Here is a 72,089-nt window from a genome sequence, read left to right as displayed (position 1 = left end):
TCCCTGCTTCAAGGCCGGGGCGCACTACTAAAAGGTGGCTAGAATTTTTTAACATGGGCAAAACACGATATTTTTTCCTAGCCTTTTGTTTTATAGGAGAGGATAAGAAGGGCCTTGAGACTAACTCTTTCATTTAGCAACTATTGTATGGAATTTTAACCAGATGATTCTTTAATTAATTAAAATATATTAAGCCTACATTGCTTCAATGGGCTTTAATCCTAGTGAGCAAGAACTCTGAAGGGGTCTCTGATATATGGGAATAATGCAAGAGTGGATCCTTACTGTTGAATTATGTTTTGTGGTGTGAAGGTGACCCTAGAAGTGAGCAGTAGTAACAGTGGAAGAAGGGGAGGGGAAGGGTTTAGAACTGAGTCAGGGAGAGGGGCTTGGTGAATGCACCCATGAGACTATGTAGTGGAAGGTCTGGCTGCAAGGGCAGCTGTGTTTGTTGTTGGAGTTGGGACTAATTAGTCAAACTGATGCAAACCTATGTGGATTGAAGGAGGAATGTTTAGCCTAGTTTTTCAACTCACGGTCATACTTACCTCCTTGTAGCAATTACTTTTTAAACAACTCTTAATAATACACAGATGATATACATAAAGTGCAGAAAACAGCATGAGTGCAAAGATGCATACAGTACATTAATCGACAGTACAGAAACATGGCTGACAATTGTTGGTGTAAATGTCTGATTCCTGCAAATACCACATACAGTTACAGCAGTGACCAAAAGGGAGAACTCAAACCTCTCAAGCACAGCTTCACTTATGTGAACTGGGGATAAACAAACAGCACCCATAATGTTTAGTTGTGTCCTGTTTCTGTAGATTTCCTTTTCAACAGTGGTAACAAAGTTTACAAGAAAATTCTTACCTTGACAAAAATAGGCCACAATGGTGTTCTGAGTGGAGACTTTTTGATACCCCATGCCACCCATGAATCATTCTCCTCTTCAACAGAAAATACTGATACAAACATTTGAAACAGTAGCCATTGCTAAATACTTTTAAAATCCCTTTGAAGTGCTTGGATTTGAGAGAAATTGTTGCCATGCCTTAAGTAATAAAACCAAAACATTGATGAGATGCTGCTTAACACTACCTGGTATCTACAAATGCTTTTGTGAGCAAATCTTGTCCTGCCTAGTAACAGTTGCTAGGTATGAGGTTGGTTTAAGGCTGTAAGAGGTCAGTTAATAAATCCTCTCCCATCATCAGTCCACATTATGTTATTGAGCTCCTCACCACTTGTGCTTAACCTGCAGGCAAATGTTTTAGACATCATCCTAATGGTGAATGATTTTATCTTTTAACTGGACTGCATGTTTTCTGTAACAGTAAGCATTTTGTCTGCAAGGATTAGGGCAGTTTGGACATTTTAGTAACTACCTGGAATATTTTATACAACCATGATTAGGAATCCAGATTTGAGCTCCTTTGTTTGTTGTGCTGTATGCTCAAAAATAATACCACCACCACCTACGCCTGCTACTTTTGAACGAATTCGGGAATATAAACCTTACAAAACACGGTATTACACGCATCGGGATATATTAGGTAAGTTGGTTTTCTGAATGCTTCATTTGTAATTCTCCAGTTGGGGATATCCAAAATGCTTATACATGCCTCTATTCTTGACTTTTCATCTTCTTCCAATGGCCTTTCCTGGTTGGTCAGAGATAGATACATGTACTTATTCATGAATATGTACAAATACTACAGATCAAATAATTATTCTTCTCAAATTATTAAAGATTTGCTCACAATGAAGCAAAAAAAGAGAGCTAGGTATGAGCATATTTAAAAATAGTTGTAAATAAGGCTTAAAAGGATTGAGAAGAACTGGGCTTGACAAAGATTTTTTTAAAACTCTTTAGTAAGGCAAAGTTACAATACAAAACTGAAGTCGTTTCCTGTTTCAGGATCTGGGCCTTAGTTTGTCACTCTACAAGGGTTCAGTACAAAGTCCACAGGAATTTCTCCCTTGACATCAATAGACTTTAGATCAAGCGCTAAACAGACAAGAGAGAAATAGAAATCATACTAGAGAAAACTGTGTAATGACTGTAGCCACAACAACGTTACAACTTTGCTGGGTATAACTCTTCAAAAAACAGTTAAACACTTTACTACCAGAACTGTGTACAGGGCCTAAACAAGCCCCTGAAACAACAGTTCCTGACAGGACTCTGGCATACTTATACAGTAAAAGCTGTGTTATCTGGCACTTTACCAACTGGAAAGTTCTAGAAACCAGCATTTCTGATATCTCCCAATACAAGTCTTCAATCTAGTAACTGGGACCGATGCCAAAGCTATTCGGGACTCAAGTATTTCTAAGAGCAGCCGGACTATGCTCGAGTTAGCCAAGAAGAGCCAAATGCTGTTCTTTCTGTTTGTATCCGCCCTTGTGATCGGTCGGTTTATTACTCAAGGTATAGTCCTGTGTTTATTGCAAAATATCAATGCCACCCTACCATTATGGTATCCAAAATACCAGCGAAAAGCAAAGGAGAGAAGCGTAAGACAGTTGTGTTGACATTAAAATAGAAAATAGATATTTGAACATGTCTTGAAAAGGGCAAGAACAGGAATGTTTTGATACAAGAGTACAATTTTGACTTGTCCATGATATACGACATCAAGGCTCAGAAAGGACATTGCTCAAATTTTTGCTAGTTGTGAGTCAAATAAAGCTGTTGAACAACTCTATACTCTGCATACACCTAAATTAGAGCAGCTAGACAGTGTTTTATATGAATGGTTTTCATTGAAACGATGGGAGGGTGCTCCTATCTCTGGCCCAATGCTCGTTGAAAGGCAAAAGATTTTTATAAGCAAATGCAATCAACTGAGCCATGTGCATTTTCTGAAGGATGGCGTTTGTGTTTTAAACTTCATCACGGTATTAGAAAGCTAGATGTATCCAGTGAACAAAAATCAGCTGACCATGAAGTGCAGAAAAATATTGTGAATTTTTTAGAAATTTAATTGCTGAACATGATCTATCCCCTGAACAAATTTATAATGCTGAAGAAACTGGCCTATTTTGGTGATATTTGCCAAATTCTACCCTAGCAGGTGCAAGCGAATTTAGTGCCACTGTTTTTTAGCACAATAAAGACAGACTAACCCTTCTTACATGTGCTAATGCTGCAGGCTCGCATAGAATAAAACTTTTGGTGATTGGAAAATATAATCGTCCTAGAGCTTTCAAAGGTGTTGCACATTTACTTGTTGTTTACAAAGTACAAGGTAATTCATGGATGGACAAAGAATTTTTTAATGATTGGTTTCATCATATTTTTGTACCTGCAGTGAAAGAACATTTTTAGAAAAATAGGTTTACCTGAAGATAGCAAAGCTATTCTATTGCTCGACAATTGTAGAACTTGCCCACAAGAAACGGAGTTAGTGTCTGGTAATATTTTTACCAATCTTCCTGCCTGCTAACGTTACTGCATTGATTTAACCTATGGACCAGGGCATTATCCAGAATATGAAATGTTATTACAGAGATTTCCTGAGAAAGCTGATCAATCCTGAAGGCACTATACAGGACTTTCAATCTCGTTATAACATAAAAGATGCAATTTTTAATGTTGCTTGTGCCTGGAATTCTGTTAAAAGTGAAACATTAAAGAGCTTAGATAAAATTGTGGTCTAGTGTTATGTTTGCAGAAGTGTCTTCTGATGAAGATGAATTTGAAGGCTTTAAAGTAAAAGTTAGAAAAAATTCATTAGCACAAATTCTTGAAATGGTGAAGGATACTCCTTCTTCACACCCAATCAACAAACTTCATGTAAGTGAGATAGAAGACTGGGTTGAAGGTGACACTCATAAAGACACTGATAAAGACAGTGAAAAAGATTTTAGTGAAGAGGACAAAATAACTTGGGGAAAGGCTGCTTCAGCTTTTGTTACAATAATTAAATTTGCAGAAAGGCAGCCATGTTATACAGACGCTCCCCGACTTACGCAAGCATTCCGTTCCAGAATGCCTTGTGTAACTTGAATTTTGCTTAAGTTGGAAACATATACCCGACCATTACTCAAAAAACCCAAAACCCAAAACAAAAAAAAACCTCCTATTTCTAGCTTATGGAACTCTTTCCGTAAGTGCGGATTTGCGTAAGTCAGGTTTGCATATCCTGGGGTGGGGGGATCTATACTGCCCAGGAGGTTATGCAATGGCACATTCTGCACTCTACTTTTATGCAAAAGAGGCTGAAGAAAATTAAACAAGCTGATATCAGGGATTTATTCAAAAAAGCAGCTTCCAAGCTGTGTCATCGGGTCAGTACAGATTCAGTCCAATCTCCTACACCTTTTACATCTACAATGATAATTGATGTTGATAATGATGACCCTGAGGCACTGCAAGGTCCTGAAATGCCTTCTGAATCATCAAGGAAAGATTAAATTATGTTCAGTGTAGTTTTCGTGTTAAGTGTATTTTTAGTGATCTGGGTGTACGCCATGCGCTGCCCATAGTGATATGTAGTGTCATAAGGTAACCTACTGTATAGAAAACTTTACCTGTATACACCTAAGTGCTTCAAGAAACCAACCACTCTGCAGTGCAGTACTACTATTGGATTGGTGAGTACCTGTAAACTATTCTATACTTTATTCATTTTATTGTATTTTAACTCTTTGAAAATTGGTATTCCATTGGTAAGTATAACTCTTAGTTAACTGGAATTTTTGACTAACAGCCCATTTTCCCAACATGCCGGATAACAAAGTCTATAAACTATATCTAAGCATAGCCAGATTTTCTATTATACTGCAATTATAACTTAAAAATTGAAAGAAAATTTATGGTAGTATTAGTATGTTAATAGCAAGAGTCTGAGGTAAATCAATAAAGTAAGAATTTCTATACCTAACTATTGCAGGGATCTTTGATCAGTGATATTAGTATTGTGAGTCACACTGCCTATGTTCGATAATGTGAGTTACCAAAGAGGTTTCAGTCATTATTCAATAGCTTGTAGAGCCTGGGATAGTTGCTTTTCAAAATACATTTGAAGCATCAACAGTGTGCTCAGGGCTGTAGAAGACCCAGAAGCAGGGCCGGTCCACAACATTTTGGCACCAGAGATGGGGAGCTCAAATGACGCCCCCATGACCCCTCGTTTGGGCCAAAACTTTGAAACGTCTCAATTCTGCCTTCTTCCTGTCCTACTCCTCTCATGGTACTGCTCTGCTACCTACCCCAATAAAGGAGAACTAACAACTTAAAATGCCTTGTTCAAAAATTTTAAGTAACACTTAACTTTCGAACGCCTGAACAGCAAATGTAACTTTTCTTGTCTGCAAAGTAAACACTGGCATTTTTATCTGATTGAATAATCAAAGTGGTGCTTTCTGTGCTTTCTTGGTTGCAAAGATTTGAACTGCTTCCTGAAGGTCCACAGTCTGGGCCAGCTCTTGCTCTATTGAGATGGTTGCAAGGCCGACCAGCCTCTCCTGTGTCATTGTGGAGTGTAGGTGTATTTTATTAACTTCAGCTTGGAGAAGCTGCTTTCTCCACTGGCAGCAGTTACAGGAAGTGTTAGAAGTATGTGCAGAGCAACAAAAGCATTTGGAAAGAGGGTGGTCATCTTATTTGTGCACATGTATTCCAGAACAGCCTTTGGAGTTCATCCTGCTGACATGTATCTTGAAAGGGCTTTCAGTTCATCACCTAAATCATTTGCATCAATACAGCGCATGTCATCATGTGTCAACACTGTCTCTAGTGCCCTGCTTTGCTGGAGTAGGTCTTCTTCAGGTATAGTGAGGAGTTTTGGAATATCATACAACATCCCAAATATACTGCTGTGTTCCTTGAGCTGCCTGAAACGTTCTTCAACTGACTGTATTGCACAATCTAGCACCTGGTTAAAGAATTCAACTTTGAATTGTTGTTTGGGGTCTCTTATGGGATTATTCCAGCCTCATAATCAAAATGTCTTCTTCTTCGGTGACTCTTGTATTCTTGAATGGGTGGGAAAATAGCTTCAGTGTGAAGTTCCTCTGCCAACTTCTGTGCACTCTTCAGAACGTTTTGAAATCCCTCATCTGACCAGTAAGACTGTAGGTATGACTTTGCTTTGTCCAGTTGTTCCATTGCTCCAGATATATCAAGGTCAACACCTTGGGTCTCTTGTTTACAATATTTATTTCAAACAGTATGTCATGCCACAACACTAAGCCACACAGAAATTTGAAGTTATGTAAGTTTCTGGTGATTCCATTTCCCTTTGCCACTGTTCTCCCATGAACAGTTCCTGTCATAGCATTATCCTCCATAATGGCAACTATGATATCATCTATCTTCCCAATTTGGTGTTTGATAGGCTTTATCGCCTTCACTCGCCTTTCCCATCATGTGGTACTCAGTGGTTTCAGTGTCAGAGAGGATGTTCCCAGATGTTGCTTCATAATTTGTCATTGATGAGTTGATGCAGAGAAAAATACATAGATGCTTTGAATTACATTAAAAAATTCAGCAGCCTCACTAGAAGCTGATGCTGCATCACTGACCACCAAGTTCAATGAATGAGAACTGCCTGGGACAAAAAAAGCTTGAGGGTTTAACTCTCGAATCCATGTCTGCACTCCTCTGTTCTTTCCTCTTATGTTGGCACCATTATCCTAGTCCTGACCTCTCATGTCAGCTATCGCAATTCCCATATCTTCCAGCTTTTTAAGAAGCACATTTGTCATACCAGCTCCCGTAGTATCATCAATGTCAATAAATTCTAGAAAATGCTCTCTGACTGTCACCATTGCAGGGACATTTTCACTAGGTTCTGTTGTTGTTACCAAACTCACCATTAAAGTCATTTGTTCCATATGGCTGATGTCAGGTGTGCAGTCCAGAATAACAGACTTCAGATCTGCCACAATCTTCTGTTTGACTTTTGTTGCCAGTAACTGTATGATCTTATTTTGAATTGTTTTTCCAAGGTAGTGGTGTGTGTACATTTCTTGGGCGGCGACTCTTCTTAGATGCTCCTGGAGTACAGCATCAAACTCAGACATCAGCTCCACAATTTTAAGGAAGTTTCCATTGTTTGGCATATACAGCTGATCTGAAGTGCCACACAGTGCTAGGTTTTGGGAAGCAAGCATTCTCACAATGGCAATGAGCCTTTTCAGAACATTTTGCCAGTAAAGAGACTCTGATGCAATCTTCTCTTGATGCTGATCATCTATGGTGGCCTTTAAACTTAGTCTCATCTCAAGTTCTTTCCAGCTCTGGAATGTTCTCTGGTGATTTGCTGCCTTCTCATGGCATGCCAGATTTATAGCCAGATTTTTCCAGTCCTTTGTTCCTGTAGAACCCAATGTGGCTGGAAAATTAGACTGGAAGAGTTTGCAACAAAAACAGTATGCAGCATTTTGGGGTTTTGCGTACATAAGCCCTGCCCTCTCCACTTTGTCACGATTGGGAATTTCACGCTAGTAATGTGTTGGATGGAAACTTTTATTTTCATTGTCTTTGGGGAACATGAAGTTTTTCACTTGCTGTGGCCCATGCAGTACAAGGAAGTCCCTCAGGCTACTGCTCAAGTGAGTCCGCAGTCCTGGATCATCTAGACTTAAGGAACTAAACTCAGCAGCGGCTGTTTCTTGCACCTCCACCACATGCTTCTCTGATCTGCACTTTTCTTCAGGAATGTGCATGGTTACATCCATTTGAGATGGAGGTATGGATGCTGCAGTAGCTGCCAGGTCACCTGCACTCTGACTAACTGGAAGATCAGGCATCTCCTCATCACTCACATCCTCCCCCCTCTGACCACCCTAAAACACTCCTAGTTGTCACCTACCACTTCACACTGGAACCCCTATGGAGTATCATCAAACATCTACAACCCATACTCTAGGGGGACCCCATCCTGAAATAAATCTTTCCAGAACCTGCCTCTTCTGGCCTTCGAACAACTCCCCAACCTCTCCAAGCTTACCATCAGAATCAACCTCCCCACAGACTCAAAGTGGCATCAGACTTTACCAGAACAACAGATGCAAAACCTGCAGACATACCTCCACTGATGCAATGATCAACACCCCCCACAACGCACCATTCAAGATCCATGGGTCCTTACACATGCCTATGACAACATGTGCTGTACCTCATCCAGTACAGTAAATGTCCCAATAACAGCTATATGGGTGAAACCAGACAATCACTATGCTCTCAAATGAAGTAACACAGAAAAATGATAAAAGCCAAAAACACCATATCACCTGTGGGTGAACACTTTTCACAAAGCAATCATTCTATAGCTGACCTATCATCCTCAAAGGAAACATGCACAATTCTTTCAAAAGGTAAGCCTGGGAGTTTAAATTCATAACTTTGCTAGACAATAAAAATCATGGACTGAATAGAGACACTGGATTTTTTGGCTTATTACAACAATCTGTAACCCACTAACAACCCCGCTCCCAACTGCCTCCACCCACTTCCTTCCCTGGTCCCTCCTCCACCTGATGGCTGAAGGTGTGTTAACAGGCCATTTCACTTTGAATTGTCCCTTGAAATATGTGTTAACTACTTACGCTAAACCATCTGTTCCATCTTGTATTTAGCTGTGACAGTATGTTTCACAAACCTGAAGAAGAGCGTGTAAGCTTGAAAGCTTGTCTCTCTCACCAACAGAAGTTGGTCCAATAAAAGATATTACCTCACCCACTCTGTCTGTCTCTAAGCCGGTTACTTGTCATTCACTCATGTTCTTTGTATATACTGCCTTCATAGATTCACACTCATATTTATGTGAAGCTTATTAACAGAATTATTATCGCAGCTAGTTTAGCGCAATTATATGCCTAATGTATGTGCCAGTCATGAAAATGTGCCTCCTTATAGCAAGTTTCAGTACACTATACTACTCTTTATAGCATAGTATATCAGACATGTAGCCCCTGTTGGGCTTTTCCCCACATAGGCAAGAAAAAGATAAGATAATTTTCAAAACTCGGTATTCTCAGTATAAAAAATGGTATCTTGTGTGAAATTCACTTCATGGAGAATAGTTGCACCCAAGTAGTCAGAAACTACAAATTACATCATAAGTATGATTTCTTATTAACCATACGTTACTAAACTATGTACTCACATACTACTTCTTTTAAGACATCAACAGTCCCAAGTTTGATGATAGGCAGGGAAAAGAAAAAAAACCCTAAGGTCTGATCTACATTTAAAATTTAGGTCAACATAGCTGTAGTGCTCAGGGATGTGAAAAATCAACCTCCACTCCCCACCCGAGCACCATAACTATGCCAACTTAATCCCCGTGGAGACGCAGCTAGGTCTATGGAAGAATGCCTTTGTCGATCTATCCAACATTGCTTGGTGAGGTGGTATTTCTACAGTGACAGAATCACCTGCCCCTCACTGTAGGCTATGTCTACACTGTGGGGTTATGCCAGCATAGCTATAGCACCATAGCTATGTCCCTATAATCCCCATAGCGTAGATGTGGCTTGAGTGGGTTTGGCCTATATGTGTTCTTCTGGTAGAGTGGTTACCCTTGGTGCACATATTGATACACATAGTTCCAAATTAGCATGGCTATAGTAAACTTGATGCTGTTGAAAGGTACTGAGCTAGACAACCCTGGAGTTGGCGGCCTCTATTATCCACAAAATGGATACAACATTTGTAGTGACAGTGTCGACTCTCCAAACTGCCCCATCAATGTGCCTTAATTCTGTTTTGAAGAGATTAACTTCTGGATTGAGATGGCAGTTTAGTCCAAATGCCTACTCAGCACTTATTTCTACTGTGTGGGCTAACAATGGAGAGAATTAGTGTCAGCTGTTGGTAGACTGGGTGAAGTCAACATTTGTTTGCTAGGAAATAGACTAAGACCACCAAATTTGTTTCATATAGGTCACCAAATAGCCATCAATCAATGGACTTGTGGGTCCACAGCACTTCATAAGATCAGGTCCCTAGACTCTATGCTCCTTGAGCAGAGTCCTTGTTTTTAAAGCAGTGCATTCACTTAAGACACTGTATTAACAATATTTACATTATAAATACTGTCTGCAGTGAGGATTCACATTGTGTATCTTTTTTATTTTTTAAAAAATATCAAATCAAGCAAATGGGCAGGAGACAGTTTAGTTTCTTTATACTTGTAACATGTTGCACATGATCCATTTCTGTTGAATATACATAGAGCTCGGGGCAGATCTTCATCAAGAACAATGTGAAAAAAAGGAATTAGAAGTAAAAGAACGGATTGAAAAAATTAAAGCCGAACTATGGTTTCAGGTAAATTAAGTTACACTACTATCATTGAAATTAACATTTATAATTATGGAATCTGCGTTGTAGCATGCAAATCGTGGATAAATTCCTTTGAGCTCATGGGCGGCAGGTATAAGAGGCTTGGAGAGCTAAGCCTCCCCAAATGGGCCAAAAAATGTCCGATGCGGTACACCTCTTTTTGGAGGCATGCCCACCCGGTGCCTTTGGAGCGCTGTCGCTGGAAGTTCCTGAGAAGTGGAGGGCCACCGGTGCCCAGACCATGGCCCCGCCCATGCTCTGCCCAGAGGCCCTGCCCTGCTTGGCCTCTTCCCCCATGGCCTCGCCCCCCCCTCTTCCCACCCCCACTCCACCTCTTCCCCCAAGGCCCCACCCTCTGCTCACTCCTCTACACCCCCTCTAACCCCATCGCTTGCCCTTAAGGCAGGAGGAGGCAGGAAGGAGCAAGCAGTGGGCAGGGGAGCGTCGAAGGAGGGGGCAGAGAGGAGTGAGTGGCAGGCAGGGGTTTGGGGGAGAGGGCAGAAACAGGCGGTTGGCAGGCAGAGGGCCTCAGGAGAGGGGACAGAGAGGAACATGCAGCAGGCAGGGGGCCTCAAGGGAGGGGGCGCAGAGCAGTAAGCGGCAGGCAGGCAGGGGGCCTTGGGGAGGGGGCGGAGAGGAGCGGGCAGAGGTGGAGCAGGGGTGGAAAGAGGCGGAGTGGAGGCAGAACCTCAGGGGAAGAGGCCAAGCAGGAGCGGGACCTCAGGGCAGAGCAGAGCAGAGGTGGCGTGTAGGCCATAGGTGCTGGAACTAAGAGTGTGTGTGGGGGGTGCTGCCACACTCTATGGCTTGAAATGTTTTACATTATATGAAGGGTTTACAGTTTGGTTCAATGGCTCTCAGCACCCCTGCTATGCAAATTGTTCCAGCACCCCCAGTACAGGAGCAGCCTCATGGGGAGGAGACTGAGCAGAGGCGGGACCTCGGGGCAGAACAGGGGGTGGGGCCATGATCCGGGCACTAGTGGCCCCCTCCTACTTCTCAGGAGCTCCTGGCGCTAACTCCCAGCCACTCCCAAAAGCAAGAGTCAGGTGCCATCTATGTTTGAACTGATAGTTAATATCAGTTCATCTTCATCTGCCAGTCCATTTTTTACGTTAAATCTAGAAATACTGGAAAGAACACGCAGTCTACAGGTTAAATATTTTTTTAATACTACATTTATTTTTAACCAGTTATCAATGCTTGTTTATGTAACAGACAACAATAATTCTACAGTTGCTGTTGTTGCATAAGTATCAAATCCAGCACACAATGAATAGCAGAACTCCCATTGACTCCAATGTAAGCCACAGCAGGTTCTGTATGCACAAATTTGCACATGAATATGATCCTCTACTTATCAAGCTCAATTAACTTAGGCATTTGACCATCCCAAAATAACCGGTCAACTTACTGGTCAAATTTTGTCAAATAATGTCAAAAGTGGTAAAATATTTTAAAGCATTAATTTAATACAACAGTAACAGAAAAGAGTAAGACTTTATGGTCTCCAATAAGCTTAGCCTTAGATACTTAATGCCTACTTAAAAAAAACCCCAAATTACCTAACTGAGTTATTTTAACTCAGAAAAAATGCAAAACACAATGAAGTTCAGCGATGTTAGGTTAGCACTTAAATGTGAACGGTATTCAAGACTGAACAGCTACAAAAGAAAATAAAAATGAAATTAAACAGAAATAAAACAAACACATAGCAACCATAAAAGAAAAAAATCATTTTTAAATGCACTTATGCTAGGTAGGCAGCAGGCCACCTCTTCAGGTAACTTAATGGCTGTCCATGTTTTCTCTTTGTGTCGGGGGAGGAGGTTTAATGACTGTAAACCCTCCTCTCTCACTCCTACTCCCTTCTGAGTTAATTTCTATATGTTTGTCTAGTCAGTTTAGATTGCAAGCTCTTTGGGGCAGGGACTGTGTCTTTTAATTTGTTTAATGTGTTTTGTGTACATGTACCATGTACATTGATGGCCTGGTATACAACTAAAGATATACATACAAACAATATTTGTTCTAGAAGATACCAGCCAATCAAGATGCTCACTTTCATTTAGTTCACCTTTTCCCCAACAGGTGGCATTAGCATGTAGTAAAATGAGTGATTAAGACCTTTAAGTAAATTTGCTAACTGATGGCACCATGATACAATAAAAAATGTCAGCCTCCGCCTATATCAAGGTATTCTTGCTGGAATATTTGACAATCTTTGACCATGGTCAAACAATAAGCAGTGAACTGAACAGTCAACTGACATTATTTTATCAGTCACTTGACCAACTTGTCAAATCTAATCTCAGAACAAGGCACATTTTTAACATTATGAAGAATTTAAACAAATTTTACATCAAAATTTGTCGTTGAAACACAGTGATCACTAATAAAATATCAACATTTGCCAATCCTTTTCCACACAGTGCTATGTGAGACCAGAGTTGCCCACTATGCTTACAATAGGTAACAAAACTGTGGTATCTCAATGCCATTGTATGGTATAGTGTTAGCAAATGCCCACTTTTTAATATTGATTACAGTACCGGCAATTTTCCAAAGATCAATGTAACAATGTTAGCAAATAGCCCAAAACACCACATATGTTATCATTTCTATATAGATTTATCTGTCTCTAATTTTTAAATTAAAAACAATAAAGCTATTGATTACAATAATCTCTGATCCAAGTCAGAATACCATGTAAACAGATCTTTAGCTAACTGCAGTCAGGCTATGATTATTTTTTAAGGCTAAAGTGGAAAAAGAAGATGCAGTGGAACAAGCCCTTGATCAGGCAAGAGCCGAACACAACAGTTTTTTAGAAGACCTAAAAAAAAAGCATGAAAAAGAACTACAGGTTTGGAGTCACTTGCTTCCATTTTTAATATACCAAATATTTTACTGTATAAATGTCCAACTATGGAATTGAATCACTTCTCAACAATACATTGTCATACTATATGTTTAAAGATGTTCTATTTGTGCTTGTACACTGCTATCATTTTGTATCAGTTGGGAACTGAGTCCTGTTGTTTGATGGGGTAGCTTGCCTTGAGAATCACTGCATTTTTCCTTATGGTTCTGTCTGGTCAGATACTTGGATTAGCTAGTTCTTTCTGATTGGTTTTTAGCATTCTATACTTTCCTTTTTATTGTATGAAACTTAGTTGTTTTGTGACAGATGCCCTATAAGGCCCCAGTTCAGCAAACTGCTTGAGCACATGCTTAACTTTAAGCACCTGCTTAGGACAATTTCTATTCAGCACAGCAGTTAAAGATGGGATTAACTTTCAGCACATTCTTAAATTCCTTTAATACCAAAGCTAAGCAGGTGTTTAAATGGTTTGCTGAACTGGAGCCTAAATTTAAAAAATAAAAATAATGAGAAGTATACTACTGTAAGTCTATCTATCTATCTATACATACACCTCTAAACTAAGCATGCAAATTATGTTTTATTGTATAGACTCAACAACATGCTTAATGTGCATGCTGGAATATCTGATAAAAGATACAAACACAAATATAAATACAAAGGAAGAAAACTGCAAACAGCAATTAAGCTTCTACAGCATTTTATTCTATTCTATAGGTTTTTATATCACTGAAGTATCTGAGGGCTTTCCAATAGTGCATTAAGCAACAGGACCATCATCTGTGTCACATTCTCTCCCCAGTGGGAGAAGTGTGTGCAGTGGAGTGTTTTGTTGTGTGTTGATGTTAGAGAAGGAAGGTCAAAAGAATATGTCTTGCACTGAATGGAACATGGTGAGGTCCGTGATGGTCCTTTGTTCCTGTTGGAGTTCACTCCAGTTTTGGGCTGGCTCCCAAGAAAGCTTTGTCTCCAGCTCTTATAGCATCCACTATAGGTTGCAGAATCTCAGGATTCCTGATGTATCACAATTCACTCACTAGCCTCAAGTTTTATTAAGGATTGTTGTGGACTTGGGTATATAAGGACATTAATATGTGCTGTTTGCACCAACAAAATGGTTGCAAATACAAAAATCATAACAAGCCTTGGACACAAGACATGCTGCTCAGCATATAAACCACAAGAAAGGAGATAAACTAGAACAAAGGGAAGATATATTCCACGTGGTTATAAAGTATTTTAAGTTTGGAAATTTGTTTGCTTTTTTGGGGTTAACCTAACAGTTGTTTAACAATAACCTGTGGGTTTTGAACCAGCTGGGCAGAAAATTGGAGAGGAGAGTATATGACCAGGGATTCATTTAAGCCCTGTTTAAGTAAACTGACTGACGGCAATGGCTGAGAGTAGCAGGTCCCACTGAATGGGTACTGAAAATGTTTTAAGAGTTAATGTAGCTGGGACAAAACAGTTTTTCAGCACCAGCAACCTCAAAAACACTTTTTGGAACGATGCTGAAATGCTCTGTTCTCTCTAGAGTAATGGTTAAACAGTTTTCAGCACCTGTACAGCAGATGCCAGTGCTGGTAACTGTTGTCAGCAATGGTCAAACTGCCAGTGTACATGAGACTACAGGACACAGTTGTCTTCAGTGCAAGGATTTTATGTAAGTGTGCACAAGAGCTACGACAAACACCTCAAAGCTTTACTTGTCCTTCATCAGAGATACTCCAAAGAACCATCCATCTGAACTCATGATAGTGCATTCAGATTGCCTTGCCTCCATTAGTGGTTCCTCCGAATGAACGAATCAAGTTTATTCTTTGTGAAAATGGTGAGGCTATAGGCTAACTGGATGTACCTTGATAGAATGTCAGTCCTTGGCTGGATGTGATATGGCCTCTAATGAGAGTGTCTGTGATTTCCGGAGTTCCCTGAAACGGGCCACATTTGATTCCATCCCCTGCCCATCCAATCTGCTTAGTACTTCCATGCCTTTTCTTACCAGAATTATCAATGTTTTGCTTTGTGAGGGGAGGGTGTTGAATATTCTGACGCATACAGTGCTCAGCCACCTTGTCTACCTCTCCAAAAAACCCTGTCATCAAGCAAGACTCTGCCCTGGCCCTTGTGAGGAGGGGGAGTAGTCTTGAGCTGCAGTGGGAGTTCAGGAGGCACTGGAGGACATTCTTGTGTCTTAGGCAGAAAAGGCATGGAGTAATGGCATTGGAAAACATAGAGAAGGACTAAGATAGAGAACCCTAATATGCCAGAGAATGGAGGCATAGAACAAGGTCTGGGTTTTAGTGGGAGGTTAAGAAGAACCGGAGTTGTTTGCTTTGTGTAGTTGAGAGAGAGGCTCACCGGAGGATCTAGATGGATAATGGGGACTCTTGGGAGCTGGAATAGGGTTGAATGTCATTGCAAGTAAGAGGGAGATCTGAATTAGGGGCTTGGGGAATATGGAGGAGGATCCATTACTGCAGTCTTTTGAGGACAAAGACATGAAGTGAGTGTTTGGGGAGCTACAGGAAGGGTTTAGTACAAGATCTGTGTTTGCATATGTGGCAATACATATGGAAGGGAAAATGTGTGTGGTGAGGTACTGATTGTCTTTCATTGGGTGAATCTGAATTCCAGCATCAGCTAATAAACATAAAGCATTACAGCTATTTAACTACTGTTAGCGTAAGCACAAATTTGACTTTACAACAAGTCTGAAAGTTTCCTACCTTTTGTTGTGATTTCTATTATGAACTTTGTTCCTATACTCTGAGCCCAATCATTTCCCTGAGATTTGTGCACAGAGAATGCAAAAAATGCAGCTGTACCACTGTCACCCTTTGAACGTGGGGAGGAGATAGATATGAATCAGTCAGAGTCATCTCATTTCCTCCCTCCTGCCCTTTCATTGAATCTTGAGGAGACCTCTCCGCAGGGTTGAGGGTCCATGCCTATGAAGGGGATGGTCCAACTCATTATACTAAATTCTATACATATAGTAGTATGTTGTAATAAAATGGCACCTCTCACTGGAAGACACCAACACCTTCACAATCATAGAGATACTGAAATATTTACAGTTTTCTAAAACTAGCTCTGACATTTTATTTTTAATATATAGATTCTTACCTGTAATTATTTAGGGCACTGTTAAAGAGGCAAGGACACCCAAACTTTGACCAACAAAAGGCTACACTGGCAACAAGGGCCACATCTGATTTCAATGATCACAGATTTCAGCTGTCCTTATCTTCATTATGAAGATTTGGCTAGTAGACCTGCAGTCTACACCTCTGTATTAAACTAAGGGTGACCACAGGCTGCATTTGACCTGCTGACCTAACTCTGACCAGTGACCACCCCTAATCTAAGGCATAACAAGTCACTGTAATTTTCCTTTAATGATCTATTGAAATGCTGTTCTTCCTCTGAGCTTGTTTTTTCTTTAAAAACGGGGATTGAACAATACATTTTTATTCACTATTTCAATGTTTCTAAAGGAAGCAGTGATAAAAACGCAGAGAGAGATGCAGCGGTACCTGGAAGATGAGCTGAAGAGAGAATCTGAAGCTGCAGAGCAGCGCATGGCTCACAAACTTCAGCGCATCCTGATGGAGTGTGCTTTGGAAAAGATGCACGCTGTAGCTGACGCCAGAAGACAGGAGAGGCAGACAGCATCCCAAGCAATGGCCAAGCAGCAAAAGTATTCTTGCCATTTTCTAAAGTTTAACTGTTCATCCATTTTTATAACAATAAGCAAAAATGGATACACCAACATTAAGCAAAATATCCTAAGGGTTTTCTGTGGCACCATCTTCATCTTCTAAGCACTGATATCCTAACTAGAATTCTACCTATGGAATTCATACAAAATATACTGAAACATGTAACTAAAGAAACAAGACTTGAGTACATCAAGGTTGATCATTCCCGACTTTCAAGAAACAGATCAATATATTTTAAAAATATTTAATACCTGAAATTCAAAAGGTGACTTCACTCTGAAAAGTGACTGAAATTAGCATTGTGGGCTTTCAGGCTCATTGCATTTCACAATTTCACATCAAATTTACTTAGGGTAGAAGCAACAATTTTTTTTTTCTAATTCCAGCACCACAAACTTAACCTGGGACCTGAAAGTCAAGCTTTGTTCTTTATGTATCATCACCACAAATAAAGATTTAGCAGGTCAAATTCTGCCCTCACTTACACTGTACAAAAACCCATTGTCTTCATTTAAATGGAATGGTATTTTACAGGTTAAACTGAGGGCAATGGCTGGCCCTACAAGTGGAATTTAGTTAATTATGTTTAACAGTGTTCGATACTTAATATCCTGCTCCCTCTCCCATAAGATTAGAGAGTAGTAAGATTTACTTTTGTCACTAATGTCAGAAGTAATTCTAAAAACTCACAGAGAGCAGATCTGTTGGGTAAGAATGTTCCCTTTTTAAACAGGTATTTTTCAGAATAGAAAAGCATGTTGTTGAGTCCACACTGAATTGGCATTATGTAATGTTTTCATTCTCACAATGAAAACAGGGCCCAGTCCTGCAGTCCTTTTTTCCACAGACTACTACATCATCTTAGCTGGTATCTTCTGATTCTCCTGTCAGCTGAGTTCCTATGGGACCTGGTGAAAATTAAAATTCCTCCGCAAAGTGGAACAGCTGGGAGAATTTCCCCTTTGGGACAATGGACTTGGCTGATGCTGAGCGTACCATGGGAATACTCTTTATACTTCCCTGAGCCAGCTTTGCTGAATTGCATTCACTGTGTTTGGGCACTGTTATATATATATTTTATACTTTTTCTTGTCTTATTTTAGTAGTTGTACTGAACACAGATGTGTTTGATAAAACTTAAACAAAAATTAGAAGTACATTTCCAGGCTACAAATCAATTTTTAGCCCCAATTCACGAAAACACTCCAATTTGGGACAGCACTATAAAAAATTATTTAAAGTTAAAATACAGAATACCAAACTGATTCTTCATGTTCTTCCCTCCCAGCCCCCCCCCCCACACCTTATTTGTTTAATTTTATGTTTATTTTAAGTACTGTAACACTTTTCACCTTGACACATGCACCATTAAAATAATACCATTTGGAATACATATTGGAACTGAGCTTCCACTGGTATAAATCAGTATAGTTCCATTTAAGGCAGTGGAGCTATGCTGATTTACAGTATCAGAGGATCTGGCCCTACAGTCTTTCTGATATCTTGTTTTAGTCCTGTAATAATTTTACTTCATGTTATAACTTCACTTATATTTGAAACAAAATCAGAAACTTTATAACTGTACAGTGAATAAACTTTAAGTAATTTTTAATAATCATTCATAATGTATTAAACCTATCAAAGTTACTTTACAGATCAATTAACTTTTTAACAGAAAGTACACAGAGCAACTCCAGGAAGCTGGGATATTGGCTAACGAAATACATCAGAAGAACCTGGATCAATTGAAAAAAGAAAAACGTTATGAAATGAGTGTTGCCTTGGACATCACTCAAAAAGAGAATCAAGAGGAGGCTGAAAAACAGCTCAAAGAAGCAGAGGTAGCACATCAGGCCATATATGGAGAAGTGACGACCAGCTTGAGAGAGACAGAAGCTCAAGTACAGATTCTTACCCAACAGCTGGGAAGCATGACAGTTTGGAAAGACAACCTGGAAGCTGAAATAGAAGAAATAAGACAATCTTTTCAAAACTACATTGATATTACGTTTCCTAAGCTGACCCCAGGACAAGCAGATTTTATCCTGCCATTCAGAAAGCGACTTGAACACAGGGATACAAAAAAGGAAGCAACAGATAATGACAAGGAATGAAAAGACGGGATCGGTGTGAGATTTACTGCAAGTGCAGATCAGTACTTCCAGTAGGTAATGCTGAAAAATAAATCAATTTCTGTTCATCGCATTAAACATGAGTCCCTGTAGGTAAAGGAAAAATAATCGTTACATATTAATTAATGCACCAAGCTTAGGCAGGATATATTCATATTCTCTCTTACAAATAGTAAAGTTAAGATTACACCTCAACTTCCATTATAATAACCTCCTGTCTCAAAAACTTTTGAGGTGCAGTTTCACATGCTTGATATTAGCCTGAAGACACTTTTTTGAAGCGTGAGAAAAATCCATTCAGCCACTTTCCAGTGAACAAGAAAAAATACACTTTTTCTTAGTTAAAAAAAAAAAGATTAAAGGCAATATTTGAAGTAGTGAAAGCGAAGTGAATCCTGGACAGGGGTTACTGAAGAGAGAAGTGCCAGCTCTGCTACATGCTCCTCCTATCCCACGGAACTGTGCTGAATTCTCCTCTGGTGGAGCTCTACTGGGTCATTGGTTTTGAGGATTTTAGGGTTAGGACCAGGAACTGCTGCTCTTTGTTATATTCTTCCTGCAGACTCTGAGGATGTCCATCTGAAAGTTAACACTTCTTAAAGCAGTTTTTATCATCCAGGCTCCCCTTCCTTACTGCACATCTGTGAGACAGTTAGTTTGTGGCAGCATTGCACCAGCAGAGTGGCTTTGAGGTTGCATTGGGATTCCATGGATCATCTAAGAGCTCTCTGGATCTTAGGAAATCCACTAGGTTTGATGGCTTAAACTTCTGCCCTTTCATTTCTTGACAAAATGATAAGTAGGAAATTCTGGCAGTCAAAACTCAGTTTCCTGTCTCCTAAACCAGATACACCCACATATGGCTCTAGTGAATCATAGAATCATGGAATATCAGGGTTGGAAGGGACCTCAGGAGGTCATCTAGTCCAATCCCCTGCTCAAAGCAGGACCAATTCCCAACTAAATCATCCCAGGCAGGGCTTTGTCAAGCCGGGCCTTAAAAACCTCCAAGGAAGGAGATTCCACCACCTCCCTAGGTAAAGCATTCCAGTGCTTCACCACCCTCTTAGTGAAATAGTGTTTCCTAATATCCAACCTAGACCTCCCCCACTGCAACTTGAGACCATCGCTCCTTGTTCTGTCATCTGCCACCACTGAGAACAGCCGAGCTCCATCCTCTTTGGAACCCCCCCTCAGGTAGTTGAAAGCAGCTATCAAATCCCCCCTCTTTCTTCTCTTCTGGAGACTAAACAATCCCAGTTCCCTCAGCCTCTCCTCATAAGTCATGTGCTCCAGATCCCTAATCATTTTTGTTGCTCTCCGCTGGACTCTTTCCAATATTTCCACATCCTTCTTGTAGTGTGGGGCCCAAAACTGGACACAGTACTCCAGATGAGGCCTCACCAATGTCGAATAAAGGGGAACGATCACGTTCCTCGATCTGCTGGCAATGCCCCTACTTATACAGCCCAAAATGCCATTAGCCTTCTTGGCAACAAGAGCACACTGTTGACTCATATCCAGCTTCTCGTCCACTGTGACCCATAGGTCCTTTTCTGCAGAACTGCTACCTAGCCATTCGGTCCCTAGTCTGTAGCAGTGCATAGGATTCTTCCGTCCTAAGTGCAGGACTCTGCACTTGCCTTGTTGAACCTCATCAGGTTTTTTTTGGCCCAATCCTCTAATTTGTCTAGGTCCCTCTGTATCTGATCCCTACCCTCCAGCATATCTACCACGCCTCCCAGTTTAGTGTCATCTGCAAACTTGCTGAGAGTGCAGTCCACACCGTCCTCCAGATCATTAATAAAGATATTAAACAAAACTGGCCCCAGGACTGACCCTTGGGGCACTCTGCTTGAAACCGGCTGCCAACTAGACATGGAGCCATGTGCAGTGGTTCTCAAACATTTGTACTGGTGATCCCTTTCAGATAGCAAGCCTCTGAGTGTGCCCCCGCCGCCTTATAAATTAAAAACACTTTTTATTATATTTAACACCATTATAAATGCTGGAGGCAAAGAGGGGTTTGGGATGGAGGAGGACACCTCGCGACCTCCCATGAAATAACCTTGCAACCCCCTGAGGGGTCCTGACCCCAGTTTGAGAACCCCTGATCTAGTGCAACCTGCATCCATAACTCAAAAGTAGCTTAATTTAAAAATTTCAGATTGCATGAGAGTCTTGTTCTTAATGAGAAATAATCACTTGGTTAAATTTGATTTTTTTTTCTATCTATCTAAATACCTAGATGACCCCAACACTAAAGTAACTGACCACCGTTATGTTGTAAACTATTCAAAATTTGCTTACACATAAACATGATACAAAATGTCTATTAGGACTGTTGGTAGCATAAAACATCTACAATACTCTGAAGCAGGGGTGGGCAAACTACGGGTCACTTCCGGCCCGTCAGATGTTTTTATCCAGCCCTCGAACTCACACTGGGGAGCGGGGTCAGGGACTTGCCCTGCTCAGCCTACCCGGTGCTCCCCAGCCCCCGACTCACAATTCCCTTGATGAGCACCATCTTCCGGCATGGAGAGCCACACTGCGCAGGTGCAACTTCACCACACTGTTTCCAGGTTTGGAACCCCGCCCCTAGGCAGCAGCCTCCCCCCTCACGTGGCAGTGCACCCAATCCCCTCCAAGTCTCCTATGGCCCTACTCTTGAGAGCCTTGAAACTGCGCAGGGTCCCAGCTAGGGTACCTCCGCCCGTACCTGATACGGCCGCCTTGGTGTCACTGCCGGCAGGGCCCCGAAGAGTCCCCGGTACCACCCATGTAGAGCCCCCCCGCCCCCGTGCCACACTCCATGAGTCACCCCTCCTCCCCCCTTGGTTAATATCCCTTATAGAGCACCCCCATACTACACCCCATATAGTCCCCCTCCCCCACTGGGCATTCATGGTCCACCACACAATTTCCATACCCAGATGCGACCCTCAGGCCAAAAAGTTTGCCCGCCCCTGCTCTGGAGGAGTGTAAAACTTAATTACACAACTCCTAAGTGCCATAGCCAGGGGTTTTCTTTCTTTTAAAAAATGGAAATAAGGGAAACATCAGAAAAAAATAAGTTAATGCAACATTAATGTTTCAAATTAATTTGAAAAAAATCAGGGATGGAAAAATTTCTTCTTGCATTCTTAATCATTTGTTTTCGCTGACTACTCATAACTGACATCAATCACACTAGCCTTTTCCTCCTCTCAACCATGGGGGGAGGGAGGCAAGTCCAGAGTGGTTCTATTGTAGTTGGGGCTACAGCTGCCATCTTGGTACACTCTTCCCAGAATCAGAAAGCTTAAACATGCTACTTTTTATATTATGTGATGGGGCAAGGCCAGATGGCTACAGTAAAGTAGTGAGGAACAGGTATGTTAGCCCCAGGCTAAACAATCCCTGGTACCATGGTAATCAAATGGCAGTTGCTCCAGGTTAATCAAGACACCTGGGGCCAATTAAGATCCTTCTAGAAGGCAGAAGAGACAGCTAGATTGGGACACCGGAAGCAATTAAGGATTGGCTGGAACTAGTTAAAAGCCTCTCAGTTAGTCAGTGCGGGGTGGGTGTCAGGAGCTATAGGAGGGAGCTGTGCTGTTGGAGGAATGAAGTAGTATGAATCCATATCAGGTGCAAGGAAGAAGGCCCCGAGGTATTGAGTGGGGGCTGCTGTGGGGAAGTAGCCCAGGGAATTGTACATGCTCTATTTCCAAAAGTCAGCTTTCATAGCTGCTAAGTTTAGGGTCCCTGGGCTGGAGCCCGGAGTAGAGGGTGGGCCCAGGCTCCCCCCTCCCCTCCCTGATTAATCACTGATACTGGGAGACAACAGAGACTGTGTGAGGGAGAGTTGTTTCTCCTCACCTTCCTTGCTGGCTTATGATGAAAATGGCTCAGTAGACTGTGACCCTTGCCTCTAGAGAGAGAAGGGCTATGTGGAGGGTCACAGTGAGCCTCTGAGGCTAGCAAAAATCCATCAGGAAACGCAGGACCTATGGAGTCAAGGACAGAACTTTGTCACAATTAACAATCCAAAAATTAAGTAATTATCCATCTGACCAGATTTTTACTGAGCCAGTTTCTAAGAAAAGTATGGTTATGTCTGTCAACACATGATTAATTAAAGAAAGGAAATTAGTAGATAAGAACAGATGGTCCATTTTCCTTTCTACTTGTGCTTGACAAATCTCATAGTGGGATGTAACAAGCAATAATTATTAACTCAGATCAGCCTACAGGAGCTCACCAAAATGCTAAAGAGAAAAAACTGCACAATTTTGTATCACATTTTTGCATAAAAATCCACACTGGGTGCCCCCAATATAACATCCTGTCCTATAAATTCCCAGACTCCAAGCCCAACATTTTTAAAATGTGGTTGTCTGAAGTTACACACCTAAATCCCGTTAGGCACTTAAATAAGTCTCTTGATTTTCAGAGGCACTGAGGGATGTAGGTGTTGTGATGTTGAGTGTTGCAATACCAAACTTTTAGGAACTTCAAAAAATCACTGGAATCCACAAAACTTGAGTTAGTGCCTGGTCTCCCTGTAGACCAGGGGTGGTCAAACTGTGGCTCACGAGCCACATGCAGCTCTTTTACAGTTAAAGTGCAGTTCATGGAGCCCCCACACTCCATTCTCTGCCTACCAGACTGGGGGTGGGGGGAGGCTTGGGGCTTCTGCCCTGTGGCAGGGTGGTGGGGCTACGGGCTTCTCCCAGAGACAACTGGTGCCTGCTGAGAGTGGGGGCACAATTTAAAGGTATGCCCCTCCCAGCTTGAGTCATGCCCCCCCAGGTACACACACCCTCTTACCCTTAGCAGCCCCTCCCTTCAGCTCCCAGGCAGGGGTGGCCCTACACTAGCTGCCAGCAACTGGCGCCCTAGGCGAACCATGCAATTGGCGCCCCCCAACCCCAAGGGCAGATCTAGGCTGAGGTTTTTGGTAAACTGGGAAACATTTTTCTCTTTTTTTTCCTTTTAATGTTTTTTAAGTTTTTTTTTTTTTTTAAACAGAGGCTTAATTATTTGGTTTGTCCATCTGTCTGTCCAACCAATGTTTCTGAGATCAAATAAAATAGAGACACAAAATTTTCAGAATAGATTTGTACACGACAACTAGATGATATTTTAGTCCAATTTCATATAAAAATGCATTAAAAACGTTAATTAAAATTTTTATTACTACAAATCCAAAATCATCCATTATGCTATCCTGCTTTAACTGCCATTACCACCACATCCAATATAGAAAGAAATAAGAAAACTCTTCAATGAACTTTAACCTGTATTTACAAAACACGCTGAATAAACACTCTGTGCTCTTAAAACATGACTTTTCTTGCTTTAAGTTTTGAAAATTCAGTCACTAGTTCTTTTAGATCCAGTTTTCCAGCTATTTCATGCTCTATTGACATTGTAGCAAGTCCCACAAGTCTCTCTTGCACCATTGTTGAACGCAGATATGTTTTTATCAATTTTAACTTTGAGAAGCTACGATCCCCACTAGCTACGGAAACTGGCAAAGTTAAAAGAATGCATAGAGCTATAAAAATGTTTGGAAAACTGAGTTTTTCACAAACTTCAGTCCTTCTTCAGGAGTGGAATGTTTCTTAAGTCGTCTTCAAAAAGCCTGAAGCGCACTACATAAATCTGTAGCATCAATGTCTTGAATTTTCATTAGTCAATGCTGACTCCAGTTTTATACAAAATTCTCTTATCTGTTTTGCTGTTTTCTTTTGCAGGCTGTGGATATCATATAGAAAGCCAAATATTGACTCTAGCTGCTGCATCTGTTTAAATCTTTCATCAACCGAGTGAACAGCAGTATCAAGAACTGCGAGGTAGAAATTCACTTTGAACCTTTGTTTTGGGTTCTGAATGGGTGTCTCTCGTCCTTCATATGAAAATTGCTGTTTCTTTTGCCAAATGCAAACTGGCTCTGGTTCAAATTCTGTCAGAAAGTCTATTTCTTCAGCAAGCTCGAGAGAATCTACCAGTGTTTTTTCGAATCCTTCATCACTTCTGAATTCCTCCAGAATGTTTTTAGTTTGCTGCAGTTTTTGAATAGCAGAATGTATGTTCAAGTTCTTTTCCTGAAGCTGCTTACTAGTGAGGTTAATCTCGAAAAGGATATTATACTACAAAATGAGTGAAATCACAAATTTGAAGTTGGAAAGGCCATTTGCCAATATTCTTCTTTTTCCTTGATCACACATAAATTTTCTTCAATCATAATTCAAGTTCTTTCCAATTTTGAAAACATTCCAAATGTTCTGTACTTCTTTCATGTGAAGAGAGAATTGATGATCTGTTTTTCCAGTCCTTTGAACCATTTTCAGTAAATGATGTACCAATTGCTTGATTTCTAAACAACTTGCAGCAAAATCAAAACACAGAGTCCTTCAACACTGAATATTGTAACCAGTTTCGATGAATTTCTTCCCCCTTAATGAGTTTCCTCTTGTAATGCTGAGCAGAGAATTTTCTTTTATTTCCATTCTGAGGGAAGGGAAATTCATGAACTTGTTCGGGTCCATCTTCCACAAGAATTTTCTGCACACTGTCATTACATCTGGGCCATGAAGCTGAGTCCCCATACTGTAACTTATCAGAGGGGTAGCCGTGTTAGTCTGATTCTGTAAAAAGCAACAGAGAGTCCTGTGGCACCTGTAAGACTAACAGAAGTATTGGGAGCATAAGCTTTCGTGGGTAAGAACCTCACTTCTTCAGATGCAAGAAGTGCATACTGTAACTTGTTTGTAACTTCCTCATCCTTTCTTCCTTCTACTTCATTTACTTCAATTTCTGCATATGTCTCTGAAGGTGAATACATTTTCTCCATATCAGTCTAATGCTGTGAGCTGCCTTCATCTAGAAGTACGTTTCCATCATCTTGAGTTTCCAAACTACTTTTATGTGGATGTGAGCTACCATCATCTCGAAGTAATATACCTTCATCTGGAAGCTGTGAACTGCTTCCATCTTTATTTGGATTAAAGAGAAGTTATTTCAAGAAGGATTCCTGTTGTTTTGCTTGGTCCTTTTCCTTCTCAGCCTTTTGTTTATGATACTCAGCTCCTGAGGGTTTTCTTTTTCCTCTTTCTGCCATGGGGCATTTGAATATTGTTATGTGCTGCGCTCCCAACTGCAAGCATTATAGCGTTCAGGATGGCTGACACACCACATGGATAGCGATTTAAACCACATTGCAGCCATCCCAACATGTCTTTTCACTGCTTAAAGGTTCAATGATTAGTAGCATACACTCACTTACCTATTAAAACAGTTAGTTACATCATTTACATGGAAACAAAATGACCTTTTTCGACGTTATAACCCGACACCGGTTGTTTGGAAAGTAATCCCCTTCCTTGCTGTTACCCGCTTGGAGTGTGATGTCATCACTTTCGTAGGCTATTAAGCGTTAATGCTGTTACTTTTTTTTTTATGGACCTTATTTATTACATGTGAACTTATTTATTACGTGATAACAAAGAAAAGTTATACAGACTGATAATAACGCTAAGGTTTTAATATCGCTTAAAGATACTCACATTTTGGATTTATAATGTTGAAAGACGTTATTCTTTAACATCTAAACTGAGTTTTTTTACCCATGAAAGCTTATGCCCAAATAAATCTTTACCCACATAAGCTTATGCCCCAATAAATCTGTTAGTCTTTAAGGTGCCACCGGCCTCCTTGTTGTTTTTGTGGATACAGACTAACATGGCTATCCCCTGATATTTAAATGGATAACTGTTTAAGTGGATGGGGCCCACTCCAGCCAGGCGGCGCTGCTCCAGCTGGGCGGCGCTGCTCCGGCCAAGCACCGTAGCTGGGCCCGCACCGGCCAGCAGAGAGGTTAATGCTTAGGGCGGTTAACCAGTAAGACTATACTTACTGGTTAACCTTTCACATCCCTAATTTGTAACTGTAGGCACTTGGAGTTAGTGTGGGGGAAGTTCTATGGCCTTACAGTCTCTGGATATGTAAGCCCCTTTGTTTTCAGTTTAAATTGATTTTTACTGAAAAAATCCTGGGTTTTATAAAAAGTATTGTGTTTTTTGTCCCAATTTTAATTATCATTCAAATATATTTATTTATATATATATATATAACTTGTTTTATTAGGAAAATACAATACCTTGCACGGGGTATATATATTATTTTAACACATATTAGTCTGTGTGTATGAGCAAAGCTGCCTGTTGAAGTAAGGCTATGTATTCGTCTAGAAGATACACACAAACAAACAGGCACGCACAAAAGCTCTGAAGTGCGTGCGCATCTGAACAGCTGAAAAATAGAATGAAAATCTGTATTAAACAGTTTTTTAAAAAAATAGGAGAAAAGGATGAAGTTGAGTATATGCGCTGCAAATGGCATGGCCCAATTATTAAATGTAAATATTTATAGGCTAATACAGGGGTAGACAACCTGCAGCCCACGAGCTGATTTTCAGTGGCACTCACACTGTCTGGGTCCTGGCCACCAGTCTGGGGGGGCTCTGCATTTTAATTTAATTTTAAATGAAGCTTCTTAAACATTTTAAAAATCTTATTTACTTTACATACAACAATAGTTTAGTTATATTTTATAGACTTATAGAAAGAGACCTTCTAAAAACGTTACTGGCACGCGAAACCTTAAATTAGAGTGAATAAATGAAGACCCAGCACATCACTTCAGAAAGGTTGACAGGTTTCAGAGTAGCAGCCGTGTTAGTCTGTATCCGTAAAAAGAACAGGAGTACTTGTGGCACCTTAGAGATTAACAAATTTATTAGAGCATAAGCTTTCGTGGACTACAGCCCACTTCTTCGGATGCATACCGAAGAAGTGGGCTGTAGTCCACGAAAGCTTATGCTCTAATAAATTTGTTAGTCTCTAAGGTGCCACAAGTACTCCTGTTCTTCTTTTTGCGGATACAGACTAACACGGCTGTTACTCTGAAACCTGTCATTATGCAAGGCACTGCATTTAGCCGTATGGAATGGAAATCCATCAACCTCATGAAAAAACTCGTACAGATACAGACAGACATCATCTTCCTTTCCAAATGCAAGCAGATGGACATCATACCAAAAGGACTAAAGGTAAAAAATCCATTACAATCTACATATCACACAGACTATGCTGAGAGACTGTGTCACACACTCTCAAAGAAACTGCGAAACCACCTGATCAGCATCCTATACAGCAAACAGGGAAAGATTAAGAATGAGCTCTCAGAACTGGATACTCTCATAAGAAACCAACCTTCCACACAAACTTCCTCATGGATAGACTTTACAAAAACTAGACAAGCCATTTACAAGACAAACTTTGCCTCTCTACAAAGGAAAAAGGACACTAAACTATCTAAACTGCTACATGCCACAAGCAGCCACAACAGTAGTTCCCTTAACCCACCCAGCAATATTGTTAATCTTTCCAGCTATACTCTTAGCCCAGCAGAAGAGTCTGTCCTATCTCGGGGCCTCTCCTTTTGTCCCTCCAGACCCATGAATATGATACAGTTCTGCGGTGACCTAGAATCCTACTTTCGACGTCTCCGACTCAAAGAATATTTCCAACATACCTCTGAACAGCATACTAACCCACAGAATCCTCCCTACCAGCACTACAAAAAAAAGGATTCTGCATGGACTCCTCCGGACGGTCGAAACAACAGACTGGATTTCTACATAGATTGCTTCCGTCGACGTGCAAAGGCTGAAATTGTGGAAAAGCAACATCACTTGCCACATAACCTCAGCCATGCTGAACACAACGCCATCTACAGCCTCAGAAACAACCCTGACATCATAATCAAAAAGGCTGACAAAGGAGGTGCTGTCGTCATCATGAATAAATTGGAATATGACCAGGAGGCTGCTAGACAGCTCTCTAACACCACATTCTACAGGCCATTATCCTCTGATCCCACTGAGGATTACCTAAAGAAACTACACCATCTGCTAAAAAAACTCCCTGACAAAGCACAGGAACAAATCCGTACAGACACATGCCTAGAACCCCGACCAGGGGTATTCTATTTGCTACCCAAGATCCATAAACCTGGATATCCTGGACGCCCCATCATCTCAGGCATTGGCACCCTAACATCAGGCTTGTCTGGTTATGTAGACTCTCTCCTCAGACCCTACGCTACCAGCACTCCCAGCTATCTTCGAGACACCACTGACTTCCTGAGGAAACTACAATCCATCGGTGATCTTCCAGAAAACACCATCCTGGCCACTATGGACGTAGAAGCCCTCTACACCAATATTCCACACAAAGATGGACTACAAGCTATCAGGAACAGTATCCCTGATAATGTCACAGCTAACCTGGTGGCTGAACTTTGTGATTTTGTCCTCACCCACAACTATTTCACATTTGGGGACAATATATACCTTCAAGTCAGCGGCACTGCTATGGGTACCCGCATGGCCCCACAATATGCCAACATTTTTATGGCTGACTTAGAACAACGCTTCCTTAGCTCTCGTCCCCTAACGCCCCTACTCTACTTGCGCTACATTGATGACATCTTCATCATCTGGACCCATGGAAAAGAAGCCCTTGAGGAATTTCACCATGATTTCAATAATTTCCATCCCACCATCAACCTCAGCCTAGATCAATCCACACAAGCGGTCCATTTCCTGGACACTACTGTGCTAATAAGCGATGGTCACATCAATACCACCCTATACCGGAAACCTACTGACCGCTACACTTACCTACATGCCTCCAGCTTCCATCCAGGACACACCACACGATCCATTGTCTACAGCCAAGCTCTAAGATATAACCGCATTTGCTCCAATCCCTCGGATAGAGACAAGCACCTACAAGATCTCTATCAAGCATTCTTAAAACTACAATACCCACCTGCTGAAGTGAAAAAACAGATTGACAGAGCCAGACGAGTACCCAGAAGTCACCTCCTACAAGACAGGCCCAACAAAGAAAATAACAGAACACCACTAGCTGTCACCTTCAGCCCCCAACTAAAACCTCTCCAGCGCATCATCAGAGATCTACAACCTATCCTGAAAGATGATCCTTTACTCTCACAGATCTTGGGAGACAGACCTGTCCTCGCTTACAGACAACCCCCCAACCTAAAGCAAATACTCACCAGCAACCACACATCACTGAACAAAACCACTAACCCAGGAACCTATCCTTGTAACAAACCCCGATGCCAACTCTGTCCACATATCTATTCAAGTGACATCATCATAGGACCTAATCACATCAGCCATACCATCAGGGGCTCGTTCACCTGCACATCTACCAATGTGATATATGCCATCATGTGCCAGCAATGCCCCTCTGCCATGTACATTGGCCAAACCGGACAGTCTCTACGCAAAAGAATTAATGGACACAAATCTGACATCAGGAATCAAAATACTCAAAAACCAGTGGGAGAACACTTTAACCTGTCTGGTCATTCAGTGACAGACCTGCGGGTGGCTATATTACAACAGAAAAACTTCAAAAACAGACTCCAAAGAGAGACTGCAGAGCTAGAATTGATATGCAAACTAGACACAATCAACTCCGGTTTGAATAAGGACTGGGAATGGCTGAGCCATTACAAACGTTGACTCTATCTCCCCTTGTAAGTACTCTCACACTTCTTATCACACTGTCTGTACTCGGCTAACTTGATTATCACTTCAAAAGTTTTTTTTTTCTCTTAATTAATTGGCCTCTCAGAGTTGGTAAGACAACTCCCACCTGTTTATGCTCTCTGTATGTGTGTATATATATCTCCTCATTATATGTTCCATTCTATATGCATCCGAAGAAGTGGGCTGTAGTCCACGAAAGCTTATGCTCTAATAAATTTGTTAGTCTCTAAGGTGCCACAAGTACTACAATTATATATGTTATACATATACAATTATATATGCAAAGCCACCTGTATTGTTGTATATGCATTGGGAAATCTAAACAATCTAACTACTTGTTAAAGTGATGTTATGGTAAATTACTGAGATCTCAGCATAATTATTAGAAGGTAGGTGAAGATTAGATTAATGAAATATTTTTTGCCTCCTGGAGTTACAGTATAACCAGATATTCGAGGAGAGAGAGAGAGAGACTGAGAATAGCAGACAGAAATATTGAAAGCATCTTTAATTGCTAATCAGTCTCAGTAGGAGATTTTTCTATACAGCACCGAACATCCTATCAGCACTTAACAAATACTAAATCATACCAGTTTGTAGGTTGGTGATTTTTAGCTACTTGATCAATTTCCTAAGATTCCTTTAAAGCATTTTGAAAACTAACATCATACTTCATTCTCATAGTTCTGTAGTCAAGAACAGATTCTGCATTTCCTAGGGGTGGTATATACCTATTCATCATGTTCTGTTGGGAGAATGAGAAATGGGGAGAGGAAGGCTCCGTTGCTGCTGTCAAAATGGTAACGTTGCTATTGATGTTTCTGAAAATTCTAAGTGGTTAGAAAGAATTAACTTTTACAACTCTCTTCTTAGCTCTGTGTTAGTAGACTTCTTGACACAGCAAATCCATCCCTGGACACTATTAAGATGCAAGTTTACTTTGATATGAATTATACAAACCGAGGTAATTTTAATATGTACAAATATTAAATATGAGTGTCAGATAATAAAACTTGTATCTAACTATATTGATTCATCTGTATTTTAATATTACTCTTTATTAGCATGCTATATAGATATAGATAATAGGATAGGTCTGTGAGAGGCTCCCTGGGGTACAACTTGAACTGGGGTACCGCTGTGCCCCCTTAACTCTCCAGCCTGGGCTCTGTCTCACAATGCTTTGCTAGTGACAAGCACCAAACCTCTCCTGGTGCTGTTATCTTTCAGTACAACAGCATGTGGAGCTCCACAACTAGCTAAATTGCATGAATGCTCCCTGAGCCACTCACGAATTGCACAGAGAAAGGCACCAGCAAACCTGCCAAGCCTCCAGCCTTGCACCGCAGAACTGTAATATCTTGCCCTGGTCAGAAGCCTGACTAGTGTAAATTCATTACTCAGTCCGACTCTCCCTCAGTGTGGAGAGGATATACACTGGCCTTTGTAATCTGAGCTCAGGGCCGGCTTTAGCAAGTGCGAGGCCCGATTCGTGGGGCTTATACTCACCGGGCAGTGCTCCGAGTCTTCGGCGGCACTTTGGATTGCCGCGCTCCGGCCCGGGGAGGGGGGTCGCGGGCTTTGGAGCTCCAGCCCGGGGAGTGGGGCCTGCCCTGCTCCGGCCGGGGGAGCGGGGCTGGGGGCTTTGGAGCTCCGACCCGGGGAGCGGGGCCGCAAGTTTGCTGCGCTCTGGCTGGGCGCGGGGCCCGATTCCGGGGAATCGGGGGAATCAGCCTAAAGCCGGCCCTGTCTGAGCTGAGATTTCCCAAGCACTTTAACCAAAACACACTGTTTTAGGTAAAATATAAAACAGATTTATTAACTACAGAAAGATCGATTTTAAGTGATTATAAGTGGTAGGCACTAAAGTTCAGAGATAGTTCCAAGGAAAATAAAAGGTAAGCATGCAGTCTAAATCCTGAACCTTATTAGAGTGAACAATATTTGGATCAAGCAGTTTTCTCACCCCTCTGGGTGTTACAGGTTGGTTACAGTCCTTAATAAACAGACTTTCCCTTTAAGCCTGAGACCAGTCTCCTCAGTTCAAGTCTTTGTTTTCCCAGCATTCGTGTTGCTTCCAGGGTAGGTGGGGGAGGATAAAGGTAAAAGCACAATGCCACTGTCCTTGATATTATTCTTAGGCTATGTCTACACTTCGTACCTTACAGTGGCTCAGCTTTTTGCCGCAAGAGAGAGCTCTCCTGCCAGCAAAATAAAACCACCCCAGCGAGGGGCATAGCTTTCCCACCGACAAAGTGCTGTCCAAACTGGCGCTTTTTGTCATTAAAACTTTTTGTGTTTTTATCACACCCCTGACCGACAGAAGTTTTAACGACAAAAGTGCAATGAAAACATAGCTTTAGTCCATGTCCCTGCAAAGAAACTAGCCCAGGCATGCCAAGTGGAGTGCCCCAAGGGTCGGTCCTGGAGCTAGTTTTGTTCAATATCTTCATTAATGATCTGGAGGATGGCATGGATTGCAATCTCAGCAAGTTTGCAGATGACACTAAACTGGGAGGAGTGGTAGATACGCTGGAGGGTAGGGATAGGATACAGAAGGACCTAGACAAATCAGAGGATTGGGCCAAAAAAAATCTGATGAGATTCAACAAGGACAACTATAGAGTCCTGCACTTAGGATGGAAGAATCCCATGCACTGCTACAGACTAGGGACCAAGTGGCTAGGCAGCAGTTCTGCAGAAAAGGATCTATGGGTTATAGTGGACGAGAAGCTGAATATGAGTCAACAGTGTGCCCTTGTTGCCAAGAAGGCTAACAGCATTTTGGGCTGTATAAGTAGGAGCATTGCCAGCAGATCGAGGGACGTGATCATTCCCCTCTATTCGAGATTGGTGAGGTTTCATCTGGAGTACTGTGTCCAGTTTTGGGCCCCACACTACAAGAAGGATGTGGAAAAATTGGAAAGAGTCCAGCGTAGGGCAACAAAAATGATTAGGGGTCTGGAGCACATGACTTATGAGGAGAGGCTGAGGGAACTGGGCTTATTTAGTCTCCAGAAGAGAAGAATGAGGGGGGATTTGATAGCTGCTTTCAACTACCTGAAAGGGGGTTCCAAAGAGGATGGATCTAGACTGTTCTCAGTGGTACCAGATGAGAAAACAAGGAGTAATTGTCTCAAGTTGCAGTGGGGGAGGTTGAGGTTGGATATTAGGAAAAAAAATTTTCACTAGGAGAGTGGTGAAGCACTGGAATGGGTTACTTAGGGAGGTGGTGGAATCTCCTTCCTTAGAGGTTTTTAAGGTCAGGTGTGACAAAGCCCTGGCTGGGATGATCTAGTTGGGTATTGGTCCTGCTTTGAGCAGGGGGTTGGACTAGATGACCTCCTGAACTCCCTTCCAACCCTGATATTCTATGATTGGCCTTGTTGAGTCACAGGGTTGAACAATCCCCATTGTGTGGCGCTCCTCTTACAGAATTGTAAATCCCTTGTCTACAACTCCCCTGCTGATTAATGGTCGTTTAACACCTGCCTGGGTGTGGATCACCTCCTTTGTTGTCACTGAAGAACTAGCAAGGGACAACTCCCAAACTTACAACATATTTCAATAACAACCGTACAGCAAAATCTCATACTTTCATACACACTAATAATATACATATTTTGATGGAACAATAGGTTTCAGGAGATCATGACCTTTCCTATATATCTTACATGGCATACTTTGTACAAAACATATCATAATTACTGGTTTGAGGTACAGAGTACCACAAGGTCTATCATGGGAAGTACAGTATTACAGCAAGGATGTAACATAGAAGGAATGTATAATGGACTTGGAAGACAGAACACATTCGCTTTTTTTTTTTTTAGCGAGAGCGAGATTTACCTTTATAGAAAGGCAACGTTCTAGGTTCTTTGAACCAAATTCTTCTCTCAGTTACACTGGTCCATTGACTTCAGTGCAGTTACTCTAGAACTGCTTGTGTGACCTGAGAGCAGAATTTGTCCATTTGTTGATTTTTCACAATTGAGAAGGATCAGCATTATTGGACCTTCTATTTTAAATGGATTGAGTTTGCATAGTCCAGAGATTATTTAATAAAATACAAATATTACAATCCCAGTGAATTAGGCAGATACTTGTCTTTGGCTATTATATATAAATATTGTATGTTGTCTCTGATCAGTGCTCAGTGACTTAAAATGGCAGAGAAGGTCTGGGTGGGAACAGGAAAAGAGAAGGAGGAGAATAAGAGTCACAATATTCCTGGGACAGGGAGAGCTGAGAGGCATGGGACATTCATAGGGCATCAGGATAAACTGTGAAAACTATTTGAAAGCTTTTGCTGCCTAGCACTGGCTTTTGTAGTGGATTTTTAAAATTAGCAAATCTAAGGGCTTGATCCAAAGCCACTGGGATGTGGAGCAGGCCCAAAATGCACAAACAGCAAGTTCAGTCCAGTGAAAATTATGTCACTCTACGTAGGCTAGACCAAAAATGAGAATAATATTTGGCTGTAACATAGCACTTCTCAAATATCTTTCCTTCCCAGTTGAGTTACTTAATGAGCAGCATCGCATTCTAGAGGCCAGGCTGGCCCCTGTGAGCAGAGAAATCACAGATAATCGTGCTCGTACACGAGAAGAGCTGGAGAGCATTTACCGAAAGATTGTTAGCTATGTTCTGCTACGCTCTGGCCTCGGATCCCCCACAGACATCAAGGTTGTTAGGGAGGCAACAGGTCAGTAACCAGTCAAAGTATCTGATACTGGGCATCCCTTGTGGGAAAATAAAGTCTGGGCCTGATTCTGCTCTGACACAATGTAAATCTGGAATAATTTTATTGACTTCAGTAGAGTTTCCTGGTGTGAGTTGGGAATCAGGCTGTCTGACTCTTTCATTAAAACGTCCAATTGCCCAGATACTAGTGAATATTGTAAATTGTGGCAGCTTTAAAAATATTTGTTACTAATAGTCTGAATTTTAGATAAATCATTTCTATGGCATAAAATAGCTTGATAGCATATCAGCCTGTCTGCTTTGTTATTTGCTCGTCTCCAACAATAGGTGTGGTAAAATTATTAATTTGTGAGCGCCAAAGCATCTCTCCAAATCTAGAATACACTGCTATTTTCACAACTACCCATAAGGAGGAGTTAGTTTTGTTTCCCTAGTATTTTCAGTTTCATTCTTATACCTGCTGTTATTTTTTAAATCTTTTCAGCTGCCCTGCAGAGTGTGTTTCCCCAGACGGAGCTGGGTGTTTTTCTCTCTCTCAGTAAGAAGGACAAAGAGCGACAACTGAAAGAACTTACTATGATTGTCACAGGAATTCGGTTATTCAACAAGGACTGTGGGAAAGGAGGAGAAGGCATTGATGACTGTAGGTATATTATTAAATTAAAATTATGAGCCCTAAGCCAGACTCTTCTTGCCTCTAGCCTCATGACTTCACGCTACTCAAGATGAGCAGGATTTGGCCCAGTGTCAGTAAGCCTGAAGGAAAAACAAACTATTAGATGAATGAATTGCATAATGCTTAAGGCCAATCAATGCAAATGTCAAAATGGTACTGTCAAAATATTTACAGTAGAGCATACCTTTAATCTAATATTGCATGAGATGTTAGAAATCCATGGGACAGAAAATACATAAATTCTGATAATTTTGGATAATTTCTCCCAATTCTTCTTGAATACTCAAAAATCTCTTAAGTCTTGAGCCCTTCAGGTTGTTTAGATAACTATAACAATGTAAATTGATGCACTGGAATCTTTTTAAGTGTGCAGCCAGATAGCCCAAAATAGTAAGCCCAAAGAGATGGCTAAACTTCCTTGTTGCTCTTATTTTTGACTCCCTACTTAAAATATAGAGTCATAGAGTTTAAAGCCAGAAGGGACCACTAGATCATCTAGTATGACCTCCTGTATATCGCAAGTCACCAACACCACCCAGCACCTGCACACTAAATCCAACAACAGAAATGACACCAAACTAAATGAAACCCACAGGAGACTCAACTGTTATGTGCCACGCGCAGAGAATAGGCAGGCCCAATGTGCACCAGTGCAGGAAGCCCCTGCAGTGGCAGGGAAATGATTAAATGTTAGAGACCAAGATAATTCTGGCAAGGAAGTGACCAACATCCACACGCTGCAGAGAAGGCAAAAAACCCCAAAGGTCACTGCTGATCTGATATGGGGAAAAATTCTTTTCTGGCCCCATATATAGTGATCAGTTAGACCCTGAGTATATAAGCAAGAACCAGCCAGCCAAGCATCTGAGAGAGAGAATGCTCAGTGCCCCCTCATAGCCTTGGCCTACTCAGTGCCCCATCTCCAGTTGTTGCTATCCCTGATGCTTCAAAAGAAGGGGATTTAAAAAAAAAACAAACTCCCAAAATGCGGGGGTGGAGGACTTTGGGGGGGATCCCTTCTTGACCCCTGCTGTTGACCAACTGAAACCCTGAAGCATGAGCTTTAGGAGGACATAAACCAGAAGTGAGCCCCATGTCTGTTGAGCCCTGCAACCCACAAACAACCAATGCTATTAAATATTTCACTGCTAAATGTATCAGAATTATTATTTAAATGGCTATTCAATGGAAATAAGATTGCAATATATATGATATATTGTAATCTACTAGTTTAATTGTATTTTCGTATAGAGCAGGGATCGGCAACCTTTGGCACGTGGCCTGTCAGGGAAATCCGCTGGCAGGCCGGGACGATTTGTTTACCTGCACCGTCTGCAGGTTCGGCCGAACGCAGCTCCCACAGGCTGCGGTTCACTGTTCCAGGCCAATGGGGGCTGCGGGAAGTGGTGTGGGCCAAGGCATGTGCTGGCTGCTGCTTCCCACAGCCCCCATTGGCCTGGAACAGCGAATCACGGCCAGTGGGAGCTGCGATCGGCCAAACCTGTGGATGCTGCAGGTAAACAAACCGTCCCGGCCCACCAGCGGATTTCCCTGACAGGCCACGTGCCAAAGGTTGCCAATCCCCGATATAGAGGCTAAGACACTATATGTAAAATGTTCTAGTACCTCTGAATGAATGCTATACAAAAATAAATAATAACATGTACTGTGAGTTGTGAACATGCAAATAATCAACTATTCTACCGATTATTTGGATAATCGAGATAATACTTTGCACCTAGAGCACCTTTAATTCAGGGTTCTTAGTGCTCTTCACAAAGGTATATACAGCATTATTACCCCACTTTACAGATTGAAAAAGATGAATTAAAGAGATTTATGTGATTTTTCTAAAGATCATGCAGCAAATTGTGGGCAGAGCTGACTGAATAGAAATGAACGGTTTTGCCACTCAGATCTTCTCTCTGAGTCTAATCATTACACCACACAGCCTCTGCTGCTTGCCTATGTTTTAATGTTAAGTCACATATAAAGAGGAATGCATAAAAAACCCCACATGGCACAACTGTTTGCTCTGAGTGTGCAGCTTACCTCTTTTGCATGCACAGATGTCTAGTTACATGTCCAAATGTAGAATGTAATGGATGCACGGCTGTTTATACCCTCCTTTGATAATGAGGCTCTAAGGAAGAAGTGTTAATTATAAAACCATCAGCTCAAAGATTTTGGACTCCCATTGTGCAGCTTATGGAATTTTGTGGGGGGGTTGTAATGCACCGTGTCCAGTAAGAGCAAAAATAATTCATTTTAATAAGCAATATTATATTTTTCTCTTTTTCTCTGGGCTTATATAGACCCATTACTGTACTATGTGAGCATCTCATAAATGTGAATTAATTCATTCCCATAACACCTTTATGAGGCAGGGAAGTATTATTATTATCATCCCAGTTTCACAGGTGGGGAAACTGAGGCACATAAGTGATTTACCTAAAGTCACACAGAAAATTTTGGAAGAGCCCAAAATTGAACCAAGATCGTCTGAAAAGCTAATTTTCCATAATCCTAGACTATACTGTACCATTTTCCTCACAGAAAAGTTGTCATTTTTAAGAACCATTTGACCAGCAGTGTACGTAATGGTTGGGTCTTGTAAACAAACTTTGGAAAGGTGTGCTGTCTCAGAATAAGAGCTTTCGCTCCAAAATCTGTTGGAGGATTCTTCTGATTGAAGTATTGAAACTAAAATATTAGCTATCTAGCATGATTACCATGATGTGTTTCTATATCTGTTACCTTCCTATGCATCTCATACTAAATCTGTATAAATAGTACCAGCTATTCTGAATGAAGCCATTCCAGCAGCCACGCAGCCTATTGATGCAGAGCTTCGTGCCTCCCAAGATCTGGCATACCGCTACACAGCTGTCTTGGAAATGATGTGTGAGAGCCCACACAGAAATATAGAAGCTAGATTATCTATGTTAAAGGAAGCACTGTTCAATGTGAGACAACATGAAGCCTTTCTCTGCATCATTCTGGTGAGATATCACATTATATTTTATGAATTCTTTAGGATATCTTAATATCGGTGTAAATTGCATTCTACAAAGTAAAATAGGGGTATATGTTTGAGGAAAGAAATCCTGGTGCTGTGTTTGAGCTGTGCAGCTAGAATGATATATTAAAAGTTCATGCCTCAGGGATTCAGCCAGCTACCTGCAGGGGTCAGGAAGGGATTTCACACATCCCCAATGTATTCTGAGTGGGTTTTTTTTATCTCTTTCCTTTAAGCATCAGGGATGGACACTGCTGGAGATGGGACATTGGATGGGGAGGGCCAGGGCTATGAATTGGCACCGAGCATTCTCTCTATCAGGCACTTAGCTGGCTGTTTTTGCTCAGATGTTCACGGTCTAGCTGTTTGTCATGTGTGAGGTCAGGAAGAAATTTCCCCCCATGTCAGATTAGCAGTGATCTTTGGGGGGTTTCGCCTTCCTTTGCAGCATGTAGGTATGGGTCACTTTCCAGGAATATCTGAGTATATCTCACGTAATAATTTCCCTGCCATTGCGGGGGCCTCCTGTTCTCTGCATGTGGCATATACTAGTCTAGTCTCCTGCAGGTTGTAATACATTGCTCTGATTTCAGTTGTTGGGTTTAGTGGGTGGGTGGGTGCTGGATGGTGTTGAGGGCTTATGATCTACAGGAGGTCAAACTAGATGATCTAATGGCCCTTCTGGCTGTAAAATTCTGACTCTATTTAGAAGTTATGTTGCATGCCACTCCTTAAAATATAACTGCCCAAAAAAAGGCAGAATGCAAGTAGTCAAATAGCTTCTGCTAGCTATTTATTTTTCTGTGACTGTCACACTCCTTACCTGAGGTATGTTCTCTTTCCAGTCTGATGTGATCACGTGTGCACAAGAAGTTGAAATGATGGACAAGCAGTTTGCAGCACAAATAGAGCAGTTAAAAAACACTGTTCAAGCAAAGACTGCTGTACCTACATCACAAGTTTTTGTAAGCATTTGAAATGCAAAAGTATTATTTTCTGAACAGAAGCAAATTAGAAAAATCACTTTTATTGTCTACAATACTAACATAATAGAGTATTTATGCTGCAGTATCATGTGACATGGTTCACATAAATTTCATGTTGAATTAGGAAAAAGGATCTTATTTTCTGTGTCTGTCTAATAGCAGTGTTCCACTCAGGCAGTGTTCCACAGACACAGCTACCTTGACCTCTATCCATTTGCTTAAAAAAAAGTTAAAAGAAGTTTGTTATTACACCTGCCCTGAGTTGTCTTCTCAATAATTGTGGTTTTACAAACATATTTTCCTATTTTTTTTAAATTTTCGTTTTCTTCCCAGTTGTTTTGCGAAAGACATAAAAAACAGGGAAAACTGACTCTGGGTGTTAAATGCATAGAATAGCACTAAAAATAGATTTTCTCTATCCTTTTTCTTTATAGTAGCCTTAAATATTACTTTTAACAATAGTAGGTAAAAGTATTCAGAGATGAGAGTTTTAAGTTAATGATGCTTCACTATTGTATTATGTTGGAATAGCCTTGGCTCAGAGTCTTCTATCCATATTATTTTGAAACTAGGGCTGTGCAAACCTCCACATGGTCAGTTCTTATTTGGGTTCTTGTTTTTAGCTGGGAAGATATGTAATAAAATAGTCACTATGTTGTCCACTTTCTGTCATGATTAATGATAATAAAATTTTGGAAGGGATCTTAAACCTCATGCTTCATGGCTTAAGTAAATCTCTAACCGTTAGAGAGCCTCATGAGACCTAATATGGGGGACAGATTATCCCACATCTACCTTCTCTAGGGTTCTTATACCTTCCTTGGAAGCATCTGGTGCTGCCCACTGTCAAAGAGAGGATACTGGACTAGATGCCTCTTGGGTCTGATCCAACATAGCTGTTTCTAGGTGCCTGTTGATCTTACAAATACTGTCCTTTTAGCAAACACCCCTTTCTTCTATCCTGCTACCCAGAGCAATTATTTCCCTGTGTCTTCTCTCTCGCTATACTGTTCATTTTTATTACAAGGGCCAAAAACATACTTGTCACTTTACAGGCAAACAAGACGGCACATCATTCCTGTCCTAAGGAGTTTACCATAGATTTCCTTTCTTGAATGGCTTCTCTTTACCAGGTTATTTGCTTGTTTTCTTCACCTCTGTTAGCAACAGAATATGTACAAGATACTTGATTCCATCTGTGCTCTTGCAGGTAGAACTTTCCCCATCACAAGACCACTTAATTCTACTTGTCTTCAAATTGCTGCAGAGAAGTTGTATTGTGTAAGAGCACCAGGAGATTTTTATAATTTAACATTTGTAGCACAGGGCCTGGATTGAGAATGTAGCAGACAAGCATTTTAGAGTATACAGTAGGCTCACTCATTTTCCAACAATTGAGCTAAAGATGGTTATGATGCTATTTACAGCAAAAATTATTTTGCTGCCATTCCTCTGTTTTAGTTTCTTGTGTCCATAGCATTTCATGATAGTGATGCTGATGAACAACAGAGCTAACTCCCATACCAATTCTTATCATGGCTTCATTAACATGAATGCTAATGTGCTAGGATGAATTTTAAGTTCCTTGAATGTATTCCTGATGTCGGGGGAGCCCTTTTCTACTGTGCTAAGATCTGAAAACTTGAAGATGGCTGTGTTAATATTCAAAATCTATTCAGCATAGTCAGGAATGTAATTAATTTTCTGCTGGCCATTTCCTCAGTGATTTTCAGATACGTTACAACAGGCCCATTTTCTGCCACTGTCTTTGAAATCTGTATCTGTACTAGACTGTTTTGGGACTGAGGGAAAATTAGAGGAACAAAGGCTGAAATTTGTCTATGCCTAGGTCTGTTTGTGTTTCTTTTTATAGTTAACCTGAGTATAGGAATTTCTTCTTTATTGCCTTCCTCTGCCTATCTTCTCTTTTTGCATTTATATTATTATATTTGTGGGGAGGAGGTGAGACTCTTTTCCAATATAATTCAGAAAATCGCCTCCAATGTTTTCCCAAAATGTTGTTTTATTACTTTTAAAGTACATTTAAATGATTTCTAGGATTTGGGCCTGATCTTGCAAACCCTCCACTGGGATTTCTGAGTGCAGAGGGCATGCAGGATTGGGCCCTTTGCATTTAACAGTTGTATTTGTGAGTATTGTTTACAGTATTTGTTTAATTTTACAGACAAAGCAAATGTAGATTTCAGGTCTTTCTTATTATTTTTTAGCCTATCTTTCTAGCACTATCTAACCTCTGGACGAGCTTTCAGGATGAGATATTGCTGCTGAGTTTCCTGACTAATTTGACAGTCAGTCTACAGCAGTTCTTGGGAATCCATGCACAACTCTTTCCTGATGATGTGATGGAGTCACTTCTCGAAGGAGTGACTGTGAAAAGTGATGAGCAAAGGATAAAGGAAACCATAGGTACTGAAAGTTATCACATTTCCTTTTTCCCGTTTGAGTTCTTGTATGATTTTGTGACTTAAATCCTGTTTCTAAAAAGTGCAACATTCCTATCTAAAGCAGGACCTGACCCTGAAAAATCTTTACTGACATAGGGGTCCTTACCCAATAGTCCTGTTGAGGGCAACAGAATTTGTAGGTGCTCAGGACCACATACGAGCACTTAATACTTTACAGAACTGAACTCTTACTTTCTTGATGAAAACATGCTTTACATATAATTAGTACACATCTTCTGAAAACTGAGAGGAAAACAATGCTTGGACAGCGATATCTGCTCCCTGGTATAGTGCTACTGTTTCTTCTACATTATCAGTGTGCTGCTATACCTGAGACTGCTGCTGTTCCCCATGAAGTCAATGGACACTTTGCCACTAACTTCTGTAGGTGTGAGATCAGACCTTTTTCATCTAAGGCCCTGTCAATGCTGTAGTTGAAATTTTGCTAGCAACACTCTTGGGAAGAGCATGTGAGATGGAATTCAGATGCAATTTTTAAAGTTACTCCTATGGCATAAGCTACTACATTCTTTATGTTAAATTTGTAAACACCTTGACATATCTTCATATATTTTCCCATAATACTGACCAAAATGGGATCCTGATCCCTACTGGAGCAACTGGGTGCTATCTTAAACAAACTAGGGAAATACAACCTAGATGGAGCTGCTATAAGGTGGATGCATAACTGGTTGGAAAAACATTCCTAGAGGTAGTTATCAATGGTTCACAGTCAAGCTGGAAGTGCATATTGAGTGGGGTCCCGCAGGGATCAGTTCTGGGTCCAGTTCTGTTCAATATCTTCATCAGTGATTCTGATAATGGTATAGAGAATACACTTCTAAAGTTTGCAGATGATACCAAGTTGGGAGGGGTTGCTTTGGAGGATAGAATTAAAATTCAAAATGATCTGGACAAACTGGAGAGATGGTCTGCAGTAAATAGGATGAAATTCCATAAAGACATATGCAAAGTACTCCACTCAGGAAAGAACAATCAGTTGCACACATACAAAATGGGAAATGACTGCCAACGAAGGAGTACTGCAAAAGGGGATCCGGGGGTCATGGTGGATCACAAGCTAAATATGAGTCAACAGTGTAACATTGTTGCAAAAAAAGCAAATATCATTCTGGGATGTATTAGCAGGAGTGTTGTAAGTAAGACATGAGAAGTAATTCTTCCGCTCTACTCTACGCTGATTAGGCCGCAACTGGAGTATTGTGTCCAGTTCTGGCGCCATATTTCAGGAAAGATAGGGACAAATTGGAGAAAGTCCAGAGAAGAGCAACAAAAATGATTGAAGGCATGACTTTTGAGGGAAAAGTGAAAAAATTGGGTTTGTTTAGTCTGGAGAAGAGAAGACTGAGAGGTGACATGATAATATTTCCAAGTACATAAAAGGTTGTTACAAAGAGCAGTGAGAAAAATTGTTCTCGTTAATATCTGAGGATAGGACAAGAAGCAATGGGCTTAAATTATAGCAAGAGTGGTTTAGGTTGGACATTAGGAAAAATTTCCTAACTGTCAGGGTGGTTAAGCACTGAAATAAATTGCCTAGGGAGGTTGTGGAATCTCTGTCATTGGACATTTTTAAGAGCAGGTTAGACAAACACCTGCCTGAGATGGTGTAGATAATACTAAGTCCTGCTATGAGTGCAAGGGCCTGGACTAGATGACCTCTTGAGGTCTCTTCCAGTCCTACAATCCTATGATAATATAAACAATAAATACTAAAAAGTGTCTGCAGTATAGGCAGGGCCAAGCAGGGGGGGGGGGGATCAGGAGGGCCATTTGGCCTGGGCCTCAAGCTCAAAGGGGGCCTCAAATGTAGACACTTGTTCATTTTTTGGCATTTGATAAGTTTCTAAACTTGTTTTTATGAGCATCCCTATCGGACCAAAATGTGACACATTCTCTTAGCTTACAGCTGCAAATTTAAGCAAATAAGAGCTGTGATTTGGTAAAAGACATAATTTTGTTGTTAACTGATATAGATTTTGTCATATTAACGAGTTAAAAATGTTCATAAATATTAATAAAAGTATATTGGTTCTGATGGCTCAAGATTAGATTGTGATGATTAGAACGTGTCCTCTCAGATCAGCTGGTTATATAAACAAACCACTACTACTGGCTGGTGCTGGATCAAGTGCATGTTGAAAGGTAGAGAATTGTTACATTTTAGTGTCTTTATAGTTTTACGTCTAGTTGATTAAGGAATTATTTATGTGTGAGAATTCCTCATTATTATCTTCACATGGTAGCTAAAAGAGGTGATTGTTTGGTTGATTGAGCCTAGCTTGGTAGCTTGGCCATCATCATAGGCTTTCATAGTCTATAGGCCCAGAGTCAAGGTGAAAATTGGTGAGGACAATCTTGTACGGTGAGTTTCGTGAGGACACACATTTGAAATTTCCCTCTGTCTGTATCTGTGTCTGTGTGTACTATATATATTTCATCCCTTTGTCTTCAGCTTAGCCTGTTATATTATACCTTGTGTGCTTGAGTTTTGATTCTGTGATAAGGATAATAATCTGTCTGACAGTTTCATTTTGTGTTCTTAATTAGTATTCCTTCGTTTTAAGTCTTTTCAGCATTTGTGTACATGTTTACAGTAGAAGATTTCAAGTGTAGATAAGCTACTTATTTACAGCAGAATATTTCAAGTGTGGATAGGCTACATACTGACCAGATGGATCACTATGAAGATGAGATTTGGAAGTGGTGCAAGCAAGAGACAGTGAGAGCAACTGAGTGAAGCAACAGCTAAGAGCTCAAAGCCAAGAACTTCATTTCTCAAACCACTGGAAAACGCACCTTACCCAACAAACAACGCTACGGATAATGAAAACTCAGCAACTGCAACAGGTGATATTTCAATGCCAATACCTGAACATGAGGACAGTAGTCAAGAAGGAGATGTGCCAACAGTAACAGATGCAGCAGAAGATCCTGTGTGTGATCAAGAAACTCAACAGCAACAGGAAAATGTAGACCTTATGCAGCAAGAGCAATTAATGAGTACAGTACTACAGGTTTGACTGTGACCGATATTGGAATTATTGACAAGAGCAATGCTGCCCAAATGCAATCTTTTCTTCAAATTAGTTGTTTTGAAATTCCAAGTAACATTCCACGAGATGCTGATAATCATGCTTTCCCTACTCATCTGCTGACAAAAACTCTTTCAAACAGTGAGACCTGCACAAGAGACTGTTTTTCCATACTCCAGCATAACCAGTCTCTGTACTGTGCACCCTGCTTCATTTTGAACAAAAGTGCTACAAATGCATCGGTTCTCTCTGATCAATCAGGATGCAGCATCAACAGAGGTTGGAGGAAGTTGAAAGACCGAATACCATCACATGAGAGGTCAATGTCACACAAAGAAAACTATGTTGCACAGAAATCAGCCAATAGGATAGCAGCAGCTAAAAGTTCAGTTGAGAATTTACTCTTGACTGAACTCTCTACAGAAATTAATAACTGGAAAAGCTTCTTGAGCGCATCCTGAATGTCATCCTTTTTCTTTCTGAGCGGGGATTGGCTTTCTTTGGTTCCAGTCAATGTATTGGTGATTGTGCAAAAGGAAACTTTCTAGGCATAGTTGAGCTCCTCAGCAGATATGACCCACTTTTATCAGAGCATGTTAAACATGTTCGAGAATCGCAAGAGAGTCAAAAGAGCATGCAAGTCTATTATTTCTCCACTCTCATACAAAATGAGTTTATTGAGCTATGTGGGTCATTGGTACAAACAACAATTCTTGATGAGATTTGAAATGCCAAGTATTTTTCAATCATTGCTGATGCCACTCCAGGTTGTTCTCACAAGGAACAGACTACTATGGTTATTTGATATGTTAGGATTGTAGACAGCTCAAAAAATTCAACTGAAGAAAGGTTTATTTTGTTTGATAATTACACAAGAAAAACTGGAAAAGAAATTGCTGCTCGAGTACTAGCAATTCTAGAAGATATTAAGTTAGATTTTCAAATCTGCATTGATCAAGCCTATGACTATGGATCTAATATGGCAGGGAAGTACAAAAATGTACAAGCAGTTCTGCTTGAGCATAATTCAAACTATATTTTGTCCAGCTGTGGAAACCACACACTAAACTTTGTAGGTGTTGACTGTGTTGAATCATGCAAGGAGGCAATTACTTACTTTGGAACTGATCAGCAAATGTACAATCTCTTCAGTAGCAGTCCACAAAGGTGGGAAATTCTGAAGCAATAGCTTCCTGTTTCACAGCATGGGATGTCCAAAACTAGATGGTCTGCACGGATTCATGGTGTTCAACCAGTTGTGCAGCATTTGAATTCAGTGAGAAAGGCTTTAAAAGAGCTTGAATCTCTCAATCTCACTGCACAGGCTGGAACTGAACTTCAGTCTATTCAGAAGCACATGTCCAAATTTGAAAGCAGTCTGATGTCATCTTTGTGGATGAAGCTACTTACAATGATCCACCAAACTAATCTGGTAATTGAAGCACAAGCAATAAATTAAATTAATAGAGATATCCTATCTCCTAGAACTGGAAGGGACCTTGAAGGTCATCAAGTCCAGTCCCCTACCTTCAACTAGCAGGACCAAGTACTGATTTTGCCCCAGATCCCTAGGTGGCCCCCAAGGATTGAACTCACAACCCTGGGTTTAGCAGGCCAATGCTCAAACCACTGAGCTATCCCTACACTTGTTATTGAGAGGGATAACATTGAAAGTCTTATCAATGACATTCAACAGATTCATGAACAATGGGATGCAATCCTGACTGAATCCAAATTAGTAGCACAGAATATTGGAATTTCATCTGAGTTCTCCATCAGCCACAACTTACCTACTGAATCTGGTGCCAAGCAGCATTATAGGGTCAATGTCTTCCTTGTCATCATTGGCTCTATTCAATCAGGTCTGCGACTAATTCGTATCCTTTTTGGGTTTCTTTGGCAGTTCAACAGACTGAGTAATGAAGATCTACTTTCTGCAACTGAACAATTTCAGCACCAGTACAACAAAGAAATCTCAAAAGATCTCAGTGACGAGGTCATCTTCCTCAAACGAATATATTCCACAAACTTTAATTTGGATTGCAAGCCAAAGGAATTGCTTCTAGAAATACTCGAACTTGGACTCTCTGGGATGTCTCCTAATATCACAATTGCGTTGCGTATTTTTGTCAGTTTGCCTGCATCAGTGGCTTCAGGTGAACGCACCTTCAACCTGTTGAAGCAGGTAAAGAACTATCAATGTTCAACTATGGAACAAGAGCATTTGAATGGGCTCGCCATGCTTAATATTAACTGTGACGTTGCATGAAAGCTAGATTTTTCCTCAATAATTAGTGCATTTGCACAGAAAAAGGCTAGAAAATCATTTGTTAAATAAAAAAATATTCAAATTATGTCTCAGTCTTTTTTTGGTGCCTTATTTTTTTGTCATGTGTCGTCATTTTTTATTATGGCTAGGGGCCTCAAAAGCTGGAAGTAGCCTGGACCTCTGAGAGGGCCTGAGTATAGGTATGAATTTATATAATAAAGTACAGCTTTAACTATTATTAAAGTATGTATATAAATGCATCCAATTAAAATGCCACATTGATTTTAGAAATGCCCTGCACTTTAATAATTCAGGATTCCTTGTGTTTTGTTTTGTCTGTTTATGCCTACTGAAACCTCTGAGATGGAAAAAAAAACAGTTTAATTAATTAGGGATATTAGGTTATCAGAAATATTTGTTAGGGAGATGTCCCTACCAATTAACCAAGTTCTGCTGTAGTGGATTTGAAACAAATGGGTGAGTTTAAAACAATGGCTGAAATTATTAGATTTTACTTTCTGTTTGTGGCCATGTGCTTCCAAGGAAAAGCTAACCTGCTAGAATGTCTGCAGGCAGTCTACCACCAAAAAATAAGTAGGCCATGGTGCATTCCCCGTCCTATGGAAACCAGTGGAGCTGTGGGCATTCAACACTTCAGGCCACAAAGTGTTAAAGCATGATTGAACTCCCTTTGAGATTCCCATTAAATCACTTTTTAGACATCATGTATTTTATTGTCATCTTTCCTTTGCCAAATTCTCTTTCAGGAATAAAAGTAAATATTTCTGATTTCAAGGAACAAGAGTGGCTTTTTCCAGAAACCACTGCTAATTTTGATCAGTTGTTAATCCAGTACCGTGGGTTTTGTGCTCACACACTTGCTGAAAAAGATGGCCTCCTCCTCCCAGGTGTGTTCTGTATTATTATTAATATTATTATGTGTATTATTGGTGCCTAGAGTTAAATTTTTTCTTACTGTAAATATGCATACATTAGGAAAAAAAATACATTTAAAGACATATACACTGTGTATTTCCTTCTGTGCCAGCATGCAAACTAGAATAATTCATTGAACACTTTTGCACTTTATACCTAACATATAGTTCTAATAATCCTTTGTGTTTTTGAGTGTTTGTGAAATTATAATTAGTGTTCATATAACCATATGTTCTGGACTTGGCTATGTTGTTCATATATTTTGTCCCAGCAATCTCTCCAGCTCAAATATGTCTCTACCTAAGTTCCCTCTAAGCTGCGCAGCCATGCGGCTGCACAGCTACCTATTAAGCACTGCACAGGCGCTAAGGGCTGTGGCAGGGAGAGATGCCTCTCCACAAGCCCCGGACCTGCCATGATACCGCTCCCCCAACCCAGCCCAGCCCTGGACCTGCTGTGGCCGAGGGACAGATGCCCCGGTCCCAACCCAGACTGGCCGGGACCTGCTGTGGCCGGGGGAGAGGCGCCTCTCCCCCCAGCCCAGGTGCTGCTGCAGGGAGAGAGAGCTGGGGGGAGGAGTCCTCTCTCTCTACCATAGCCCCATGGAGTCCCATGGGACCCCAAACCCCTCTCCCCACCCCAGATCCCGCACCACCAGCTGGAGCCCTCACCCCCTCCACACCCCAGCCCTCTGCCCCAGCCCTGAGCCTCTCCCACACTCTGAACCCCTCGGCCTCACCCTGCCACATGAATTTTGTTATGTGTATCAATATGGAGGCGATGTCTCATATATCACTTCCATATTGGTGCACAAAACAAAATTCATTCCACACATGGGTGGGAAAAATTAGCGGGAACACTGGCTCTACTTGCTCATCTTTTTTGGCGATACTTAGTAATCCTGTCATTTCTTTTGGTATAACTGATAGTTTGGTTTTGTTTTTTGGGGTGGAATGGGGGCGAAATACCACTGTTTGTAGCAGTAAAAAAAAAAAAAAAAAAAAGCAGGACTTCTTTAATGGTAGTTCAACTTCCTGACCTACTTAGTATTGTCCTTTGGCATAAAAGAGTAATTGAATTACAACCAATCTTCCACAGGAAATGTGCAGGACAGACATTTGCAGATATGTGCAATATAAATGAAAGGGAACATATTTTATATTAACTTGATAGATATGGATGATAAAGTCCAAGTAGTCTTTCTGGGTGTAATTTAAGCATGATCCAGACTATAATAATATCTAGCTCTTATGTAGCACTTTTCACCAGTAAATTTCAAAGTACTTTACAAAGGCGGTAGATATCGTTATCCTTCCTGGGGAACTGGGTGTAAGATGGTCGTCATCATCAGTTCTGATGGTTTGTAGAAGCTGACTTTCACTGTATCTGATTCTACTGTGTAATGGAGAGGATTTCTTAATTTTGAAAAAGGTTTAGATTGTAGGTTCTATTACAATTCCAAAAGTGATGGAGTAAGAGCTGGTTGAGGGAAATGTATACTCATGATTATAGGAGCCTTGTGTGTTGAATGATTTATTGGTTCACTCTTGTTTTTGCTTTATTTGTTAGGAAATCCTGCTATTGGAATTTTGAAACATAAGGAGAAATATTACACTTTCAGTTCCAAGGAATCAGCATATGTTTTTTCCAAAACCCCAGATATGTTCATTCAGTTGATTGGAGAAAAAGCAAAAGAATGTGCTGAACTTATTCAGCTGCTTGAGCTTCATCATCAGTTTGAATCCCTTGCTCCTTATTCACAGGTATTCACTGCTTGCATCCCCTGTTGAATAGGTGATGTGACACTGACCTATCTGTCCTTTTGATTCACTGAAAAGTGTTGGGACCTGGCCAATCTGGAATTAGTGGGACACAGAAAAAATTTGTTTTATGGAGACAATACTTTGTCTGAGGACATATGTAGTCCTCTACCCAGCAAAGAGAGTACAGTATGTGAGGATCCAGCAGATCCTACTCTTTGGTGTACAGATGAAGGGCATCACTTCTGGGAAATTGTTCACCCTTAAACTCTATATGTGGGAGGGGTAGGGCCACGGAAATTCAGTGGTGGCAGCATTCTCCCATCTTCAGTCCAGAGAAATTCTGTGGATGATGTTTCCTGTTCCCCCTTTGTAGGAATCGTTTGTGTAAGGGAGGAGAGGGCCCTGTGTAATTAAGTATTGTAGATGAATATGAGAAACTTGGTCAGCACAAGTTGGAGACCCCTTGTCCATCCCTGTATATTGTAATAGGGAAAAAATGTCATTTGGGGAGAAAAATCATAGATGATATTTTTAAAATTATATTTTTAGCGTATGGTGTTAACATTGGTGTCCTGGACAAACTCCAACTTGGACAACTGCATTCTGCTTTTTAAATTCCCCCTGCAGTTTCAGTTAGATATTGTATTCTTCATTTAATTGTCCTGTGTATTGTTAAACAGGTGCTAGGCTTTACCCCAGAGGTAGCTACTCTTCAGCAATCCCTGCATAAATTTTGTACGGTAACTCCTCACATAAAGTCGTCCCGGTTAGGTTAACGTTGTTTCATTATGTTGCTGATCAATTGGAGAACATGATCGTTTAAAAGTTGTGCAATGCTCCCTGTAGTAGGGCAGCTGCCCCACTCTAAGGTAAAAGGGATTAAGAGCAGCTGAGGGAGGCTGGCGAGGTAGTTGGCCCTAGGTGTGGCTGGCTTAATTAGGCCACAGCTGGCCTGGATAAAAGGGCTGTGGGGCCAGGAGACAGAGAAATCTCACTCTAGCACTGGAGTGAGAAGGGCTGGCTGTCTGGGAGCAAGATACCTGAAGCGGAGCAGTACTGGGGAAGGGCAAAGGGAGCTCCGGAGCTCCAGCCTGGTAAACCCCCAGGCTGCAGGCCTTGGTGAAGGCTTCTGAAAGGTTCTGGGGCTACAGAGAGGTAGCCCGGGGATAGGCCAAGGCAGCAGGTCCTACCCCCTTGCCTATGATGAGTGGCCATTATAGACTTCAGTCTGCCCCAGGGAAGTAGCCACTGAGGCAAGGTGGGTTTAGAGCATTGGGGGTTCCCCTGGAAGAGGAGACTCAGAGCATGGGGGTACTGCTGGGGCAGAGCCCCGAAATAAAGGGGCACCGAAGTCCAGGAGGGATATGCGGGGCCTGAGGCAGGTGAGCCACTGGCCAGCAGAGGGCACTCTAAGGCTGGAAAAGAGCTAATTCTCAGGACGATCGGCAGGAGGTATCACACCCGTGAGTCTGCGCGCTGCTACAGTCCCTTATAACGTTGTTTGGCAGCTGACTGCTTTGTCCACTGCTTGCAGAAAGAGCAGCCCATTGGAGCTAGCTGGTGGGGGCTTGTAACCAGGGTGGACCGGCAGCCCCCCATTAGCTCCCCGCTCCCCTAAGTTTCCTGTGTAGCAGCCGCCCAGCAGGCTATCAATTGCCGGGCAGTTCAGCTGGCCCTCCCCCCACTGCCATGTGCTGCTCCTGCCCTCTGCCTTGGAGCTGCTCCCGGGAGCATCCTGCTTGCTGTGCAGAAGTGAGGGGAAGAGAGGTGCTAATGTCAGGCTGTCCCTCTCCTCCCGCTCCTGCCCCCTGCTCCTGTACCTTATCTCCACAGAGCAATGGGGGAACATGACAGGGCTCAGGACCGAGGGAGCTTGCTGGCAGCAGCTGCTGTCTCAACTTGCTGATCTACTTAAAAAGGCAATGTACTTAGAATGGGCTCAGCGTACTTAAAGGGGAAATGTGCATCTCTCTCATACACATGGTGTGTGTCTCTGTCTCTGTCTGCCATGCTGTCTCCCCTCCCTCCATTCATGTTGCCTTGTAGAGTGTGAGGCTACATTAACAACAATGTGTTAACCCTTGAGGGCTTAGCTGAGTGCTAGTTCATGACTTCACCACCTCAACCAAGCTTCACAATCATTATTGCTGTGTACAATATTAAATTGTTTGTTTAAAACTTATACTCTGTGTGTGTGTGTGTGTGTGTGTGTGTATATATATATATATATATATATATATATATACACACACACAGACACAGTCTTTTGTCTGGCAAAAAAAATTTCCTTGGAACCTAACCCCCCCCCCATTTACATTAATTCTTATGGGGAAATTGGATTCGCTTAACATCGTTTAGCTTAAAGTAGCATTTTTTCAGGAATATAACTACAATGTTAAGCGAGGAGTTACTGTATCTTAGTTTAAATCTGTAAAGTATTTTAGGATCCTCTGGAATGACAGATACTATATGAACATAAGATGATTATTAACCACTAGTTACTAATAGACTTTTATATTTTGTATTCAAGTCTTTAAAGCTTTCAGTATTCTCAGATTCCTATTTGTTTAAAAAAATACTGTGCTGTGTCTACATGTCATTTTTTCCCCGCTGTGACTTATGGATTCTCCTAATAAATACCTATATCTTCATCCAGGTCAGAAGTGGAGACAAACGTTCAATGAAACCAATTACCAAATGCAACAGCAGTACTCAGACTGACACCCATATATTGCCTCCAACTATTGTGAAGTCCTATGAGTGGAATGAATGGGAACTGAGGAGAAAAGCCATAAAATTGGTTTGTATCAGTATTATCTGGAAGATTAAGCCTTTCAAAATTTGGCATGTTTGGCAGGAGGTCAGACTAGATTATCATAATTATTATCCCTTCTGGCTTTAAAATCTATGAAGAGACAAGTTCCTGTAATCATTTCTGTTTGATCTTATTTCACTCTATTTCATATTCCTGTTTCAAAAGCTTCTCCCCCCGCCCCAGAAAAAAAACAAAACTTTTTTTATTTGAGCAATGTTTTCCTGGCTAGATTCATTGATTCTAAAGTCTCAGGCACTCTTTTAAGTTGTAAGATTCTTTCAAATAATAGTGAATTTTTAGGGTGCTACTCTGTACTAAAACAGCTTAACTAATATAGACAGCTTAACCATTTGGAAGTAATGTGCTATATCTTACCTTTGTAGTACAATGATACAAAAAGGGCTAAGATGATTAAAAAAAAAGTTACTGCAAATGAAGCTGTATACATTAATAAATATTATACCACCAAGTCACAAGGAAAAAAAGTTGTAGTAACTGTAGTGAAGTGTGGGTAAAAACACCACTAAGAGATTATAAAACTACAGAGAGTGAGTTGAATAAAATATGCTGCATGATTGTATAGATGAGAGAATCTGTAATAACGGTCCCTTGTATATGAAAATGTGTATGGAGCTTTTTCTTGCCTTTTGAAGTTTGATTTCAGACATCCAATGAAATGTGTATATTTTATAACACTGAGTTGAGTATTCTAGCCAATAACAAATTAATTGACTGCCAGGTTTGCTCACAGCAACATTAACTTACTGTCAATTTGTGGGCCTGATCCTGCAATGAGTTCTGCTTGAGTAGACCTATGTGGAAGTCACTGAAGGATTGGAGCCTTAATTTGTTTCATAGCAAATTATTTTTCACTTTGTTCCAACTCCTTCCATGTTGACTTACATCATCCCGTTTGCAATTTTTTTGTGCATATTTTGCACAGGACCAATTCCGAGCGTAAGATAGCACAGCAACAAAATAAATACATTTTGTGTTGGATGTAGAATGTTGAGGCAGGTTTTTGAGGTATTGTTACTTAATCTGTAGAAGTATATGGCCTGCTCTTAGAAATTGCAGGTATGTCCTTAATGTTTTGGCTATAAATTTAAAAAAACACACCCCAAACAATAAGTGCCTTTCAAATAAGATTCTTTTTTCTTACAGTGTGCACTGCATACTATGGTTTCAGTTGTTAGATTCATGCAACATTGGGGTAATATTCTCATTTTAAATCTACACAGAAGATCTCATCTCTGCTCATCTGCTCATTTTACCTGCCATGGATTCTGCATAAGTCATGTAGGGAGAGCAGACTATCAGAGTAAAGATCCACTTTGCGGAACTGAAAATGGAATTTTATCCTTCTTGATTATCCATCAGTTTGTGTAATTTGTTACTTTTCTCCCTTCTAACATTATCCTTGATGATAACTATAAGACCTTTGTTTCCCAAATTGTATTTTGGGACCTTTGTTTTAAATTGTATTTTAAAATATAGAAACATCAACTCAAATCCATTAGAGCAGTAGACACAGACACTACCTCCTCATTATATGTTACCCTGTTACCAAGGGTTTTTAGAACCCAAAGCAGCGGTAGCTTAATTGTTTTATTTTAGGCAGTGTTAGGAATAAATTATTGGGAACACAGCTGAGAGATTGATATAAGTAAGCATGTTTTTATTTAAAACTACTGTTTATTAGTTTTAAGCACATATAGACATAAGCAATAGGTTTAGAACATTTTAAATAATTATTTAAAATTCGAGATGGTGTTGAGTAATTAGTAGCAGATCAGTGATGGCCGGTTGCTTTTTTGCCAAGAGTAAGGTGTTAGGAAAAAGTTTTTCAGAATAGCTTTAGAAAACCGTTTTAAAGTACTTCTTTTTATTTAGTTTTCTTATAATTAATTTTTAATTTTAATAAATTATTAATAATATATTTTAATACTTTTAGTTATAATAAGCTTTTATATTAAACACACTTAAACTTAAGGTTTTTAATTATTTATTTTTAGTTTTATAATTGGTTGAGGTTTTTTTTATTTTGATTAGCAGAAACTACAAGCCTGAAGCTAGTATTTGACTTTGTCTTCAAAAGGCCTGCTTGTTCAAATTAACCCTCAACTGTGTGGTGTTTTATTTTATTAATTTATGGTGGTTGAATGCACACAATATGGCTGCAGTTAGCTTGATCGAATTCTGGGGTAACATACCGCCTAATTCCAAGGTAATACCACCCTCCTTAGAGGTCGTATATTTTTAATATTAAGACCTATACATATGTGTAACAAGTTTAGTGGGTTAATCGTGAAGGCCCAGCATTAGGCTCAAGGCTTTTAACTGAGACCGTGCAAGAATTTTCTCGCTGGCACTTTTAGGTTGTCCCACTGATTTTGTCTTGTTAAAGACCAAACCTTATATACTTATTTTTGGGGAGTATCCATGGTCTATAGAATCACTGGCTTTGCAATCAATCGTTTTTTTTTTTTTTTTTAATTTAGCATGTTAGTACTAGAAATAACAGCCAACGCCAGCTGAAACATTAGAATTACCACAATTGGATATAAGGCCAGATTAAGAATCCCGGTTGCGGTGGGGGAACATCCCAACAATGTCTTTTACCAATTGTGTTTTGAATTTTTGCTAGCCCTTTTAATTACTTGTTTAATTTTGTTAGTAGCATGGTGGATGGTAATCATGACCTTGCACGCTTTTTGCCTAGCAACTTGCAAATAATTTTTAAATAGGGATGCTTAAATAACATTTTTATAACAATTAAATTTATTTTCATGGGTTCAGGCATTGCATTAGAGTATAAGGTGTATTTTATATTTAATTTAATTTAGACATTTGAAATTTAAAATTACATTTTTAATAGCCACAATTTGATAAAAACATTTATTTTTATGGTAATTATGGATTATATTGTCCACATAATTAATTGTGAGCACAGGGCATTAACTTTTAAGGCATATATAACTATTACCCACAAAAACAATTACAGATTTATTTGCAAAGGGATTTATGGCAAAATGGCATTATTTGTGTTATTTTAAAATATATATGTTGTTTCCATAAAGCATTTTTTGTACATTTATATTTAATTTTAGATATTTTAAACAGGGTTTTAATTTTATTGTTTTTATGTGGGGGCTTTTTATGGCCCATATTTTATAATTTATGGGGTTTTTTTACTGTTTGATTAATATTGAGGCCTATGGCCATAATAGGAAAACTTTTATATTTGCTTTTGACATTAATAAAACAAATGTAGTATTTTTTAAAAAAATGTTTGATTTATAAGTAAAATTTATTATTATTATTTTATTTATTAGGATTGCAATTTTTTTTTAGTTTGGGTGGAACTTTTTTAAATAATAATTTTAATTTTTAATGAGAGTATATCATACCATTTCAAATTTATTTTTTTACCATATTAATAATTTACATTTGTAGTTGCATGCATGCCAGGGCCAAGGAAACATTATCTGAGGGCAAAAACAGCCTGCAGGAGGTGGAGGTGGTCCTTTTATGGGGATTGCTTAATTCCAAAATAACAACCCATGTTATGGTTTGTTTCATACAGTCTGACAATAACAACTTTATGCCAAGTGATTTATATCCTTTTACATCAATGCTAATGTTAACAGTTCACTGGAAGGGGGAACAAACAGACAGTTGATTTTAAAGTCCTGGCTCTACAGTATGAAGAATTCACAAAAAGCTTTTCTGTAGCCTTTTCCACAAAGGTTGCCACAGCAGATTGGTGCTAAAATGACACATTCCACAGTTATGGATTTGTGAAACCTGGGGGCCATACATGTAAAAGAGAAAAATATGCATCATTGTAATCTATAACACTTCCATTTCAGAGAAAAATTATATTTAAGAATAAAATCTTTCTTATTCTGATTCTGTTTTCATATTCAGGCTAATTTGCGTAGGAAATTAACTCACTCAGTGCAGACTAATCTCAGTCATTTGAGAAGAGATAACTCCACCCAAGTGTATCTGCTAAAGGATTTTGGCACACAGACTAAACTTGACAACTCTAGCAATGTACCCAGGCCACAGATTTTCCTGGCAGGTCTCCGAGGAGGATCAACCCCAGCTACTTGTATGGTCAAAGTGAACTTAACCAGAGCAGTTGATGAAACCTAAATGAAGTTTAAAAGGAGACATACTGAAGTATAGTACATGTTTTAAAAAAAAATCCAAATTTCTGAAGTAATGTATAGTAAGCTGAATTCTATGTCCATTGATTCAAAGAGTTGTTACACTCCATGATTTCTGTTAGGAACAGCTAAATGGCATTAAGTGATAGTGATTATAAAAAGCCTGAAACATTCAATTAAAAAAAAGTAGAATCCAGGCATGGCTGTAAATTCTGAATTAAACTGGCATTTCTATGGAGTTGTGTGTTTTTGGAATCCTTTAATGTTTTAATACCCTGAGTGCACATCATAACACTACCCTTAAGAGCCTTGTCTTTGAAGTTTGATTATATTGTAAGAAGAATAACTGTTATGAGTTAGAGACACCAAGGGCTAGATTCACAAAGGGTCTTAGGTGTTGCAACACTATGCCTGGGTGCCTTGTTGCCTAGTGGAATTCTCAGCTCTGAGTTAGATGTCTGCCCAGGCTCCCCAGGCGTTGTATGGGGAGAGTTAGGTGCCAAAGAAAGAGCTTCTCTGAAGCCAGTAAGCCGAGCCATCTAAATTAGCCGGAAATGAAATGCAGAAGGAAGGGAGAGGGTGTAGGTCCAGATTCTCAGAGGTATTTAGGTCCCTAGCTCCCATTGATAAGGGCCTTAGGTTCTGAACTGAAGCACCTCCCTCTGCTCTGGATTCTCAGCCATGACCTTTGGAATTAGGCGACTAAACCAGGTCAGTCCTTTTTCACGAAAAATGAAAGAAAAAGATCCTGTTACTCCATGATAGGCCAGTGGTTAGGGCACTGATCTGGGTGACTCGGATTCAAATCCTTCCTTTGCCTGATTTGGAGCAGGAACTTGAACCAAGGTGGGCCAGGTGAGTGCCCTATCAGGCTATTGGGTATTCTGGGCTGGGCCTCTCTCCAGCTCTTCTGGTGAAGCTTTTTCATTTTGTATAAATAATTAAATATTCACCAGGCTAGAGCGAGAGACTGACTCTATCAGCCAGTTGTTAGGGCACTCACCTGGGATGTCAGAGAATGACATTCAAATCTGTGCTCCAAATTGGGCAGAGTGGGGATTTAAACCTGCATCTTCCACATCCCTGGTGAGTGCCTTCACCACTGGGCTATTGGGTATTCTGAGAAACACTTTCTCTCTAGCTGCCTTTTTTGTATGTGCTGGGCCCAAACCTGTAGATGTGCAGAGGAAGGTCTAGTTTGAGAATCTTGCTTTTGGGCCACCAAAGCTTTCTCTTGCACTAGGTCTCCAAGCTACTCAATAGCAGTGCAGTGGTGTCAGGACATAGGTGGTTTTGTGCATGCCCACTGTCAGAAATTTAAGTGCCATGGAGATTTAGGTGCCTATGGGATTAGGTGGCAGCTGAGCAGTGATATTGAGAATGTTAGTGTTGTCTAAATGGTAGTTTTAGGTGACTAAAATGGCAGATAGGTGCCTAAGTGCCTTTGTACATCTGACCCCAATCCTCCAATTCTTGCACAAACAAAACTCTCATTGACATGAAGTAATATTAACTAGAGGAAAATCATCTGAACCCTTTGTCTATAATCTTCCCTTTCTTGGTAGAATCACTGAGAATGAAATGATAAATTGGCTCCAGCAGTACCAGATCAGCCAGTCTGCTTGACAGAGAATCAGAGATGGTAGTGTGCACCCTGACAGCTATTACACCAGTTTTCTAGGAATTCTAGCTTTCTAAGAGTTTTCTGTATTCAGTGACGAAATAGTAGTGAGGAAACTAAAAATGACTAGATAGTTGTAGACTTCATTGTAGCCTTGCAAAATTCTACTTTCCTGGTAACTTTTTGATTTTTACATCCAAGTAAAATATCCTTTGGGGTTTTTTTTCCATCATGGTTAGGGCAGGCTAATAGAATATGTGCCTGGTCTGGCAAATCAAATGCTCCTGGTAATTTTACAATTGAATGAAAATTTGTCTTTAATGTATGAGTCAAGATGCAACAACATCTTAACAATGTATAAGGGTGAAGAAATAGAAAAACACTTTTCAAGAATGTTGGGGTTGATCAATGTTTAGCTCTTGTAAAATGTGTTGGGGTATGTGATTGTACAAAACCATGCTAAGCTTTTGCTCTATCCTTTTGTTCATGTGCTGCATTCAGCTCCATCTACAATGCTGGGCCATATAGGGAATAATCTTTTTAGAAATGTGTGATGCTGGCAGACCAGGTGCCAGCTCATGCCAAGGTCCCTAGGCCTCAAATGAACACTGACAAATGCATAGACTTTCTGAAATGCTTGTAGGATGCTGCATGTATTAATCTCACTTATAATATTTGTATTCCATTTTATATTATACTGAGTGTTTGCATTGTAACCCACTGTAACTGTGTAAATCACAAAACAGGAAAGCAGCATTAACTAATGTAAAATGCTGGCTTTCTACAGAAGGTGTTAGTCCTGTCCACCAAATAAGCCATTGTGAAACATCAAAGAACAAAGACTTTGCATTCTTGTCCCTCCCCACCCCCATTAAGAGGAGACTTGCATATGAACTCATGCAGTGAGTTTGAACTCTGGGAGCATGGGGTCGACTAAAAAATTAGTGGGTGCTTAGCACCCCCAGCAGCCACCTTCCCCCTCCTGCCCACTGGCGGCCCCACCGATCAACTCTTCTCCCTCCCTCCCAGCACCTCCTGCCCGCCGCAGTCAGCTGTTCCACAGCAGGCAGGAGGTGCTGGGGGGGAGAGGGAGGAGCAGGGAAGGGGCACGCTCCGGAGAGGGGGCAGAACTGGGCAGAAAGAGACGGCGGGGGTGGGGGCTTGGGAGAAGAGATGGGGCGGGGCCTGGGGTGGGAAGAGGCAGGGTAGGGGTCGGAGCTTGGGGAAAGGGGTCAGGTGGAGGTGGGGCCTGAGGTGGAAAGGGGGGTTGAGCACCCCCAGGGCCTGGAAGAAGCCTGCACTTTTGTCTGGGAGGAAGAGAATAAAAATCCCTGAGAAGAAGAAACTGGATCTCTGTGCTACTTGGATTTTGGGAAGGAAAGATTTCTAAGCATAAGGAAGGGATCCCCATCTGCTTTGCCTGTGTTAGCCATAGCAGACAGTGCTTGCGTATTAAAGCAGCTTCTATTACCTTTTGGAGCCTAAGACAATAACACATTTGTGTGTGTACGTTAATTGTTTTATCTTTGCAAATAGCTATAATTTTTTTGTCTTGTTTAACAATTCTTTAGTCAGTTTATTATAGGCTTGCCTGCAACTGTTGTCTTATACTAAAGATCTACAGTGCAACTGACCTGTGGTAAGTAGGTTGACCATACGTTCCTGTTTTGCCCAGGACGGTGCCTTTTTTTAAGCCCTGTCCTGGCTGTCCCGACTTTTTTGGCAAAAGTGGGCATTTGTCCCATTTGCTCTTGTCAGCTTGATCAGTTGGGAGGAGCAAACAGAACAAATGCCCACTTTTGTCAAAAAGGTGGGGTGCAGAGGAATGTGTGGGGAGTGAGCAGTAATGCCAGCCTGGCACGGGGGGGGGAGGCAGGGCTCGGGTGGGGGGCAGGCAGGGCTTGGGTAAGCAGTGACACCAACCCCAGCCTTGCACAGGCAGGCAGGGCTTGGGCGAGCAGCGTAGCCAGCCCTGCGTGGGAAGGGAGGACAAGGCTTGGGCAAGCTCTAGGGGAGGGTGTGAGGGCTCAGGTTAGTCCCATGCAGTGTCATGTTTTCCCTTTGGGAAATATGATCACCCTAGGGGTAAATGACTGGTCTTTGGGGATTGGGAGTATCCTGAACATTGTGATTTTTGGAGTAAGGGACCATCTGTCAGAAAGGCAAGCTTCCCTAGGTGGCAAGATAAGAAGACTGTCTGTGACTCCACGGTTAGGCTGTTATTGTGCCTGAGAAGTTTACATTTCATACCTGGTTGGTGAAGTCTAAGTATAGAACTCACAACCAGTTTGGGGTTTGTGCTCTGCTTCTTGACGGTCTGCCTGAGGATGGCACTCATCAGGGGCGGCTCTAGCTTTTTTGCAGTCCCAAGCACGGCAGTCAGGCTGCCTTCGGCGGGAGGTCCGCTGGTCCCGCGGCTTCGGCGTACCCGCCATCCAATCCATGGGACTTGCGGACCTCCCGCAGGCATGCCGCTGAAGGCTGCCTGACTGCCACCCTCACAGGGACCAGCAGGGCGCCCCCCACGGCTTGCCGCCCAAGCATGCGCTTGGTGCGCTGGTGCCTGAAGCCGTCACTGGCACTCATGCTCTTTAGCCAATCCAGAAAGCTTGACATAATGACTTGGAGGGATTCAAATAGCGGGGCCTAGAGAGCTCCTTAGTGTCCTTCAAATACAAGGTAATTAACTAGGCTGTTGCCACAGACATGGTTGCACTTAAAACCCATATTAAGTCTCTTTCCACTTAACTAGATTGAAAGTTAGATCAAAGGTACCTTGCCTATGTTTTTAAAGAAGAATGGGGCAAACCCATGTGAGGCACTTAGGTAATAAAAAAAAAAAAAAATGAAAAAACTGCCTGAGGGTGTAATAGCTTATGAATATATTCTCTCCTCTTTTCTTGCAGCCCCAAACCTCTTTTAGCCATTACCATAGTGTGCTTGTTTAAGGCTGGCTGTGCTTGTTGCTTCCTTCTCTGTATGTTCTCATGTGTGCTTCTCCCCCACAAACTTAGCCAAAACAATACCCAGTGAAGCCCTCCGCCCAGTTAGCTCAAATCCTGTGTGGACTCTGATATGCCTTTGTTTTAAGTGGGGACTGCCATAAAGGAGATTAACTGTTTCTATTGTAAATGAAGGGTGACTGTTCCACCCACCAGCTTCAATGTTTTTCCCAACTCACAACGCTGCATATTTTATTGTTCTTTAATCTGCACAATGGTAAATTATCTGGGTCCTGATTTTCAGGATGCTGAGCACCTGCAGGTCTCATTAACTTTAGCTGATGTTCAGCATCTCTGAAAACCAGTTACGTTATGCCTACGTCGTCTGCCATTTTTATTTTAGTGCTCAGTCACACTGCAGTAAAGAGACACTAGCAAATGAACAGGCACAAGCAGGGCCAAGACTAGAAGAAGATGGTAAATAAGTAGATTATAACTGTCAGGTTTACCTCAGGTGGTGTTGACGTATTAAAATGTCAGTCTCCAATTAACTCCTCTCACCTCCACAGCTGATAGAGGTGTAGCGATTTCTGACTTCTTAGTCCAACGGTCCCCAAACTTTTGAGGGTCGCCCCCCCCCACATTCGCATCCTGCTGTCCCTCCCTTCCCCTCCCCCCCCCGGGAGATGGGGCTAGGAGCAGGGACAGTGCACCGGGGCAGGAGGCAGACAGGGTAAGGGGGCCGAGGCTTTGGGTGGGTCTGGCGCCAGGAGCGGGGCTGCACCCAGGGGCCGAGGCTGGGGGCGGGAGTGGGGCCTGGAGCAGAGCCATGCTGAGGCTGGGGACAGGGCCAGGAGCCGGGGACATGACTGGGGTGTGACTGGAGCAGAGCTCCCTGTGGGGGCTGGCCTGGGTCCCACCATGCCTCCCCTGGATGTTTCTCCATGCCGTGCTGGGGGGTACGTCCCACACTTCAGGAACTTGTCTTAGTCCCACATCTATCATGTCAGAGTGCTTTGATCTTCTCTGCCCCTGGCTCAACTCTTAGCTTAAAAATTCTAATAATCCTTTATTTTTTGTGGCTCATTCTGATGCCATTCCTAATTTAAGAACTGAAACTGTGAATACAATAAGTAATATCAGATTGTAAAGTAATAATAGGGCATTGTCAAATCCTTTTATGCCAAGAAAAATCAGTATATCTTTAATTTACCAATTCTGACAAGAAATGGTTGGCCTTAATTATAACCTACAACAAAAATCTATAGCAATTTTTTTTTCTTTCCCTTCTATGGATTCTTCTCTTGGAGAGGGTAGGAGTGGCAATTATGATGTTCTTTACTATGCTGGTGCTGAAACTTTACACAGACCGAGGTGGGGTTTTGTGATCCTTAACTATTTACAAATCACTTTGAAATCCTCAAAGAAAATACTCTATTTAGCGCTGACCCAGCTTCCATCCTTACTGGGGCCGTCCAACCCACTGAAGTCAACAGGAAGTGCAAATTATCACAATTGCCATGAACTCAGAACATGAGATCAGAAGTTGCAGTTCTTCTGTGATGCATTTTGGGACATCTTCAGCAACGTTGGCATGGCCAGGTCTTTCTGTGCATCATCACTGGATAATAAATTATGCTAGTTGGCATCCATTCTGAATACTGGCCAAGCCATAATTGGCCTAGCAAATCTGAACATGTGACAACTGAATAATAAACATTAAAAATGAATTCAAAACACAGTTTATTTGCTATTTCATTTATTCCTGAATATCAGTTAGGAATAGGAGTTGCATACTTCAGCTCTGTACAGTTTGTGTTCAAGCGTTTATACTTATTTGGAGACTAGCAAAAATTAATTTAAATTCAAATGCTTAAGGTTGAGGAAACACCCAAAGGGCAGTTTCACAATCAAATTCCTGTGATGCTCATAAAAACAGGTGTTGAATTCCAAAAGCCCAGATAAGGATTTTTAATCAAGAAACTGTCCTGGATAAAAATGTTGTTTATTTATACATACGTAATAGTCTTTAGAACCTTTAAACAGGAATGTCTTTATATAGGCCCCAATCCTCCTCTCAAATAAGTAAATGGCAAAGCTCTTATTGACTTTAATTGGAGTATGATCATGTGCCCAATTAACATTTTTTTTAAATATCCAGTATGCCCACATCTTTGTTATTGTAGGGCTGCTCATCAGGGGTGGCAATATAGATTAATTTAATCTTTTCACTCCTATTCATGTAAGTACAACCCTGAAATGTGGGATTGTACTAGGTATGTGGGACAGAACTAGTGGTATGTTCGAACTGTGTCAAAATGTGCAAGAAGGGAAATAGGGGTATGCTTCCAAGCTCCTTCCACTTGAGATGGTGCTCTCAATGGATTGTACAGATGTTCAGAATATGATCATGCAGTCTTTGTGAGTTCTTTGGCCTGGACTCCCTTTCAGTCATGTTCATATATACCCCTGGGCTCTATGGAGATTCGTGGTGGGGCTCAGATGCCACGCAGGGCTGCTTAGGCTTGTGTGATGAATTGGGGCTGTATCTGTGCAATATATAAATCCTGAATGATATTGTGAAGGTGTATTATGAAAAATTGCTGTATTATGAGTGCCTATATGTTTATGGATCCAGGGCCTGCAGCATGTGTCCCCCAGACAGAAGCAAAGGGAAATATTTAAGGTTAATGACAGTGCTTAGACCTCACAAAGGTTATACAAAAAAAGCAGCTTTATCCTTATAAAAATAGTTTAGCTGTTTCCTCTGGAGGAGCAATGGAAAGTAACCAGGAGGAAAACAAAACAGGCCAGATGACCAGAAGTGGCTAAAAATAAACACACAGGAGCCAGACAGGAAGAGGGAGTGTGTGGGGAAAGAGAGAGCAAGATCACAGAATCTGGGTAAGAGGGATCCAGAAGTTAGAGACCATCCAGCATGTAGTAGCCTCAGGGGGTCCCAGTCCACTTTTGTGAGACCAGATGTCCCTAAGGATTTTGGACAACCCAAGGGACTTGGACCCCTGCCCCAGGGGCATAGCTAAAATTATGCAAATGATGTAGTTGCACCAGGGTTACATGACTATGGAGGCCCTACCAGACAAAGTAGCATTCTAGCGTAGTGGGTTGCTACACCACTCATTCAAATTGGACCTGGCTGGAAGTTCTCAGGGCAGTGGGTGAGGGACCAGGGGGCAAGTTTTAGGTGGACTATGGGGTGAATGGGGAATGTTTGGGGAACTATGGGGTGAGGTGTTGGGGGTGAGTGGGACACATTGGGGTAGTAGGTTGGGGATAAGCAAAAGTTTAGATTTTGGAATCGGGAAGGGGGCCCCTAATCTCTTCTTGCATTAGGGCCCTAGAGCCTTGTTACACCACTGCCCCGCGCAAAGAATGTGCTGAAGTGATGAGGAAACTGAGGCAGAGACATTGCATTTAGTGCTTATTTTGTATGAACTGTACTCTCCTGTGCTTTACATGATTAAATATAAAAGAGCTTAAAGGTATTAGACTGTACAAAGTGTGTATGTGTGAGAGAGAATTTTTTCACAACTACTGTATGCTCCTGAGAAAGTTAAACTATGATAGAAGCTCCACACCTTTTGGGTGGAGTCCTGTGAAAGGACTTGTTTAACTGGGGTATCTTTAGGGAGGGAGTGCTGGGCTTAAGGCAGGTGGATTAAGGAGACCCATTTCTGAAAAGAGTCCGTGCCCAGGAAACGTGATAGAGAAGGCTAATGGAGGAACCCGTGCAGCAGCCTGCTGAGGCTTCAGAAACTTAACAGGAGACACAGAGCACTCAGGGAATGCAGAGCACAGACTCTTGGATTCCCCTCATAGCAGGTGAAGTCCATGAGTAGGAGGGAATGGTCACTAGGATCTGTGACACCTTGGTATCTTTTTGACTGGTGTTACTGATGGGGAATAAATGTTCGTACCCATTAAAAATAATCCCCCAAACCCATCCACGTGTGATGCCAAAATGAGCTGTCTCTCAAAGTAAATTTTATAGATTGATTATATTTACCTCCTTTCTTTGATAAGCAGTTAACTAGTTAACATTGATCAAGTATAATAATTGATAGCCTCAAATATTATTAATGGGGAAGTTCATATTTCCCAGAGCTGTTATTTTAGGATCTCTGCAAACTCAAGCAGATGTCACTGCAGATGTCACTGCCTCAGTTACTCAAATTTTCAGGTTTTCCTAGCAACCACAAAATGAAAGCTGAGATTCTGGAGGACCGGAAAGCAGTTTGAGAGATGTGCTGATAGGTTGTACCACTACATACTGCCCAGATTGATCCCTGATTCCAACTATCAGGCACCGGGAACAGAATTTTTGTGCAACTTCTTGCTTTTAAAAAAAATTCAAATTGAGCCCAAACCTAGAAGCATTCAGATAATAGACTTCAAACATGTCTTTTCAGTAGGGTTGTCCATTAATCGCAGTTAACTCACACGATTAACTCAAAAAAATTAATTGTGATTAAAAAATTAATCACAATTAATCTCACTTTTAATCACATTGTTAAACATCAGAATACCAATTGAAATGTATTAAATATTTTGGATGTTTTTCTACATTTTCAAATGTATTAATTTCAATTACAACACAGAATACAAAGTGTACAGTGCTCACTTTATATTATTATTTTTAATACAAATTTTTACACTGTAAAAATGATAAAGAAATGGTATTTTTCAAGTCACCTCATACAAATACTGTTGTCATTCTCTTTAGCATGAAAGTGCAACTTACAAATGTAGATTTTTTTTGTTACATAACTGCACTCAGAAACAATGTAAAACTTTAGGACTGAGTGGACTTGTAGGCTCTATTTCTTGGTCAGCCAAAAGCTAAGACAAACAAGTTTGTTTACATTTACAGGACATAATACTGCCTGCTTCTTATTTACAATGTTACCTTGAAGTGAGAACAGGAGTTTGCATGGCACTTTTGTAGCTTGCATTGCACGGTATTTACATGCCAGGTATGCTAATCATTCTTATGCCCCTTCATGCTTCGGCCACTATTCCAGAGGACATGCTTCCATGCTGATGATGCGCTTAAAAAAAAAAAAAAAAAAAAGCATTAATTGGATTTGTGATTGAACTCCGTGGGGGAGAACTGTATGTCCCCTGCTCTGTTTTACCCGCATTCTGCCATATATTTCATGTTATAGCAGTCTCGGATGATGACCCAGCACATGTTCATTTTAAAAACACTTTCACTGCAGATTTGACAAAATGCAAAGAAGGTACCAATGTGAGATTTCTAAAGATAGCTACAGCACTCGACCCGAGGTTTAAGAATCTGAAGTGCCTTCCAAAATCTGATCAGGACGAGGTGTGGAACAGGCTTTCAGAAGTTTTAAAAGAGCAACACTCCGATTTGGAAACTACAGAACCCGAACCACCAGAAAAGAAAATCAACCTTCTGCTGGGGCATCTGCCTCAGATGATGACCCTGAACATGCGTTGCGCCGCACGGCTTTGGCGCGTTATGGAGCAGAGCCCAGCATTGCTATGGAAGCACGACCCGGGCGTGGGGCGGGGCGAACTGAAGGGCCCAGCGAGCCTCGGCCGCGCACAGCTACGGGGAACGGGGACACGAAGCGCAGGCAGGCCTCGGGCTCTATGGTGACGCAATTGAACGGGCCGCTCATGCCGACCCTCGCCGCTCTCTATGGTACCTGGGAGGAGCGGAGGAGGTGGCGCCCGGTTGCCGGCTCGGGTCCCACAATCTCGCCAGTTTAAGCTGCGGACACGATGGCGCCTCCGAAAGGTGAGAGACTCGGAACGGGGGAGGAGGATGGGACAGATCCGGGGCCGCCCCCGCAGGAGTGGGAGCTGCCCGTCCCGGAGGGGCTGCCGCGGGCGCGGCTAATTATTGGGGCGGGGGGGTCGCGACTGGGCACCCTCCCCTCCCCCCCGACTCGGTGCAGGCGCATGAAGGGCCTGGCTGCGGGGGGGCAGGGGGATTAATGGCGGGGGGCCGGCAGTGTGTGTGGGGGGTGGGCGGGCTGGATTGGGTCAGGTTATGTGGGGCAGGGGAAGGCGAAGGGGTTAATGGGCTGGTTCAGGCTGTGGGGGCGCCAGGGAGACAAGTTAATGAGGGATGGGGCGGGCAAGGGGGGTTATGGGGGAATGGGGGACAAAGGGGTGGAGGCCCGGGCGTTATGGGGGGAAGGAGAAAGCTATGGGTGTCGGATGAGGGTTAATGGGGGGACACAGATATAAAGGGCCGTTATTGACTTAAAACTAACACTTTATTTTATTTACTGACAGCCTTCGAATAGTAAACATTTTCAAATGTACTTTTCATACTTGGGTTGTTGTAGTTTGGCATTTTTCAATGTAGACAATGAAACTAAACTGGTTGATTTCTCATTTTGGTCCTGGGCACTTGCATGTTTTCAATAAAACTCTAATATTGTCATGGAAACTTTCTGTTTGTACCTTGTAAATCAGATGGTTGTTGCAAAATCTAAATGTTGGTCCTAAAGCCAGTTGATAGTGCTCTTTGAAATTGCATAGGGAAGCATATGAGTTTTTATCTCTCCAAGGATATAGTTAATTTACATGATTGCAGCAGCGGGATGTGTGAGTTTACCTTGTAGAAATATGTTATACAATAAAAGGCATCACTCCCTTAAAACAAACAAACTGAAATGCAGGATTAATCAGATCATTATTATGATCAGTTCACTTGCAGTGAACATAGAACACTCATTCAGTAATTAACAGAGAACAATAAATTTGTATAGATCAAACTACATTTTTTCAAAATAATGAAAGCAAATTAAGATCTAGAAGCTGTAGAGTGCACAATGCAATTTTACTAAAGTTTGTCAGCCAGGATACCTACATATATGCACTGTGTCCTCCATTACAACATATCACATTTCAGAAACCTGCAGGGAGGTATTACAGAATGTTTTATTTATTAGTAATAATATGTAACTCTTTTATAGTGTATTTCATCAGTAGATCTCAAAGCACTTTACAGAGGAGGTCAGTATCATTATGTTATGGGCCAGATTCTGCCATGCTTGTGTTGAACAGTATCTTAATACAATGAGCAGGACTATTTGTGTAACTCTGACAGACTGGGGTCTGTTGGTGTTACAAGTTGGGGCTCCTCCGGGATTTCAACTGGGAAGACTCTGAAGCTTGGGATGCGCTTCCTCAGCTTGGGGAAGTATGTAACCGACACACCTTCTGGGTGTGGTGTTCTGTCCCATCTAGTGGCACTGAGACCACTTAAAAAGAGAGATTAAATGAGTCTGCTCGCCTCTACAGCCTCGGCTAACAGCCAGTTGGTCTTTAGCTCTAGAAGTCCCTGGTTTGGTTCTGCCCGACGACAACTGGGGTCTGTTGGCATTACACTTGCAGAATAAGATATCACTCAACCTGAGAAAATATGGCAAATCTAGTTGTAAAACATTACTAGATGATGTGTTAATGCAATGGCTAAGAGTGCTAGAGCCATTTCTGAACCACTGGACAGTTTTAGATTCTGGACTTTTCAAAGGTGCCATGCAAAATATGGCATTAAAATACTACTTGAGAAATTCTTTTAACTAAACAGAGATTTGAATCAAACCAAAATGGCAGAAAGGAGAAATAATGCTGCCACAGAAATTGTAAAAATGATCAGAAAGAGAGTACAGGAGGAAATTTTCTCTTAAACCTTCAGTATTGACGTACTGTGTTGGAAAACCAAAACCATTTGTTTTTATATGATTCAAAACCTTACTCTTCCAAATTTTTATGTTTTAATGTTGTCAGTTATAATTCACATATACAGTTTAAAAAGTCTTTCCAACACTACTTTGGTTGCAGTGAGCTATTACTGTTAGTACATTCTAACAGGAAATTCCAGGATCATGGAAAGGTCATCTTCTCCTCCGCCCCTTCTCTCAAAAAGCTTTCTTGGTCTACCATAGAGAGACTGGAAGAGTACTGCAAACAATAATGCTGTGTCTGCATAAGGAAATGTGAGGAGCATAAAACACAAAAAAACCTTCTTTTTCAACTGGAGAGGCTGAGCCTGGGTCAAATTCATCCCTGCTGTTACTCCATGAGGGCAGTGAAATCAATCTGTCAGTTTCACGGAGTTGAAACTTCTTCAGAATTAGTAGTAGGACCTGATCCTCTTCACTGCCAGAATTGAACTGCATGTGTAACATCACTTTTTACAACTAACAAAGTGCTGTCTCACATCTTTATAATAACCATTAGAAAAGAATTAGTATTGGCTTGTTTGATCAGACAGCTTTAGAAATTATATTTTTAGAGTTGTGTGCTGCATTATTATGATGTAGTATAAACACAGGACTTTGCATGTACTTCATATGTAAGGGATACAGTTAGGTGTTTAGATCCAAAATTTGACATATTTTAAAACTGTTTTAATCTGGTAAGGCTTATCCTTTGGATTTAAAATTTTAAAACTCTCTCTCCATGCTGTCGCCAAATAATGTTTAAAATAGAAAAGCCATTCTGTGTGTAGCTCAGGAACCTGTTTGACCAGCCTGCATGGGAGTTAATTTACAAATCCCTCTTGCAGAGGTGTTCTGATTCTAGTTTAGGGATGCTATTACACAAACAAGGAAATCACGTTCAGTGTCATTGTGTCTTTCGTTATGAGAGCTATCCTGCATTTTGGCCATGTTCCTGACCTCATCCTGCCACACTGGCAATTGGTCCTATAGTGTAGTTAGTGTCTACCAAGGAAAGCTTTCTATATTACTCTTGGCACCCACGCTGTGGTGCATGTGGCAACCCTCACAGCAGAGCCTTGGCTGTTTCTGCCTGCCAATAAATACTTGCTTCTACTCATTTACCTTGCACCGTGGATACTATTTTCTGCAGAAGCTCAAGATTCTGATTTGGCTAGAACAAGGGACACATTGGTAGTCAGACACAAAGCAAAAAGCATGTCTTCTGAACTCATTTATATTCTTGCCTACTCCAGTAATTTATTTCATATACTAGAAGGTCTGTACAGTCTCACAGGAGTAATTCGTAAAGTCAGGTGCATAGGAAAAAAAAAGTTAAAACTGGGGGCTTTTGTTTCTGTACACTGTGTTGTAGTGTACTATGTTGCTGTTTGTACATGTTGCCCAGTTTGTGCACAGAGCTGCCCCCAGGTGAAGGCATGGACCACCTCTTTGTTACCCCACATAACCATTATTCCCACCTTCTCTGTTCAACTGTCACATTCTCGCCACCACAAAACCTTTGTACTACAGCATTGCATCTGGTTCTCACGAGGCCCACTGATGATTGAACCTGATGATATTTTGAACAAAAACAGCTCTAATTCATGCTTGTAGCTGTTTCAATGACTTCACACTTACTCTACGGATGTTCTAGGCTTTAGAGTGACACACGGACAGAGTGACAATCCTGGAATCTTAGTATATAGATGTACTATTTACTTCCTGTCCCATTACTATAGTGACGGAACCCCTCCTTTTGTACTATCACCAGAACAGTATATGAGAGGGTTGGGAAAGAAGCTTCCATTTATAACTGACTTTCCTGGATTGATCCTATTGTCTGTTATTTATTTTCTCTTCTCTTCTTTTCCGCTCCCATCTCAATTTTTAGTACATCTTAAACGTGCCATTTTTGCCACTTTGTGCAGAGCCTTTTGCTGTTGCTACTCTGAGAGTCTGGTCAACTTTCTCCTCAGTATGCAGAGAATTAGTTATAGCTCACAGCAAGTGGTCGTGCACAAGTTATAGAGACAAGAAGATAAAAGTGAAATATAGATTACTGCATAGGTAAGTACCAGTGTATGATTATACTCTTTTTAGAGCAGTGGCGTTCTTTGGTAAAGGAACCCCCTTGAAATCAAACATAGCTTGACATTCCTTTCTCAGACAGAATCTTTGAGGTTCCAATTTAGAATTCTTAGCTACTGCAATGGAATTGTAGTGGAACTACTGTGTGCTACTACA

General features: G+C 41.1%; 3 protein-coding genes across 5 annotated transcripts in view; all 3 read left to right on the top strand.

Moving 5' to 3' along the window:
- Nucleotides 1-420: 420 nt before the first annotated feature.
- C3H6orf163 (chromosome 3 C6orf163 homolog) lies at nucleotides 421-19,063 on the top strand. The gene is made up of 5 exons (XM_034766073.1): nucleotides 421-1,562; nucleotides 10,200-10,294; nucleotides 13,068-13,175; nucleotides 16,694-16,896; nucleotides 18,594-19,063. The coding sequence occupies exons 1-5, from the start codon at nucleotides 1,415-1,417 to the stop codon at nucleotides 19,030-19,032; spliced, it is 993 nt and encodes a 330-aa protein (XP_034621964.1). The 5' UTR covers nucleotides 421-1,414; the 3' UTR covers nucleotides 19,033-19,063.
- Nucleotides 19,064-31,009: 11,946 nt separating this feature from the next.
- CFAP206 (cilia and flagella associated protein 206) lies at nucleotides 31,010-57,790 on the top strand. 3 transcript variants are annotated; one of them, XM_034766072.1, is made up of 10 exons: nucleotides 31,010-31,652; nucleotides 35,205-35,393; nucleotides 35,877-36,035; nucleotides 38,862-39,070; nucleotides 39,933-40,052; nucleotides 42,302-42,500; nucleotides 48,631-48,771; nucleotides 50,369-50,562; nucleotides 53,219-53,362; nucleotides 54,619-55,234. In XM_034766072.1, the coding sequence occupies exons 1-10, from the start codon at nucleotides 31,616-31,618 to the stop codon at nucleotides 54,700-54,702; spliced, it is 1,476 nt and encodes a 491-aa protein (XP_034621963.1). In that variant the 5' UTR covers nucleotides 31,010-31,615; the 3' UTR covers nucleotides 54,703-55,234. The 3 variants fall into 3 exon arrangements, with proteins under 3 accessions (XP_034621963.1, XP_034621962.1, XP_034621961.1); XM_034766070.1 differs by lacking the exon at nucleotides 54,619-55,234 and adding an exon at nucleotides 57,308-57,790 and having other exon boundaries at nucleotides 31,025-31,652; XM_034766071.1 differs by lacking the exons at nucleotides 39,933-40,052; nucleotides 54,619-55,234 and adding an exon at nucleotides 57,308-57,790 and having other exon boundaries at nucleotides 31,020-31,652.
- Nucleotides 57,791-67,681: 9,891 nt separating this feature from the next.
- The window catches only part of SLC35A1 (solute carrier family 35 member A1), a 26,245-nt gene continuing 21,837 nt past the window's right edge, over nucleotides 67,682-72,089 (top strand). The window contains exon 1 of the mRNA XM_034766068.1: nucleotides 67,682-67,903. Coding sequence (XP_034621959.1) covers nucleotides 67,888-67,903 — 16 coding nt within the window. The 5' untranslated portion in view covers nucleotides 67,682-67,887. The remainder of the gene's footprint in view (nucleotides 67,904-72,089) is intronic.

The sequence above is a fragment of the Trachemys scripta genome, chromosome 3 (assembly GCF_013100865.1).
Source record: "Trachemys scripta elegans isolate TJP31775 chromosome 3, CAS_Tse_1.0, whole genome shotgun sequence".
NCBI classification, from domain to species: domain Eukaryota; kingdom Metazoa; phylum Chordata; order Testudines; family Emydidae; genus Trachemys; species Trachemys scripta.
The sequence above is the reverse complement of the archived record's forward strand: the minus strand, read 5'-3'. Positions and strand labels throughout refer to the sequence as shown.

Coding starts and splice junctions, on each gene's coding strand:
- C3H6orf163 (XM_034766073.1), top strand. CDS start 1,415: ATGATTAGGAATCCAGATTTGAGCTCCTTTGTTTGTTGTGCTGTATGC. Junction 1,563..10,199: donor CACGCATCGGGATATATTAG/GTAAGTTGGTTT, acceptor GAATATACATAG/AGCTCGGGGCAGATCTTCAT. Junction 13,176..16,693: donor AGCATGAAAAAGAACTACAG/GTTTGGAGTCAC, acceptor ATGTTTCTAAAG/GAAGCAGTGATAAAAACGCA.
- CFAP206 (XM_034766070.1), top strand. CDS start 31,616: ATGCAAGTTTACTTTGATATGAATTATACAAACCGAG. Junction 35,394..35,876: donor GGTTGTTAGGGAGGCAACAG/GTCAGTAACCAG, acceptor AAATCTTTTCAG/CTGCCCTGCAGAGTGTGTTT. Junction 50,563..53,218: donor CCCTTGCTCCTTATTCACAG/GTATTCACTGCT, acceptor ATCTTCATCCAG/GTCAGAAGTGGAGACAAACG.